The sequence below is a fragment of the Triticum urartu genome, chromosome 3 (assembly GCF_003073215.2).
Source record: "Triticum urartu cultivar G1812 chromosome 3, Tu2.1, whole genome shotgun sequence".
NCBI lineage: Eukaryota > Viridiplantae > Streptophyta > Magnoliopsida > Poales > Poaceae > Triticum > Triticum urartu.
In genome coordinates this window covers 601,912,388-601,984,476 of record NC_053024.1, presented here as the reverse complement: position 1 = coordinate 601,984,476, position 72,089 = coordinate 601,912,388, and the positions used below count along the sequence as shown (strand labels likewise).

At 47.5% G+C, this 72,089-nt stretch overlaps 1 long non-coding RNA gene across 6 annotated transcripts; it reads left to right on the top strand.

Moving 5' to 3' along the window:
• The first annotated feature begins 26,284 nt into the window (after nt 1-26,284).
• On the top strand, nt 26,285-34,284 carry LOC125545271. 6 transcript variants are annotated; one of them, XR_007299961.1, is made up of 7 exons: nt 26,285-26,516; nt 26,995-27,094; nt 27,845-27,983; nt 28,440-28,582; nt 29,200-29,327; nt 31,773-32,567; nt 32,964-33,218. It is a non-coding gene; the product is annotated as an uncharacterized LOC125545271 (long non-coding RNA). The 6 variants fall into 6 exon arrangements; XR_007299957.1 differs by lacking the exons at nt 26,995-27,094; nt 27,845-27,983 and adding an exon at nt 33,261-34,284 and having other exon boundaries at nt 32,964-33,137; XR_007299959.1 differs by lacking the exons at nt 26,995-27,094; nt 27,845-27,983 and having other exon boundaries at nt 31,773-32,164; nt 32,280-32,567.
• The last annotated feature ends 37,805 nt before the right edge of the window (nt 34,285-72,089 follow it).

The following is a 72,089-nucleotide window of genomic DNA, read 5'->3' as shown; positions in this document are numbered from 1 at the left end:
TCGACGACCACTACCCTCGCCCCCGCGCTCCGGCCCCGCGCTCACCACTACCGCGGCGCCCGCGCCCTGCCGGCCGCCGCGCCCGTCGCCCCGCCCCGACGCGCCTCGCCTGCGCCGCTCGCTCGCCGTGGCCGGCATCGCACGCCCGCACGCGCCCGCCTGGGTCGTCCCGTGCCACCGCAGCCCCTCCCGCTCCTGCCTTTTACCTTGGCCGCGCGCGCCTGCGCTGCGCGCCCCCTTGTCGTGCTGCTCCGGCGCCCTGCCGTGGCCAGTGCCCCGCCGTGGCCATTGCCCCGCCGTGGCCAGCACCCCTGGTAACGTGGGCGTGCGCCCAAACGGGCAGCGCCCGCATCCGCACCTGTGCGCCGGCGCCCGCTAAGGCCCCCTGACCCAATGACATGTGGGGCCTAGCCCCTGGAACGTTTAAAAAAAAGATTAAAAGGAAATAATAAAAAAATATTAATTAATTAATTGGTTAATTAGATTAATTAACTTAATTAATCCTAATTTAATTAACCTAATTAACTACTTAACCTAATTAACTACAGTTAATTAACAGTATAGCCAATGACAGGTGGGCCTGCTGTCCAGTTTGACCAAGTCAAACTACTGACTGGACTAGCCTAGTCATTGACAGGAGGGTCCCACTAGGCCCCTTTGACCAGTCAACGGTCCCAGTTGACTGTTGACTGGGAAGTCAACTGGACCCCACCTGTCAGCCCCTTTAGTACATTGTTGTGTACAAGCTGTGGGTACACTTAGCAATTCCACCTTTAATTTAGAAATAATAAATAAATTCAGAAAATTTTAGAAATTGTTTAAAACTTTGAAAATCATATAAAATAAACCGTAGCTCGGATGAAAAAAACTTTGTACATGAAAGTTGCTCAGAACGACGAGACGAACCCGGATACGCGGCCCGTTCGTCCGCCATGCATCCCTGGCATAGCAAACACGCAACTTTCCCCCTCTGGTTCGTCTGTCCGAAAACGCAAAACACCGGGAATACCTTCCTGGATGTTTTCCCCCTTCACCGGTACCACCTCATACCGCGTTAGGGCACGCCTAGCACCACGCTTTGTCATGTCATGCATCGTCATGCATTTGTTTGCATTGTATTTATTGTTTCTTCCCCCTCTTCTCTCGCTAGACACCGAGACCGACGCCGCTGCTACCCAGTACGACTACGGTGTTGATGACCCCTCTCTCTTGCCAGAGCAACCAGGCAAGCCCCCCCTTTGATCACCAGATATCGCCTACTCTTCTCTATACTGCTTGCATTAGAGTAGTGTAGCATGTTACTGCTTTCCGATATTCCTATCCTGATGCATAGCCTATCCTTGCTACTACTGTTGTTACCATTACCTGCTATCCTACTGCTTAGTATAGGATGCTAGTGTTCCATCAGTGGCCCTACACTCTTGTCCGTCTGCCATGCTATACTACTGGGCCGTGATCACTTCGGGAGGTGATCACGGGCATATACAATATACTTTACACAGTTACCTTACCTGTGATACTGTTCGGAGATGGGGGCTGAAGGGGCAGGTGGCTCCATCCAGGTAGTGGTGGGCCTGGGTTCCCGACGGCCCCCGACTGTTACTTTGAGGCGGATCGACAGGGCAGGTTGAGACCACCTAGGAGAGAGGTGGGCCTGGCCCTGGTCGGCGTTCACAGATACTTAACACGTTTAATGAGATCTTGGTATTTAATCTGAGTCTGGCTACTGGCCTATACGCACTAACCATCTACGCGGGGACAGTTATGGGCACTCGTCGTCGTGGTATCAGCCGAAGCCTTCGTGACGTCAGCAACGGAGCAGCGCACGCTGGATTGGACTGGAACGCCTACTAGGCTAGGTCTGCTTCCGGCCGCCCACGCAACGTGCAGGTGTGCTAAGGGCGATGGGCCCAGACCCCTGGGCGCTTAGGTTTAGACCGGCGTGCTGACCTCTCTGTTGGTCTAGGTGGAGCTGCGACGTGTTGATCTTCCGAGGCCAGGCATGACCCAGGAAAGTGTGTCCGGCCAGATGGGATCGAGCGTGTTGGGTTATGTGGTGCACCCCTGCAGGGAAGTTAATCTATTCGAATAGCCGTGATCTTCGGTAACAGGACGACTTGGAGTTGTACCTTGACCTTATGACAACTAGAACCAGATACTTAATAAAACACACCCTTCCAAGTGCCAGATACAACCGGTGATCGCTCTCTCACAGGGCGACGAGGGGAGGATCATCGGTTAGGATTATGCTATACGATGCTACTTGGAGGACTTCAGTCTACTCTCTTCTACATGCTGCAAGACGGAGGCTGCCAGAAGCGTAGTCTTCGAAAGGACTAGCTATCCCCCCCTTATTCCGGCTTTCTGCAGTTCAGTCCACATATGATACCCTTATTCCATTTGATACCAATGCATACATATGTAGTATAGCTCCTTGCTTGCGAGTACTTTGGATGAGTACTCACGGTTGCTTTCTCCCTCTTTCCCCCCTATCCCTTCTACCTGGTTGTCGCAACCAGATGTTGGAGCCCAGGAGCCAGACGCCACCTTCGACGACGACTCCTACTACACCGGAGGTGCCTGCTACTACGTGATGCCCGCTGACGACGACCAGGAGTAGTTAGGAGGATCCCAGGCAGGAGGCCTGCGCCTCTTTCAATCTGTATCCTAGTTTGTGCTAGCCTTCTTAAGGCATACTTGTTTAACTTATGTCTGTACTCAGATATTGTTGCTTCCGCTGATTCGTCTATGATCGAGCTCTTGTATTCGAGCCCTCGAGGCCCCTGGCTCGTAATATGATCCTTGTATGACTTATTTTATTTGTAGAGTTGTGCTGTGATATCTTCCCGTGAGTCCCTGATCTTGATCGTACACGTTTGCGTGTATGATTAGTGTACGATTAAATCGGGGGCGACTCGTTCTCCCTGTGCCGCCACAAACACGCAAGAGCCCCGTGCTCGGTCCCGATCCCGCATCCCCCGCTCGCGCCGCTGCAGCGCCCGACCTCCCTTCCCCTGCTCGTAAGCACCTCCAGCCGCCTCCCATGGCGCCCTCACCTGTGCCGTGAGATCTCCCCGTCGCCGGCACCGCTGCCCTGCCGCGCCTAAGTCTCCTTGTGCACCTCCCTGCTTCGTCCGGCCGCCGCGCCGCCAAGCACCTCCACCGGGCCCCGCCCTCAACCTCGGATTCTGCGCCCCATGGCCACGAGCGCCACCAGCAGCAGTTCAGCCGTCCCCGTCACCGAGCCCCTCGCCGCCCTTCTACACCTCGTCTCCGGCCCTGCCCGTCGGAGCCCCGCCTCTCGGTGCCCGCAACTGAGTCGCGCCCATTGACTAGCGATGCTCCGGCCGCTTTCGCCGGAGTACCACCAGGGAGCCGGGCCCCTATGCGCCAGCGCCGCGACTCCCTCCTATGCTCGCGAGCCTTGCTTCGCTACTCCACCTCCCTGGCCTCGCTGCCTCCGCAAGGCACCAGTAGCTCGTCCACTTCGCCGTTCAAAGCCGCTGCGCCTTCGGCCTGTCACATGGTGAAGGAAACGAGCAGGAGCAAGCCCCATCAAGCTCCTTCAAAAGTTGTCCGAGTCCTGGACAAAAACCGCCCAAGTCGTCGCCTCCTTGCACCATGCAGTGTCACCGTGGACGTATGCACCACTGGATCGGAACCGCGAGCACTAAGTACCACTACAAACCCGAGGAATTCGGATGCATCAAGTCCCCGAGAAGACCCGTTTTTCGTCAAGTTCGACTACCCCCGAGACCCAGGAGTGCCAAGTACCTCTACCGCCTTCTTCGGAATCCTAAGAATGCCAAGTACTTCATCACCCGGCACCTAAAACGACTCCCGACGCCGAAGACCCATGAACCAAAAACCGTCAAGTTTGACTACCGTCGACCTCCGAAGAACAAGGGTTTTGCCGAGTACCCCTTCGTTTTGTCAAGACCATCAAGTCCCTCGATCGACAAGTGCACGACTACGCGGATTGTACCAAGTAACCTTCGTTTCGACGAAGACCAGCAAGTCCGAAGAATGCCAAGTTCGACGACGCTCTCCACCCGAACGACTACCACCGACGTGTACCTCTCTGTCGCCACGGGTTTCATCAAGTTCAACGGTGAACCCCGAATCCCTCAGATTCGTCAAGTCCGAAGGTGCAAGTACCTCTCCGAACCATGTACGACGACCATCGCCGAAGACCCGTGTAACGCGAATGTCAAGTTCGACTACCGTCGCTTGAACCACTACTTCCCATGATGACCCTGTGAACAACTACTTCCCCTTCGACACGTGTACCCTACCGCGAACTCGATCCGTTTCCGATAATTCATGCTTCGAAGGTATAACCCCGAAGACGACACCCGTGGACGTGTGCAAAGTGTATGAGATGCATGTTTGTTGTTGTAATCCGCCCGTGGAACGTTAGTGTTCCCTCGTTTGACACCGTCAGTCTACATGGGAACCCTAATCCGGGAGCACCCCCATCTTGTGCATGGACACACTCACACCCACTTCCCTTTTGCACCGTATCCCCATGAGCTACCGGATCATCGGAATGTTGCCGCGGCATTCATTTCTGTTTCGTCTCAGTTGGCCACCCCTTTCTTTCCACCATGGTGGCCAATTGCTTCATAATGTTCTTATCAACTTTTCATAAAAAATTGCATAAAACTTGCTCAATGTCATGCGCATTCATGATAATAACATTTAATGTTTAAAATTGTTTTGCACCAAATTGATAAATGCATATGGGGATTTACCGGGTTTGTTTTATTATATCCGGGCCCCATTTTAAATTGTTTTGGTGGTTTAGTCTTGTTATGTTTCACCTCTTGCCATGTTAACCAACATTTAATATTGTTGAGTACCAAAACAAGAGAGAACTAAATAAGTCATGTGGTGTTCCGTCAATATGCAACTAGTTGCATATTGAGCTCCACTTAATTTGTAGCTTTGTTTTGTGCACTTTGCCATGCCATGTTTCTTTAAACCGGACATGCATCATACTTGGTTGTGCATCATGCCATGATTATGTGGTGGTTGTTTACTATGTTTTTTGTTTCTTTCCGGTGTTGCTTCCTAGGGTTAGTTCCGATAACGTCGCGTTTGTGAGGAGTCGTTCGACTACGTTGTTTGTCTTCTTCATGGACTCGATTCTTCATTCCTTGCGGGATTTAGGCAAGATGACTATACCCTCGAAATCACTTCTATCTTTGCTTGCTAGTTGCTCGCTCTTTTGCTATGCCTATGCCGTGATACCTACCAATTGTTTATCATGCCTCCCATATTGTTCAACCAAGCCTCTAACCCACCTTGTCCTAGCAAACCGTTGTTTGGCTATGTTACCGCTTTGCTCAGCCCCTCTTATAGCGTTGTTAGTTGCAAGTGAAGATTGGAGCTTGTTCCATGTTTGGAACATGGATATTTTGTTGGGATATCACAATATCTCTTATTTAATTAATGCATCTATATACTTGGTAAAGGGTGGAAGGCTCGGCCTTATGCCTGGTGTTTTGTTCCACTCTTGCCGCCCTAGTTTCCGTCATATCGGTGTTATGTTTCCGGATTTTGCGTTCCTTACGGCAGTTGGGTTATAATGGGAACCCCTTGACAGTTTGCCTTGAATCAAACTCCTACAGCCAAGGCTCAACATTGGTTTTACCATTTGCCACCTAGCCTTTTTTCCCTTGAGTCGACCGGCTCAAGGGTCATCTTTATTTAACCCCCCCCCCCCCCGTCTTCCCGCTAGAAGGAATATCCTTCATTGACCGTGAGAGCTTGTGATGGGCTAAGTTGGGACACCCCTACAGGGATTTGAACTTTCGAAAGTCGTGCCCGTGGTTATGGGCAGATGGGAATTTGTTAACGTCCTGTTGTAGAAAACCTGAAGTTGACCTTATTTAAAATACATCAACCGCGTGTGTAACCGTGATGGTCTCTTTCCGGCGGAGTCCGGGAAGTGAACATGGTGTTGGAGTAATGCTTGATGTAGGTTGTTCTAGGATCACTTCTTGATCATAGTTGTTCGACCGTGCTTTTGCCTTCTCTTCTCGCTCTCTTTTGCGAATAGGTTAGCCACCATATATGCTAGTCGCTTGCTGCAGCTCCAGCTCATACCTTTTACCTTACCCATAAGCTTAAATAGTCTTGATCGCGAGGGTGTGAGATTGCTGAGTCCCCATGACTCACAGATACTTCCAAAACCAGCTTGCAGGTGCCGATGAGACCGTGTAGATGACGCAACCAAGCTCAAGGAGGACCTTGATGAAGATCTTGTCCTTTGTGTTGTTTCGTTCTAGTTGATCAGTAGTAGTGGAGCCCAGTTGGGGTCGATCGGGGATCTGTGTAGCATTTGGGGTAGTCTTCTTTTATTTTGGTTTCGTAGTCGGACCTTGATTGTATCTGGTTGATGTAATGCTTTATTCATGTAGTTGTGTGAAGTGGCGATTGTAAGCCAACTATGTATCTCTTTCCCTTATGTATTACATGGGTTGTGTGAAGATTACCTCACTTGCGACATTGCTTTCAATGCGGTTATGCCTCTAAGTCGTGCTTCGACATGTGGGAGATATAGACGCATCGAGGGCGTTACAAGTTGGTATCAGAGCCTTCCCCGACCTTAGGAGCCCCCTGCTTGATCGAATCGCTGGCGATATTGAGTCTAGAAATGTTTTGAGTCATTTAGGATTATATATATCGGAGAGCTTAGGAATTCTTTTTACTCCTCAGTCCCTACGTCGCTCTGGTGAGGCATCCTGACATAGAGTTTTGACTCTTCTCTTCTCAAATTTCACTAAAAAAATTTAGGATCACGCGGGTATCTTGGAATCGTTCCGATGGTTTTGTGACGAGAACATTGTTCTTGGTGCCTCCTGTCATTTAGGGGTTGTGGCAGTGTCCCGGGGAGTTGAGCTCCGAGGTGTTGTCATCACAATTTTATCGTTGCAGTTCTGGAATACCTGAGTTTAGTTTCCCCGACATCAAAAATCTCTTTTATGCAGTTGTTGGTGAGATAACCTCGACGCCACCCAGTACTGGGGCGGGAGTTCGGGAGTATTGCCATAACTCGTATAATGGATGCTTTTCGAAGGTTGAGATAGATGATTTCCGAAGGTTTCTTGGTTATGTGTTGAAGGATGGATACAGCTGGATGTAGGATTTGCTAGCTTTGGGTGAGATATTATGATTTCACTGTATCCCCAACACCTGATTGCATAACTGGAAAATTTCGGGAGTTTATAATGGGAATTCAAGTAGCTCTTAGGATATCTTTCCGACAGATGTATGATATGAAATTGGGGTTCGCCGTCTAGGGGTCCGCCTATTCACGGTTGGTTTTATAGTGGTCTCGTTGTGTCTTAAAGAGTCCTTGGCTATGCCGACTCGGGGACGCTTCTTATGTCATGTGCACTGCCTTGTACATGATGGTGCTGTACGATCGAGCCCGTGTAGGCCCCACCACGAAAACTTCGGACGAAATCTCTATCATATGTTTGTTCTGGCTTATTTTGAAAGCCAATCCTTTGTTTTGTTTTGAGTTGTGGTATTCGAGTTGCTTCAGAGAAAAATGTGGATTCCATCCCTTTTCTAAGCGGTGTTCTCATATTTGTATGTGAATACTAATCCTTCATGATCATCGAGATTGCCATGTCAATCCTTTTTAACCGGTGTACTTCTCTTCAAGTGGATCCGATCATTGCAACATCCTCAAGATCAAGTATCAGTTCTTCTCAACGGTGTTTGTTTCATCCGTCCCAAGTTGTCTTTGTTTTCCCCCCCCCCCCCCCTTTTTCTTCGAGGACTCGAATTTCTTAATCAAGTATCCTTTTATTATTGTGAAGTCTCTCCATTCCTTTTTCCGTCAATGTTCTTACCCGCTGGTTTCCATGAAGATGTTCTACTAATTCGTCACTTTTCATTCTTTTTCTTCTCCGGTGGATTCAAATCAAGCTTTGGTGTTGATCATATCCTTTTTCCTTGTTTCAAATACCTTCTCATGCTGGTGCACCTCATATTCATTCACTTCTCGCTATTTAATTGTTCCGGAGTGCTCAAGATATCTCGAAGATTCATGTTTTCCACTCTGCATTCATTCAAGATTTTTCGAGGTTGTTATCTCATTCAAGTCATTTAATTCAACCGGTGCTTTCTCTCTTTTAAATCATTCTACGGTGTTTTCTTTTGAGTGGGCCCTAACCCACAGGTCTTTTTCCAGGATCTTACCTGACTCTTTTTATTTTCCCGGAGTTATTCTCAATTCTTTTTCGAAGTCTGACGTAAGAATGATTCATCATCAGTCATATGTATTTCTCCAAGATCTTTCAAATTCTTTTCATCGTTGGTTCAACTTTTCCATTCTTCTTTCTTCCGGAGTATCTCAACAATTTGGTGGTGTTTCTCATCGTAATTCTCAGATTTTGATGACCGAAGAAGAGTTTTTCCTCCATATCTTATCCGCTCTCTCAGAGATTCATGGTTCTAGTTCGAGGCCATCCTCTCATAATTGTTTTGATCATGAGAATTCTTTTCACCCATCCGGAGCATTTCATGAGTTGTTTTCCATTTCTTTCCTCCGAAGGCCATCTTTTCAAATATTATTCATTTCAGCTGGCAGCTCACATTCTCCAAATCTTACCGATGCATCAATCAAATATCCTCTAATCAGTTCTTGATCTCTTTGTTCTGATGTATCTAAATCCCCTCAAGCTTCTTCGTTCATTTTCTAATTCTTTCCGGTGTTTCTTTATCTTTTCTTCGTTCATTTTCAATTCTTACGGTGGTTTGTTCAAGATTCCTCTTCTTACGTTATCATACTTCCGTTCTTTCAAATCCTACCGGTGGATCATCGAAGGCCTCTTCAAGTTTGCGCATTATCTATCTTAATCCTTTCTACGAGAATAAGTAGTATGCCAATTCCATTGGTTGTCATCAATTTGAATTGGTGAAGGATAAGCATAATGTAATTCTTATTCTTGTTTCATCGAGTTGATTCAATTCCTTATTTCGGTGTGGTTCATCATACATATTCTTGGTTTCAAGTGCTCATCTTTCTTTCTCGGATTTCCAAGCTCTCACAATTATGTTATCACGGAGATCTATCTAAATCTTTACAAGGTTCCACCTTGGGTTTTCAACTACCCTTTCTTTCCGTTTGATCATTCTTTTGTTTAACGGAGTTCTTCATGGAGGTTCTACATGATGGTTCTTCAAGGGTTTAACTCCTTCTCGAAGGGTTCATCAAGATTCTTTTCAGAGGAGCTCAAGCATTCTTCTTCTTGTAATCCGGAGTTCATTTTTTTCTTCCGTACCATTGGAGGTGGTATTACGTCATTCTTGATAATTTGAGTTCATGTTCCATGATTCACATGTTGTTAAAAATGAGATACTTTAAATCCATCAATCTCGTCATTGGAGTTATCTTGGGTTATATTTCACCTAAAGCCTTCCCTAAGGATTGTTGCTATTATGGTGATTATAAATGACCCAAGTTCTTCATTTATCCTCCCGGTGAAATAAGTTTCTCGTCTCCTTGCTGATATCAATCCAATCTATTATTTTTCGTTAGTGGCAGAATTTCACCTCATAGCTTTGAGATGTTTTCTATAAGTCCACTACAACGTTGTTCTTTTCATTGTTGGTTTTCCAACAACTCCGTTCAACCCTTCTCCTAAAGATGCCTTTTCAAGCTCTTTTGTAGCAGAAGTTGGCATTGTCTTCTACATTCTTTTGTCTCAATTATCTTTATTCTATTCTTTCTCTTGGAGGTCTATTGATGTTGCTCTTTTCATTCCTCATCTCGGTTTGTCAAGATCATGTTCAATTTCTTCCATTTACAGTCGAAGTGTTGTCCAAATTATATCAGTCTTATTCCTTCTCTATCTTGTTTAATCGGAGTGTCGTGTCCTGTGCTCAAGTTCTTTTCATCCTATCAAGTTTTTGCCTCCCTTCTCAACCAGAGTGCTACCCGAATCGGTTCTTTCTTATTCCTCTTTCTTAACGGAGTGCTTTCAACTTTGTTCATCTCCGTTGCTTTCTTTCTTTCAATTTGCTCAACCTCGCAAGGTTCCTTGGTTTCACTCATTGGTCAAAGAAGCAACTTAGTTTTACCTCTTCTCTTTCTCTTCCGTTTTTCCCTCCGGTGCCATCCTGGATCTCGGGACAAGATCCTCTCGTAGTGGTGGAGTGTTGTAACGCACCAAGACCGGAGCTTCAGTTTCCTTCCAGGGTTTCCGGGTTTCGTCGTGTGATTTGTTTGGTTCATTTCATTCATCATTGCATAATGTGCATTGCATCATGTCATCATGCCATCATCTCTTACATTTTTTGCAACCCATCTAAATAGTGGCATGGACCTTTGATCCATTTAAACCGAGGGAATTCACATGGTGGTTCTCTTTACAACATATCCTCCCGATATTAGGGAGCTATATTAAATATTCCATTTTCGAAATCACCTATAACACACTTGCAATTTATCACATGCCCCTTTCCGCTTCAAGTTTGGTCCCCAAACTTGTCTTGTTATTTCTTTCGTCACTTTCCGGAGCTCCACCTAAATTCCCAACATTTTTGGACCTATCGAATACCGACTTCCTTCTCACACTCATTTCAACTAAATTTAAATGAGTTTGAATTCAAACTTCACACGTGTGCTCTTTCCTATTTTCTCGGAGCAAGCTCATTTTTATGAGTCCGGGGAAATTAACCTCCCGCGCAAATTCTATCCCTAACACTTCCTTTATTCTCCTTTTCTTTTTTTCCTGATTTGGGGAGATAAGAGAAGATATATGAGGGAGAGAGAAAGAGCCCAGCTGGCTGGCCCATCTGCAGCCCACTGAACCGGCCCACCTCCTCTTTAACCTAACCTAGCCCGACTCCTCCCTCCTCTCGTCTCCCTGCTCGCGCCGCCAGAGAGCATCGCCCGATCCCATCTCCCTCTCCCTCGTTCTCCCTGTGCCGCCACAAACACGCAAGAGCCCCGTGCTCGGTCCCGATCCCGCATCCCCCGCTCGCGCCGCTGCAGCGCCCGACCTCCCTTCCCCTGCTCGTAAGCACCTCCAGCTGCCTCCCATGGCGCCCTCACCTGCGCCGCGAGATCTCCCCGTCGCCGGCACCGCTGCCCTGCCGCGCCTGAGTCTCCTTGTGCGCCTCCCTGCTTCGCCGGGCCGCCGCGCCGCCAAGCACCTCCACCGCGCCCCGCCCTCGACCTCGGATTCTGCGCCCCATGGCCACGAGCGCCACCAGCAGCAGTTCAGCCGTCCCCGTCACCGAGCCCCTCGCCGCCCTTCTGCACCTCGTCTCCGGCCCTGCCCGTCGGAGCCCCGCCTCTCGGTGCCCGCAACTGAGTCGCGCCCATCGAGTAGCGACGCTCCGGCCGCTTTCGCCGGAGTACCACCAGGGAGCCGGGCCCCTATGCGCCAGCGCCGCGACTCCCTCCTATGCTCGCGAGCCTTGCTTCGCTACTCCACCTCCCTGGCCTCGTTGCCTCCGCAAGGCACCAGTAGCTCGTCCACTTCACCGTTCAAAGCCGCTGCGCCTTCGGCCTGTCACATGGTGAAGGAAACGAGCAGGAGCAAGCCCCATCGAGCTCCTTCAAAAGTTGTCCGAGTCCTGGACAAAAACCGCCCAAGTCGTCGCCTCCTTGCACCATGCAGTGTCACCGTGGACGTATGCACCACTGGATCGGAACCGCGAGCACTAAGTACCACTACAAACCCGAGGAATTCGGATGCATCAAGTCCCCGAGAAGACCCGTTTTTCGTCAAGTTCGACTACCACACAAGACCCGGAGTGCCAAGTACCTCTACCGCCTTCTTCGGAATCCTAAGAATGCCAAGTACTTCATCACCCGGCACCTAAAACGACTCCCGACGCCGAAGACCCATGAACCAAAAACCGTCAAGTTTGACTACCGTCGACCTCCGAAGAACAAGGTTTTGCCGAGTACCCCTTCGTTTTGTCAAGACCATCAAGTCCCTCAACGACAAGTGCACGACTACGCGGATTGTACCAAGTACACCTTCGTTTCGACAAGACCAGCAAGTCCGAAGAATGCGAAGTTCGACGACGCTCTCCGCCCGAACGACTACCGCCGACGTGTACCTCTCCGTCGCCGTGGGTTTCATCAAGTTCAACGGTGAACCCCGAAGCCCTCAGATTCGTCAAGTCCGAAGGTGCAAGTACCTCTCCGAACCATGTACGACGACCATCGCCGAAGACCCATGTAACGCGAATGTCAAGTTCGACTACCGTCGCGTGAACCGCTACTTCCTACGACGACCCCGTGAACAACTACTTCCCCTTCGACACGTGTACCCCTACCGCCGAACTCGATCCGTTCCGATAATGCACGCTTCGAAGGTATAACCCTGAGACGACCACCCGTGGACCGTGTGCAAGAGTTGTATGAGATGCATGTTGGTTGTTGTAATCCGCCCGTGAACGTTAGTTGTTCCCTCGTTTGACACCGTCATCCACATGTGGGAACTCGGTATCCGAGATCACCCCATCTTGTTGCATGACACACACACACCCACTTCCTTTTGCACCGGTATCCCCGTGAGCTACCGGATCATCGGAATGTTGCCGCCGCATCATTTCCGTTTCATCTCAGTGGCACCCATTTCTTTCCACCACAGTGGCCAATGCTTCATAATGTTCTTATCAACTTTTTCATAGAAAATTGCATAAAACTTGCTCATGTCATGCGCATCATGATAATAACATTTAAATGTTTAAAATTGTTGTTGTACCAAGTTGATAAATGCATATGGGGATTTATCGGGTTTGTTGTTTATTATATCCGGCCCCATTTAAATTGTTTAGGTGGTTTAGTCTTGTTATGTTTCACCTCTTGCCATGTTAACCAACATTTAATATTGTTGAGTACCTAAACAAGAGAGAACTAAATAAGTCATGTGGTGTTCCGTCAATATGCAACTAGTTGCATATTGAGCTCCACTTAATTTGTAGCTTTGTTTTGTGCATTTTGCCATGCCTTGTTTCTTTAAACCGGACATGCATCATACTTGGTTGTGCATCATGCCATGATTATGTGGTGGTTGTTTACTATGTTGTTTGTTTCTTTCCGGTGTTGCTTCCTCGGGTTAGTTCCGATAACGTCGCGTTTGTGAGGATTCGTTCGACTACGTCCATTTGTCTTCTTCATGGACTCGTTCTTCTTCCTTGCGGGATCTCAGGCAAGATGACCATACCCTCATAATCACTTCTATCTTTGCTTGCTAGTTGCTCGCTCTTTTGCTATGCCTATGCCGCGATACCTACCAATTGCTTATCATGCCTCCCATATTGTTCAACCAAGACTCTAACCCACCTTGTCCTAGCAAACCGTTGTTTGGCTATGTTACCACTTTGCTCAGCCCCTCTTATAGCGTTAGTTGCAGGTGAAGATTGGAGCTTGTTCCAGGTTTGGAACATGGATATTTTGTTGGGATATCACAATATCTCTTATTTAATTAATGCATCTATATACTTGGTAAAGGGTGGAAGGCTCGGCCTTATGCCTGGTGTTTTGTTCCACTCTTGCCGCCCTAGTTTCCGTCATATCGGTGTTATGTTCCCGGATTTTGCGTTCCTTATACGGTTGGGTTATAATGGGAACCCCTTGACAGTTCGCCTTGAATAGGGGTGGAATTTGAGCCGAGTCGAGCCAGCTCGACTCGACTCGCTAAAGCTCGTTTCATTAATGAGCTAGCTCGACTCGACTCGTTACTATAACGAGCTCAAATCCAAGGTTGGCTCGACTCGTATAACTCGCGAGCTGGCTCGTTTAGCTTGTTAAGCTCGTTAAAGATATGAACATTAGACCTTACAAATACGATAAAAAGATTAACTAAGAATTTAACATGTGCATATGTGGTCTTGTATGTGTGATTCCCCTGGGTGGCTCGCCCTTGAGCGGCTGGGCCTTGTGTTGGGACGCAAGGTGTTTAGAGGCTGTATTTTACTATCCCTAAAAATCATTGATTTTTTATTGAGCTTAACGAGTTACCCGAGTACTCGTGAGATCGGCTCGTTTAACTTGGTATGTAAACGATCTTAAACTAAAGCTCGGCTCGGCTCGTTATTCTTCGAGTTCGAGTCGATTCGAGCCGAGGCACGAGCTACTCGTTTAGCACGCGAGCTTCGAGTTTTTTTCCAGCCCTAGCCTTGAATAAAACTCCTCCAGCAAGGCCCAACATTGGTTTTACCATTTGCCACCTAGCCTTTTTTTCCCTTGAGTCGGCCGGCTCAAGGGTCATCTTTATTTAACCCCCCCCCCCCCCCGGCCAGTGCTTCTCTAAGTGTTGGTCCAACTGAGCGATGTCCGAGGCTACCAGAGGCAACTCTGGGCTGGCTTACCCGACGTCTGGCTCATCCGGTGTGCCCTGAGAACGAGATATGTGCAGCTCCTATCGGGATTTGTCAGCACATCTGGGTGGCTTTGCTGTTCTTGTTTTACCATTGTCGAAATGTCTCGTAACCAGGATTCCGAGCCTGATCGGGTCTTCCCGCTAGAAGGAATATCCTTCGTTGACCGTGAGAGCTTGTGATGGGCTAAGTTGGGACACCCCTGCAGGGATTTGAACTTTCGGAAGCCGTGCCCGCGGTTATGGGTAGATGGGAATTTGTTAACATCCGGTTGTAGAAAACCTAAAGTTGACCTTATTTAAAATACATCAACCGCGTGTGTAACCGTGATGGTCTCTTTTCGACGGAGTCCAGGAAGTGAACACGGTGTTGGAGTAATGCTTGACGTAGGTTGTTCTAGGATCACTTCTTGATCATAGTTGTTCGACCGTGCTTTTGCCTTCTCTTCTTGCTCTCTTTTGCGAATAGGTTAGCCACCATATATGCTAGTCGCTTGCTGCAGCTCCACCTGATACCTTTTACCTTACCCATAAGCTTAAATAGTCTTGATCGCGAGGGTGTGAGATTGCTGAGTCCCCGTGACTCACAGATACTTCCAAAACCAGCTTGCAGGTGCCGATGAGACCGTGCAGATGACGCAACCAAGCTCAAGGAGGAGCTCGATGAAGATCTTGTCCTTTGTGTTGTTTCGTTCTAGTTGATCAGTAGTAGTGGAGCCCAGTTGGGGTCGATCGGGGATCTGTGTAGCATTTGGGGTAGTCTTCTTTTCTTTTGGTTCCGTAGTCAGACCTTGATTGTATCTGGTTGATGTAATGCTTTATTCATGTAATTGTGTGAAGTGGCGATTGTAAGCCAACTATGTATCTCTTTCCCTTATGTATTACATGGGTTGTGTGAAGATTACCTCACTTGCGACATTGCTTTCAATGCGGTTATGCCTCTAAGTCGTGCTTCGACACGTGGGAGATATAGCCGCATCGAGGGCGTTACAATGGGGCACTCCTCTCCGGCAACGGCAGCACTCCAAACGGCGGCGGTGGCGCTCGTGGCTCCAGCGTGGAGGCCTCGGGCTCCTCGAGCGGGCACACATCTGACTGCTGGCGGTTGCGGGAGCTCAGGGGGCTCCCCTGGCCGTTAGATGCAAGATCCGACAGTCAGGATTGACAGGAGGGGCTGGATCTGGTTTGGTGGATTGGACAAAACGAGATAGGAAGGCTGGCTGCGCGTGGGTTGGCTCGGGTGGGATCCGGAGGAAGATGCTGCTGGCGGCGGCGTGAGGGGCAACTGCCTAGTATTTAGGGTTTGTCTAGAAATGGACAAAGGGGACACTATATATAGCAATTCAGATTAGTTTAGGGCGGTTAGGTCCCTCCGATCGTAATCGGACGTTCCGAGATAATTAGGTTAGGAGTGTCAAAGAAGAAACCGAAGATGTTTTATAGATGTTTGGGGATGATCCGGACCCATTGGTGACGACTGTCCGGGTCGGGTTCGAGGAAGTTTTCGGACGCGCGAGGGGGTTTGAGAACTGTGCGGAGAGGAGGTCTAACAAAATGCCATGGAGGCAAGGGGGTTTGATGGGCTCAGAAAAGAGAGAGAAGAGAAGGAGAGGCTCGACGGCAGTTTCGGGGACCGAAACGTCCGACGTTTGACCGGCTATAATGCCGTTATAGTTTAACGGTTGGGCTATCAAACGAGCTCCGAATGCGATGAAACTTGGCAGGTGGCCTACTGAAAACAAAACAACACCGCACGCCAACTTTCATCCCATTCTGAGAACATTTTCCGGCCACTTATAAAATACTATTTCGGAGGTGCTGCGGGCACGTGCGAGTGTGTCTGGGCTCAGAACGGACAACGGAAGGAACGGGAAGACTGGGACGGATGCAAGTTTTTGCAAACATGATGATGCAATGCACATGATGACATGGCAAGATGCAACACGCAAGCAAAAGACAAGGCAACAACAACGGATAACTGGAAGACACCTGGCACATCGGTCTCGGGGCGTTACAACACTCCACCACTACAAGAGGATCTCGTCCCGAGATCTAGGATGGCATTGGAGAGAAACAGAAGAGGAAGAGAAGAGGTAAAACTAAGTTGCTTCTTGGACAAACGAGTGAAACCACAAACCTTGAGAGGTTGAACAAATTGAAAGGAAGGAATACAACGAAGATGAACAAAGTTGAAAACACTCCGTTAGAAAAGAGGAACAAGGAACAATACTAGAGCCTTGTAGGTTGAAAGACATAAGAAAAGGGTTGCAATGGACAAGACGTACATGCAAGCACTCCGGTAGAAACGAGATGCACAAGGAACAATAAAGATCGATTACGACAACACTTCGGATGGAAATGGAAGGTAAAGAATATGAGCTTGGCAAAATGAAAACACTTGGATGAGAGTCCGGTTAGAAGAGGAATGATAGACACAAAACTCCAGTTAAAACAAGATAGAGAAGGAATAAGAATGATATAATTTGGACAGCACTCCGACTGTAAATGGAAGGAATTGAACATGATCCTGACAAAACAAGATGATGGTTCGAAGAGAGCAACATCACAATTCCTCTGGAACAAATGAGTGGAATGAAAACAACGGAGAAGAAAAAAGCCAGCTTCTGTCACAAATGAGTTTGGAAATCACCCTTCCAAGAAGGTTATAACGAATTTGTTGGAAAACCAACAATGAAAAGGACAAGCTTGTAGTGGGCTTATGGAGAACATCTCAAAACTACGAGGTGAAATTCTGCCACTAGCAGAAACAACAGATTGAATTAACATCAACAAGGAGACGAGAAACTTATATCACCGGGAGGATGAATGAAGAACTTGGGTCATTGATAAGCACCATAATAGCAACAATCCTTAGGGAAAACTTTAGGTGAAATATAACCCAAGATAACTCCAATGAAGAGGTTGATTGGTTGAAAAGATGTCTTGAGCAAAGAGAAAAAGATGGATTTAGATATGTCACTCTTGAAAACTTGTGAATCATGAAACACGAAGGGAAATTATCAACAATGACATAACACCACCTCAAAAGATGAGATATGAAAGAATTGCACTTCGGAATGCAAGATGAAGAATGCTTGAACTCTTCAAAACAAGACATGCATTGAGCACCATGTTTATTTTAGAGTATAGCTTGGCGGATCTTAACTCTGAGAGAAATCTTGAAGAACAGTTGAAGAATGAAAGAAAGCCTTGATGAACCACCAAGTTGAGCCATCGTGAGAACTACGGTAACAAAAGAATGATCCAACGAAAGGAAAGTTGAAAAGAACTTCGGGAGAAGCCTTGCAATGATTTAGATGAAACTTCGTGATGATGAGAGCTTGGAACTTCGGGAAAGAAAAGATGAAACAATGAGATCAAGAATTTTGGTGAACCTCCGGAATAAGGAATTAATCGCTTGAAAGAAAACAAGAATAAGAATTACATTATTCTTATCCTTCATCAATTAAATTGATGACAAGCAATGGATTTGGCATACTACTTATTCTTCTTGAAAAAGAATTGAGGAGAGATATAGCGTAAACTTGGGAAAAACCTCTACGAACCACCGGTAGGATTGAAACAACGAATGAATTAATATGATAACCATGGAAGAGAATCTTGAGCAAACCACCGTAAGAATTGAAAATGAACGAAGAAAAGATAAAGAAACACTGGGAAGAATTAGAGAACGAATGAAAATACTTGAGAGAATTTACATACATAAGAACGAAGAGATCCCGAGCTGATTAGATAATACTTGAATGATGCACCGGTATGATTTGGAGAACGGGAGCTGAAAGTTGGAATGAATAATCCTGAAATGATGGCCTTCGGAGAATCAAACTGAAAAGAATCTTGAATTGCTCCGGATAGGTGAAAAAATTCTCACAATCAAAAACAATTATGAGAGGATGGCCTCAAACTAGAACCATGAATCTTCGAGAGAACGGACCAAGATTTAGAGGAAACACTTCTTATGTCTTCAAATGTTGAGAATGACGATGAGAAACACCACCATGAATTGTTGAGGCCATCCGGAATGAATATTGGAAAGTTTGAACCGACGATGAAAAGAATTTGAAAGATCTTGGAGAAGGACATTTGACTGATGACAAATCATTCTTACGTCAAACTTTGAAATGAATTTCATAGTTACACCGGCAAAATAGAAGAGTCAGGTAAGATCCTGGGAAAAGACCTGTGGGTTAGGGCCCACTCAAAAGAAACACCGTTGAAAATATTGCTTGGAAAGAGAGATTGGACCGGTTGAATTAAATGGCTTGAATGAGATAACAACCTCAAGATATCTTGAATGATTGAGAATGGCAACGCAAATCTTTCGAGATATCTTCAACACAACAGAACAAATGAATAGCGAGAAATGGATGATTAAGAGGTGCACCGGTATGAGAAAACATTTGGAACGAGGGAAGGATATGATCGACAAAGCTTTACTTGAATCCACCGAAGAAGAAAGAGAACGAAGAATGATGAACTTGTAGAGCATCTTCATGAGAACCACCGGGTAAGAACATTGATTGAAAAGAATGAAGAGACTTCACATGAATAAAATGGATACTTGATTAAGACATCTGATTCCTTGAAGGAAAGGGGTTGGGAGGGCGGGAAAAACAAAGGTAACTTGGGACGGATGAAATAAACACCGTCGAGAAAACTTAGAGTTGATCTTGCGGATGTTGAAATGATCGGATCCACTTGAAGAGAAACACACCGGTTGAAAAAGATTGACATGACAATCTCGATTATCATGAAGGATTAGTATTCACATAGAAATATGAGAACACCACTTAGGAAAGGTATGGAATCCACATTTGACTTCGAAGCAACTCGAATACCACAGCTCAAAACAAAACAAAGATTGGCTTGCAAAATAAGCCGGAAACAAACATATGATAGACCCCATATCATATCATGTGTCTGTTGGAAAGATATCCTACGAGATACTTGAATTCCCACTTATAAACTCCCGAAACTTTCTGGTTATGCAATCAGGTGTTGGGGATACATGGGAAGCATAATATCTCCCCAAAACTAGCAAATCCTACATCCAGCTGTATCCATCCTTCAACACATAACCAAGAAACCTTCGGAAATCATTTACCTCAACCTTCGAAAAGCATCCGTTATACGAGTTATGGCAATACTCCCGAACTCCCGCCCAGTACTGGGTGGCATCGAGGTTATCTCACCAACAACTGCATAAAAAATACTTCCGATGTCGGCAAACTCAGGTATTCCAAAATTGCAACGATAAAATTGTGACGACAACACCTCGGAGCTCAACTCCCCGGGACACTGCCACAACCCCTAAATGTCAGGAGGCACCAAGAACAATGTTCTCATTGCAAGACTATCGGAACGATTCCAAGATACCCGCGTGATCCTAAAAAAATCATGAAATTTGAGGAGAGAAAAGTCAAAACTCTACGTCAGGAGGCCTCACCAGAGCGACGAAGGGACTGAGGAGTAAAAAGAATTCTACTCTCTGATATATATAATCCTAAGACTCAAAACATTTTGTTCTAGACTCAACAACATCAGCGATTCGATCAAGCAGGGGGCTCCTAAGTCGGGGAAGGCTCTGATTACCAACTTGTAACACCCACAATGCGGCTATATCTCCCACGTGTCAGGGCACGACTTAGAGTCATAGCCGCATGATAGTTTTGTCGCAAGTGGGGTAATCTTCACACAATCCCATGTACTGAATAAGAAAGGGATAAAGAGTTGGCTTACAATCGCCACTTCACACAAATACAAGTTAAACATACATCATCCAGAATACAATCAAGGTCCGACTATGGAACCAAAATAAAAGGAAGACAACCCCGAATGCTAGATCCCCGATCGTCCCAACTAGGCTCCACTACTGATCAACAGAAAACGAAACAACACAACGAACACGATCTTCATCGAGCTCCCACTTGAGCTGGGTTGCGTCACCTGCACCGGTATCATCGGCACCTGCAACTGTTTGGAAGTATCTGTGAGTCACGAGGACTCAGCAATCTCACACCCGCGAGATCAAGACTATTTAAGCTTATGGGTAGGAAAGGGTAGTGAGGTGGAGCTGCAGCAAGCACTAAGCATATATGGTGGCTAACATACGCAAATGAGAGCGAGAAGAGAAGCAACACAATGGTCGAGAAGCTAGAAGTGATCATGAAACTACTTACGCACAAACATAACTCCAAAACCGTGTTCACTTCCCGGACTCTGCCGGAAAAAGACCATCATAGCTACACACGCGGTTGATGCATTTTAATTAAGTTAAGTGTCAAGTTCTCTACAACCGGACATTAACAAATTCCCATCTGCCACATAACCGCGGGCACGGCTTTCGAAAGTTCAAACCCTGTAGGGGTGTCCCAACTTAGCCCATCACAAACTCTCACAGTCAACGAAGGATATTCCTTCTCCCAGGAAGACCCGATCAGACTCGGAATCCCGGTTACAAGACATTTAGACAATGGTAAAACAAGACCAGCAAAGCTGCCCGATGCGTCGACAATCTCGATAGGATTCACACGTATCTCATTCTCAGGACACACTGGATAGGTCAAGCTACAAGTAAAACCAGCCCTCAAGTTGCCCCGAGGTGGCCCCGCAGGTTGCCCGGTTCGGACCAACACTTAGAGAAGCACTGGCCCGGGGGGGTTAAAATAAAGATGACCCTTGGGTTGGCCGACCCAAGGGAAGGGTAATAGGTTGTTAGGCAAATGTAAAACCAAGGTTGGGCCTTGCTGGAGGAGTTTTATTCAAAGCGAACTGTCAAGGGGTTCCCATAACACCCAATCGCGCAAGGAACGCAAAATCAAGGAACATAACACCGGTAAGACGGAAACTAGGGCGGCAAGAGTGGAACAAAACACCAGGCATAAGGCCGAGCCTTCCACCCTTTAGCAAGTATATAGATGCATTAATTAAAATAATAGATATTGTGATATCCCAACATATCCATGTTCCAACATGGAACAAACTTCAACTTCACCTGCAACTAACAATGCTATAAGAGGGGTTGAGCAAAAGCGGTAACATAGCCAAACAACGGTTTGCTAGGAAGGTGGGTTAGAGGCTTGACATGGCAATATGGGAGGCATGATATAGCAAGTGGTAGGTATCGCGGCATAGCAATAGAGCGAGCAACTAGCAAGCAAAGATAGAAGTGATTTCGAGGGTATGGTCATCTTGCCTGAGATCCCGCGAGGAATAAGAATGAGTGCATGAAGAAGACAAGCAGATGAAGTCGAACGAATCCTCAAAAATGTGACATTATCGGAACTAACCCGAAGAAGCAACACCGGAAAGAAGCAAACAACATAGTAAACAACCATCACATAACATGGCATGATGCACAATCAAGTATGATGCATGTCCGGTTTGATGAGGCATGGCATGGCAAAGTGCACAAATAATACTACAAGTTAAGTGGAGCTCAATATGCAACGAGTTGCATATTGACGGAACACCACAAGACTTATTTAGTTCTCTCTCATTTAGGTACCCATCAATATTAAATGTTTTTAAACATGGCAAGAGGTGAAGCATAATAAAACTACCTATCTAGGCAAGTTTAAATGAGGTCAGAAATAACAAACAACAATTCCGGAAAAACCTCATGTGCATATTTTAGGTTTGGTACTGTTCTGCCCTAAGCATAATTTTAGAGTTGTTAAACATGCAAGATGAGTGCACCATGTTAAACTAGGCATTTTTCTACCCCATTTACATATAAAGTTTATTAAATTTGGAGCTATGATTATTAAGTTATGAATTAAAACATTTTAGCATGGCATTATGCAAAAATAAACACAAACAACATTTTAAACATTTTTAACATAGATGAAAGTGGCAAAAATATTAATCTACACAAAATTCTAAGCATTTTTCATATTTAAATCATTTTAATCCGAAGCATGGTCTGAGAGTTATTATATGCATGAACAGCAGGGGGTTTTCTGCAAAACTGCTCTCTCTGAAAAAATAGGAAAAACGTTCTATGGAAAAAACATGAAACGTGCCGTATCTGTTGGCCCAAAAGAGCACAGAGAGTTTGGGCTGGCTGCTCACATTGGGCCATGGGCCTGGTCGGTGGAGCAGCGGCTCGAGCGCTGGGCCTCACGCAGGGCGCGGCTGGCTGGATCTCACGAAGGGAGGGGTGTTGGTCAACGCGGATGCTGGGCGCTCGATGACTCGCGCGAGCTCGATGCAGAGCACGACGCGGCAGCGGCTGCAGGCGAGCTGAGCAGGGGACGGTTTGACGCGGGCAGCGAGATGACGAGCGAGCGGCTCCTGGCGAGGCTGGTCCAACCACGGATGCTGCAGGGCTTCGAGCGTGGGGAGTCAACGCGTTGTCTTCGAGCTCGCTGATGGCGACGACAGTGCATGATGGGTGAGGACAGAGGAGATCTGGGGCGACACGGTCTTGGGCATTCGGATCCACCGGCCAAGACGAGGCAAGGAAGGTGCCATGGATGAAGTAGCTCCGACGGGGCATGGGACTCTGGCAACGAGATCCGCGGGGATCATGAGGCGGGCGACGATCTTGATGGCCGGCAGCGCCATGGGGCTCCTGTGCAGAGAACGAGAGAGACTTGAAGGCAGGGAGCTAGAGAGCCAAGAGAAAATGAACGAGAGGAGAGAGAGAAGGAGCATGGGCAGCGGGGCACTCCTCTTCAGCAACGGCGGCGCTCCAAACGGCGGCGGTGGCGCTCGTGGCTCCAGCGTGGAGGCCTCGGGCTCCTCTCGAGCGGGCACGCATCTGACTGCTGGCGGTTGCGGGAGCTCAGGGGGTTCCCCTGGCCGTTAGATGCAAGATCCGATGGTCAGGATTGACAGGAGGGTCTGGATCTGGTTTGGTGGATTGGGGAAAACGAGATAGGAAGGCTGGCTGCGCGTGGGTTGGCTCGGGTGGGATCCCGAGGAAGATGCTGCTGGCGGCGGCGCGAGGGACAACTGCCTAGTATTTAGGGTTTGTCTAGAAATGGACAAAGGGGACACTATATATAGCAATTCAGATTAGTTTAGGGCGGTTAGGTCCCTCCAATCGTAATCGGACGTTCCGAGATAATTAGGTTAGGAGAGTCAAAGAAGAAACCAAAGATGTTTTATAGATGTTTGGGGATGATACGGACCCATCGGTGACGACTGTTCGGGTCGGGTTCGGGGAAGTTTTCGGACGCGCGAGGGAGTCTGAGAACTGTGTGGAGAGGAGGTCTGACAAAAGGCCACGGAGGCAAGGGGGTTTGATGGGCTCAGAAAAGAGAGAAAAGAGAAGAAGAGGCCCGGCGGTAGTTTCGGGGACCGAAACGTCCGACGTTTGACCGGCTATAATGCCGCTATAGTTTAACGACTGGGCTATCAAACGAGCTCCGAATGCGATGAAACTTGGCAGGCGGCCTACTGACCACAAAACAACACTACACACAAACTTTCATCCCATTCCGAGAACATTTTCCGGCCACTTATAAAATACTATGGCGATGGATTCCCCTCTCCGGAGCCCCGAGAAGGTTGATGATGACGATGGCGACGGATTCCCCTCTCCGGAGCCCCGAACGGACTCCAAATCAGCCCTCCCGAGAGAGTTTAGGGCTTGGCGGCGGCTCCGTATCGTAAAACGCGATGAATCATTCTCTCTGATTTTTTTTCTCCCCGAACACGAATATATGGACTTGGAGTTGAGGTCGGTGGAGCATCAGGGGGCCCACGAGGCAGGGGGCGCGCCCAGGGGGGGTAGGCGTGCCCCCCACCCTCATGGACAGGGTGTGGGGCCCCTGACGTGGATTCTTATTCCATCATTTTTTATATATTCCAAAAATAATCTCCGTTGATTTTCAGGTCATTCCGAGAACTTTTATTTCTGCACAAAAATAACACCATGGCAATTCTACTGAAAACAACGTCAGTCCGGGTTAGTTCCATTCAAATCATGCAAGTTAGAGTCCAAAACAAGGGCAAAAGTGTTTGGAAAAGTAGATACGACGGAGACATATCAGGTCCCTAGTTGCATGTCAACCACCGACTCGCAACTAGGGGAGTGTGTGTTTTATCGAGGGTCACTAGTTGCATGTCGGCCATCGACTCGCAACTAGAGGGTGTCTGTGTTTCTTCGGGCCCCCAATTGAATGTCAACCATCAACTCCCAACTACGAGGAGTGTGTGTTTGTTGGGGCCGTGAATTGCAAGTCGACCATTGACTCACAACTAAGGGTGTTTTGTGTTGTGTTTGTCGTGGCCCCCAGTTGCAAGTCAAGCATCAACTCATAAGTAGGGGTTGCGTGTGTTTGTCGAGGGTCCCCAGTTGCAAGCCGGCCATCGACTCGCAAGTAGGGGCGTGTGTGTGTTTTGTCGATGGCGCCTAGTTGCAAGCCAACAATCGGCTCGCAACTAAGGGTGTGTGTGTTTGTTTGTTGAGGGCCCCCAATTGCATGTCAACCCATCGATTCGCAACTAGGGAGTGCGTGTTTATGTCGAGGGTCCCTAGTTGCATGTTGACCATAGACTCGCAACTAGGGGGGGCTTGTTTTCATTGATTTTTGTTGTTGTTGAACTAGTTCCAAGTAAACCCTCGACTCGCAACCGTCCCTGGTTGCAAGTCAACCCTCAACTTGTAACTCGGACGCGTCATACTCTTTTTTTGTAGTTTCCATAGTTGCAAGTCGAGTGTCGACTCGCAACTAGGGGCACGTTGGTGTTTGTAGGTTGGGCCCGAGTTACAAGTCCACTATCGACTCGCAACTAGGGCGGGGGCTTTTTTTATTGATTTACTGTTGTTGAACCAGTTGCAAGTAAACCCTCGACTTGCAACTGTGCCTGGTTGCCAGACAACCCTCGACTTGCAACTCGCATGTCCGTACTCTTTTTGTATAGTTGCCACAGTTGCAAGTCCACTATCAACTCGCAACTGGGGGGGCCTTGTTTTGATTCATTTATTTGTTGCTGAACCAGTTGCAAGTAAACCCTTGACTCGCAACCGTGCCCGGTTGCAAGTCAACCCTCAACTTGCAACTGGGGCCGGGTCGCAGTACAATATCGACTCGCAACTAGGGGATTGGGTCGCCTAGCTGTTTGTAGGTAGGGCCCGACTTGCATGTCAACCATCGACTCACAACTAGGGTCTGGCTTGTTTTGATTGATTTACTGTTGTTGAACCAGTTGCAAGTAATCCCTTGACTCACAACCGTGCGTGGTTACAAGTCAACCCTCGACTTGCAACTCGGGCACGCTGCACTATTTTTCTTTTGTAGTTGAAATAGTTGCAAGTCGATCATCGACTCGCAAATTAAGGAGGGAGGGGCTTGTTTTGATTCATTTATTTTGTTGTTGAACCAGTTGTAAGTAAACCCTCGACTTGCAACTTAGACGTTTTGCACTCTTTTTTCGTAGTTACCACAATTGCAAATCCACTATCAACTCAGAACTAGGCGGTCACATGGTTGTTTGTAGGTAGGGCCCAGTTGCATGTCAACCATCGACTCACAACTAAGGGGGGTGCATTTGATTTTGATTGATTTACTATTATTGAACCAGGTGCAAGTAAACCGTCGATTCGCAACGGTGCCCGGTTCCAAGTCAACCCTTGACCTGCAACTAGGGGGCGCATGTTTTTGATGATTTTATTTGTTTGTTGAACAAGTTGCTACTCAACCATTTGACTTGCGACTGTGGCTAGTTGCAAGTCAACCCTCGACTTGTAACTAGGGCACGATTGCAAGTCAAATAACTTTTTTTAACGTGATTGTTACTGTATAATCATTTATTTTCACAAAACTACCTGACACTTTTCTTGTAAGAACATACAGGCCAATTTTGTTGTCAATTGCATTTTTTAATTTTCGAAAGGGTTTTCCAAAAGACTTCTAAAACGGTGAGGATAACAAGTGTAGAAACTTATGTGCCTCAGCTTTTTTTGGCTTGCACTGTTTGAATCGGCGGAAGAGAGAGGTGGGCAGAGACGGGGACGAGTAGGTCGAAGAGGATGGCCTCCGATGTGGCCGCCGACGAGCCTCCCGCCATCGGCAAGATCCACGAGGTCTGCGCGGCCTACGAGCTGCCCGCCATCGGCACCGTTCAGGAGCTCTACGCAGGGTCCCTGATCTCTGCGCCGCCGACGCGCTGCACGAGCGAGTAAGGAACTCACCTTGTCTCCCTCACGCTATTTGATTCCGCTCAGTTCAATTTGGTGACACGCTTACACGGTAGATTTTGTTGGCTTGGCTCGAGGAATGGCGGGCGTTAGCTTGGGGACGATGGGGTGGGGCAGCGAGTGGGATCTGGACTTGATTCAGACTGAATTCTGAGTCTGAATTTTGTTTGTTATACAGACCCAATTTTTTCAGACTGAATTTGTTGTTCGTTTAGATTGAAATGGTTTGATTTAAACTGAAATTCTACCCGTGCACTGAAAAACGGCTTGAGGAATTGTTTGATTCAGTATGAAATTCTCAATGGCCATTCACACGCTTTGTATTCAGACTGAATTTGTTTTGATTCAGACGTGCAAAACCAGGGGCCGCACAATTCTGATTCTAGGTGCTTCTGTATTCCTTTTGTTGTTTGTTTTGTAGCAACTAGCAAAATTATTCTGTTGCTTATTCTTCTGCAGGACCTGCTTTCAAATTTTGTACAAGTACCTGTTGCTGTCTAAATATGTATGTGCTCATCAAGATCTGATTCAGTTGCAGCGGCGATGATAGAAGAGCATGGTACAAATAAACTTTTTGATCAGTGAAATCAAGCATTTACTCCAAGGAGACGGAGCACATAAAATTGTTGCTATATCTCGTGATGAAAATGTTTGATAGCCATAGGTTTGCTCAGTTGTGGCCTGTGGGCGTTCTTTCTGTTGTTTTTTACCCATATATATGCTTGCTCAGTAGGGGCCTTCTTCTCCCCGTGCAGTTCTCTGGTTTGTGCTCAGGTTCTAATGAGATTGTAGTCTCTGTGCCCAAACCAATATTCTGGCCATGCACGTGTGTTTAAACTAGTCTTTGTTTTTCCAGCTGGGAACCATGCGAACACCACTTATACTAGTTAAAATAATCATGGTTTTTGTCAACTTTACTTGTTACCAGCAGCACATAGCTACTACACTAGTTTATGGTGAAAATCAGTTTATACTGTTAACTTTACCACATACTGAAGTTTTCAGACTGAATTTTGTTTCACTCTATACTGTTAGTGCCACGCCGGTGCACACTCATGCGACATGGCTATTTTGTCTTGTTTTGCCGGTGGCCTGGCGCTTTCACTTGGCGTCGTTGTTCGGTTGAGCACTTTGTTTGCCAGCCCTATTTTCTGTTGTGTCTTTTCTGGTTCAATTATTTTGTGATTTCACAGAGTGGTGGAAAAAAATTCAGACTATTTTCTAATATCCTTGCCCACTGTCCAAAATGCAACCAGCACTTCTGAATTTATTTTTGTTTTCATTCAGACTGAATTTTGTTCATTTTCAGACTGATTTTGTTCATTCACACGGAACCGGAGTATGTTGTATTAGAAGGTGCAACCGTTCGATCCATTTCGATGCAACCGATCAGAAGTCTAGTGTAATAAGGCCCTTACTGTAGCTTCATTGGCTGTATTATTATCGAAGTAAGTAATCGATTATGAGGATTTTTTTCAGAACATAGCAGAGAGAGAGAGAGAGAGAGAGAGAGAGGTATGATGCTGGTGTTGCTTGGTAGTAGTACCATAATTCTTGGTGTTGATACTGAGAATGCAAGGGGAAAAGAATGTCAAGAACTTGCTTGATGTTGTAGTATCTTCAGACAGGGAATACTAGTGTCTAGTGCTCAGTGCTGCTCATGCACATTTGTCAAGTGGACTTGTTTTCAATCTTCATGGGTCCCGCTTTCGAGTCAGCTCATGTTATTGGAAACCTTACTCATGCAGCATCTCACACATACATACCTATACACATATGTCGTTCATTCATTCATTCAAGTATATATAACCTGTCTCGGCAACTCACATATGTCGTTCATTCATTCAAGTACATATTTGCAGGAACAGTTACAATAAGCTTTGTATTTTTTGGTCATGAGACAGGCAACTCAAGGACCTGAGGAGGAAATGAGTTGGGGTAAAACATCGGCACAAAACTCGCTCCATTGTTTTGCATTCCAAAGAGACTGGGGTCAAACAATGCTCCAGGATATTGGGATTGTCCAGGCTGCGAATATAAATACATTGTAAGTTTCTTTTTTGTCTGCACTTTTGTTTGTTCATTTCAATTATGGAAGTAGGAGTCAAAAAAGAGGGAGAAAACACTTGCCTGTTTACCAATGTACTCCCCCGCAAAGTTATCTTCATGTCCTGCAGCCATTTTTTAGTGTCAAAATTATGATATCCAATATCTTCTCTAGTTCTCTAGGCACTGCTGCTTAGTTTGTCATACAGAAGTAGTGTTGAGAACCATTTGCAGCTTTCTGTGGTAATCAGGCAAGATGCTTTTCATACCAGCTCAACATCATGTTTGTGATACTTTTTGTCCATCATATAACACAATAATGGGAGGAATATATATGAATAACTAAAGTTTTTGTCCCCCTTTTGTTCTCACTTACTGCATACTGTATCTAACTGCACATACACTGTATGTAAAAGATTCAGAAAACTGAATGATTTGTTCAGTCAATTTATCTAGATCTTTCAATCTCTGCTACAGCTACCACTTCTAAAATCTAGCTAAAAACCTGCCACGCACTGGAACTAGATATGAGTTTTTTTTGTCTCTCTTTATTTTTGCCACAACACAACTGCCCACGCTCTGATCTAGATGCTGTTAACTATCAATTTTTTGTCACAGACCAACCGCCAAATTCTTTGTCCCATCAAGAAAGAAGCAAGCAAAAGCATGCTGATTTTCGGATGGGGTTCAGAAGAAGCAAATCACACAGAAGGATCTTGAGAGGAAGATTCAGAAAACTCACCCTGGTAAGAGGCACCACTGCCCGACATTCTTTTCTCTCCTGCAACTTGCTTTGTTCCTTTTCCCAGATCTTCAATTTCTTGTCTGTGTGTTATTTCTTTCCCTTTTCATCCACCCATGGCGGCTGTGGTAGATGAGGTTGGGAAGAAGGGGATGGAATGGATGGGGATGAGGGGCAAGGGTTATCGGGGGGAGAGGAGTTGGGGCTGGGGTGGTGACAGGGGCAATATCATCATCAGAGCAACTCTAGCAGACCCCTTATATCGCGGACCCTTATAACGCGTTTACAGTTTGCAAGAAACGCATTTTAAGGGTCGGTTTGAGGTGAGGCCGAGCAGACCCCTTAAACTTAGACTGTAAAACCGAATATTCGCGTATGTTCTTCCCCACGTCTTCTTCTTCCTCTCGCCCGTGTCCACGGTCAGCTAGCTCGCTCCTACGAAGCAGGTGAACAGCGCACGAAGCGGGCGCCCAGAACGGCTCGCACGAAGCGCCCCAGCGTCGCGTCGCCGTTGCTGCTCGAATCGGTCCAGAAGCTAGCTAGCGCCGACGTCGAATCGGTCCAGGAGCTAGCTAATCGATCGACCCAGGAGCTAGCTCGCTAGCTCCCGTCGTGGCCAATCGATCCAGAAGCAAGCTAGCTAGCTAGCTAGCTCCTGTCGCCATAGCTCCCAAATACGGAGCCGCCGCATCCCATTCCTCTTCCTCGCGTCAAGCACGAACGGGATCAGCCATGGCCGCAGGCACGCGCTCGATCCTTTTGCAGTGCAGAATTTTGTTGGAGCAGGGAGAAATCGACGGCTGGAGATGGATGGTACGGATGGCAGCGCGCGGGGAGAGGGCGGCGGAAGGACCCGGTTCATGGCCTGTATACTGTCCTCGGACGTGTAGAAGTAGGGGTCGGAGGCTCGTGTTTTCGGTGGCCCGTAAAACGTTTACGGTTCCGCGAACTTTTACGGGTTCTGTTCTGGACATAAAATTAGTCCGGAACCGTAAACCCGCTGGAATTTTACAGGTTTGGCGTTTTTAAGGGGTCTGCTAGAGTTGCTCTCACCTGACAAAAAGAACGCCCCACTTTTTTGCCATCGTTTCTATCAAGCTTGTTTTACAAGCAAAGTGCCCAGACCTGGACTCGCACAAGGCCTACAGCTTGTCCCAAGTTTTTGTTTAGAACAAACAAACAATTAAGCCCACAAACACAAGACCCGGGCCCAGGAAACTTGTCGGAGTGTGGGTGGTGGAGGAGGAGGGGGATGGCCCAGCCCTGGAAGCGTCAAACAAAAAAGGAGGAGCAACGACGGGGGGAAGGCCTGGGTGACAAACAATCTTTCCCTATTTTTTTTTAATAATAATAAAGCACAGATTGACTCCATGGGTTCACTGTCACAATACGCTTCTTCCCGTAAGTTTACGCTTTCACTTTGAATTTAAAACATATACGCGAGGTGGTACTAAAAAACCGTTTCGTTGGCCGGTGACAATTATTTCCAAACCAAGTAATGTGCATGCGTACAACGACGTATACAACTTGGACTGCGTACGAGAATAAAAATCTGCCTCCTGATCACATCGTGTAACATGAGAACAAATCGAATCGAAATAACTGTTGGGTATCGGCTGCATCAACGAGGGCAACGCGGAACAACTCCTGCTGTTGGGCGCCTGGGCCTCACGTGTCTCGGCGCCGACAGGGGATGCATCCTCCAGGCCGTCGATCTCAGGCTGCCTGCTGGTAATTCCAGACACTGCTGGCCAACACCAGACGCAAGGAGCGGCAATGGCCGCCACTGAGCCCGGTGGTGGTTATCAGTAGAACGAGGACGACGGAAGCCAGGCGCGGCATCGCTGGTCCGTGCAAAGACGATGGCGCCCATTGGAGGGCCTTGATCCGCCGCCCAATCGAGCTAGCATCGACCCCTCTTCTCCTCCACATCTCTAGCTTGTGCTCCTTGGTGCTGCCGTTCCCGCGTATGAGGTGGCCCGGCTTCCGGCGTTTGCCTAGGTGTTTGCCTGGCGTTCTCCTTTTCCCCTCTCTTTGTATAACGGTGGCGTCAGACGGAGGTGCTGGCGGTGTCTGGAGCTAGGGAGACATTAGCAGAAGGAGCGTGTGCACCTCCTGGATGGCAGGAGCCCCTGTCCATGCTCGGTCCTCCTCCGCTGGAACAGAATGCGACCTCCCAAGAGAAGCGGGTCAGGCGCACCGTCTTAGGGCGAGAAGATCTTCTTATCTACAATGGTGATGCATGAACCGACGACGAACTGAAGCTGCGACCCATGGGCTGGCCCTGCCTGCGTGCGTCCGCCAGAACCAGAAACAGACCAGAAAAGGGGAGCAACTAAGGCATCCGGCTGCCTGAAACTTGCTCAGGGGGCAGCCTATGGGCACGGCGTACAAGCTCTCTACTCTCTGTCATCTTATATCTCTGAATTTTCTTTTGCTGCATGTGCAGGTGTATGACAGGAACAATAACTAGCATGAACCTGGAGGAGTAAGAAGCAGCGACATCTGGGTTTGCAATGGCCAAAGAACTCAACAATTCATAGTTGGGTCACTTATTTCTCCCCAGCTCGGTGACTTGGTCAACTGCGCACTTCAGAAGAATAAGTACTTCTGAATGTTAAAGCCAATGTGGGCTAGCAAACTGTAGAGATAATTGATTTGTTTCCATGTCTACCTTACAGTATTCAGACTTGGGAGAGAAGGTGCCTCATGGTAGAAGCTTGACATAGGTGTGGCCTTGAATGCCAAGATTTTTATGAGTAGCCTCAGCCTTCTGTTCTCCCTACAGATTCAGGATTCAAAAGATCAATGGGAGTTTGTTTCACACAGTACAAGAGCAATGTACTGATGCATTTTAACTGTCGTTGTGTGTTTTAACAGAAGAATACTTTCTGATGTTTTAGTGACCAAGTGTTACTGATCTTGAGGTGTGTTATTGATCTCTGTTTCTATATAGATGGTGCTTTTTTGTACTTTCTGAAGAACAATTCCATGCAAGACACCATCAAAAAGCCTGCTACTGCAGATGCTTCCTCGCCGAATCACAGCTTGATGGAGCTTGCTGCACCTCTGGAACAAGCAGCCGCTTACAAAGAGAAGCTTGAAGGCTCAAACAGATGTACATAACGAAATTCAGAGTTCCAACAGTGCATATGTGCAAGAGCGTAGTTCACTTGGAATTTGCTCGTGGTGGAGACGTTCCACCCACAAAAAAAAAGGTGAAGACGTCCTGAAACTTCATGAGGTAATTTAGTAACTCGGTTCGGTGAGTACATTTATGCGTAAATAGAAAAAATGTCCATATAATCAAGACAATGAGTTTGTTGTAGGCATGTAAAATTGTGTATTAATTTTTTTATTAATCCTATAACTTGACAAATCTGATTTATATCGCATGTGATGTTGTAATAGGAGAGGGCTGGACATCATTCTATCTGATAATGAATTGATTCCAAGAATGGATCTTGGTAGTTTTGAGTAATTTCATACTATTGTTTTGCTACTTGCAAAGTTATTTGAGTGGTAGTATGTGCAAAAAAAATGTATTCGAGTGTTAATTTGTTTTATAGGTTTCAAACCATAAATATGTTTGTTTATTTTGTTGGTACTTGCCATGACCCCAAGAAGTCCATCTATGCAGGCATGGGCGATACAGATAGGGCGGAGTCGAAACCATGTGCAAGATAGAGACACTATCAATCATCGGTGAATCCGGTCCAGGAACTCAAATGTTGGCGTCCATGGCGCAAGGAGGTGCTTTTCGGAGCAAGCAACCTAGCAAGTGCATCAGTGATCATTGTCAATTTGGCTAGAAGTATGTACATTTCCCTACTACAATTCCTTCAAACATGCTGACACATATATGCTTACGGACATGTGATTTTTTCTCCGTTGCAACGCACGGGCTCTTTTGCTAATCGAACTAGAGAACGAACAGGGGTGATCGAGAGGGCTACAAACAGGGTGACGTCGCCGATGAAGAGAGTTGTAGATCGGAAAATCAAACCTGGAACCACACGAACGAAGACGTACACAAACTGGATCCAAATAGATCCACCCAAGACCAGCACCGACCGAATCCCATGAGATCCGACGGAGACACACCTCACACATCCTCCAACAATGCTATTTGCACCATCGGGGCGGGAATAGGACGTGGGAGACATTATTGCCACCGAGGGACATCGCCACGGCCACATAGCCCCAACCAAGACGTTCAACCTAGCAAAAACGAGAACGGAGTCCCTCCCGCCGGCGGGGGGCTGAGATCCTCCGCACCTCCACAGCCCAAAGGCCATCGGAGGCGGGGTGGATCGGAGGCCGCGCCGACGGGAGGAGGAAGGAGACTTTTCTTGGGGAGGAGGATAGAGTTTGTTTTTATTAGTTTTTATTATCTAAAACTCCCGAACCTTGTTTCCACTGAGTGAATCCACTCATATGTAGGATATTGTTTGTTGCTTAGCCTCTCTGATAGTATTACCATTGACGACTTTTCCGGTCGCGAACGTGGCGGAGAAAATTATGGCAGGAAGGCGGCGGCGTTCGAGGCGGCGGACATGGGCCGTGGTGGAGGCGGAGAACGGCGTGACGGCGGTGGAGGCGGACGACGCGACGACGGGCCAATCAAGCGGCGGACGAATGGAAGGAGCCTCAGGCGGGTCGGAGTGATGGAGGGTCGAGGCGTAGGATGGCGTGGAAGGGGAGAGGACAGGAACCGATCGAGAGAAAAGAAACGGTGGAAATGAAAATAGACCGGGGACGATTAGGCGGGCATGGAAGGGTAACTGTCTGTGCAGATCAGTAGAGGGCGACCACGGCCGCCTGCCACTGGGAACTTTTTCAGATTGATTTATTTGGCGCGGCTTGTCAAAATGTAGTTGTGGCGGGCGCAACGCAACGCACCCCACTGATTTATGATGAAGTAATGGGCGGGCACTCTTACTGCCAGCCACTATACTTTCCATCCCGCGGGCTAATTTGAAAGAACCTACCTATGACGGGCACTAGCTCGCGCCCGCCACTGGATTGTCTCTAGCTGTGATGGGTACGTTCAGTTAGCCGCCACAATTATTTTGAAAAAGTAGCAGTGGCGGATACCTATGTTGCCGCCACTAATTTGAGTTTACATATAGGGCTTTTCACGATAATGGTGTGTCCAGAGGGAGTAGTGACACAAGGTGGGCAAGAGGCGGTGCTATGTGGCGTGGTGGGAACGGAGCTAGGGAAGGACAATCAGGACACAAAGCCACAGAGGTAAACGAACCGACTCCGGCGCCGGCGCCTCCTCTTCAAAGACAACATCGTCAAGGTCCTCATCTTTGAGGCCTAGTTCCTCCATCATCTCCATTACATCCTTGGGAGTCCACCGCCGCCTTCGATCCTAAAGCTTTGGCCGCCATGCCTGATAACCCAGCCCGAAGAAATTTGTCTATGAGCTATTTGGTGGAACCCTAGATCGCCTCGCTCCAACACCCGCGCTCGTTCCCAGAGACGATCGGGATGCGTCCCTAGAAGATCGAGGGAGGTAGAAGTCAGCAAGGCGGCAGGGGAGTTCGTTCTCTACGCTGGCGAAAGAATCGCCGCCGAGAGTAGAGAACCCTACGAGGAGGGGAGCGATACTGGGGTCGGGTTACCTGAGGTTTTGGAATACTATGGTTTTGAAAACACGGTATTGGCTAACTAGGCAAGGGCCTGGGTTCGAGAATCATGGAACATGTATTTGCTTATTATTTATCCTTCACTAGTAAATGTGCCCGTGAGTTGCAACGGGTGAAACAAGTTATCGCATGTACTGGGGACACATCCGTGTTGCCACTTCTCCCGTTCGCCATCGTCATGGATGTTGGTCATATTTTCCACCTAATAATCATGATAAACGTGACCGATCTAAGGGGGTGAGCTTGACCATTACACTATAGCACGCCGCATCCGTGGGACCCTTCTTGCACCGACACGTAGATGTAGTTTCGCGGATGACATGTCTCCATTGATATTTACACACGAGTACAATTAAAATATAGGGTCTATCTACGTCTCAGTTGACTGAGACTTCGTGAAGTCTCAGTCGGCTGATGTCATCACATGTAGATTAGGCCTGTTAACTAGCTCTATTTCTGCTGGGTTGAATCGGCTTAACACTTGGGCTTATTTCATTTTACTTGTTTGTTTGTCCGTTATTTTTGGGTTGGGCTGCCCACTTTTTCTGTTGTCACTAGGCCCGGCCCTTTTCTTTCTTTTCTTCAGCGGTCGCGGACGTATGGTGCCAGCCCACGTACAGATGCATGTGCATGCAGATGGATGGATATGGGTCTGTAGAGTGTACTATACGTGATTAGCATGTCTACGTGTGTCATCTTGTCACATATGTACGTATGTGTGTCACTGTGAGAACACGTGTCATTTGACTCGCCCGCCTCCTTTCGGCGCCCCCTCCGACAAAACAAAAAAGTCCACTTGCGGTCGATTAAAAGACGTGCAGTTGCGGTCGGGTGCGGCACTTGCAGGTGCGGGGCTGTTGTCGGGCTTGCAACTGGCCCGCCCCCTCTCCAGCCACCCACTTTGACAAAACAAAAGCCGAGTTAGAACCATGTTGGGGAACATGCAGTTGCGGAAGGGTGCGACACTTGCAGTTGCGGGGCTGTTGTTGGGTTTGCAACTAGCCCGCCCCCTATCTAGGCGCCCCCTTTGACAAAAGAAAAGTCGAGTTGCAACCATGCTGGGGGACATGCAGTTGCAGTCGGGTGCGGCACTTGCAGTTGCGGGGTTGTTGTTGGGCTGGCAACTGGCCCGCCCCCTCTTCCGCCACCCACTCTAACAAAATAAAAGTCGAGTTACAACCATGTTGGGGAACATGCAGTTGCGGAAGGGTGCGGCACTTGCAGTTGCGGGGCTGTTGTTCGGCTTGCAACTAGCCCGCGCCCTCTCCAGGCGCCCCCTTTGACAAAAGAAAAGTAGAGTTGCAACCATGTTGGGGGACATGCAGTTGCGGTCGGATGCAGCACTTGTAGTTGCGGGGCTGTTGTCGGGCTTGCAACTGGCCCGCCCCCTCTGCCGCCACCACTCTGACAAAACAAAAGTCGAGTTACAACCATGTTGGGGAACATGCAGTTGCGGAAGGGTGTGGCACTTGCATTTGTGGGGCTTGCAACTAGCCCGTCCCCTCTCCAGGCGCCTCCTTTGTCAAAAGAAAAGTCGAGTTGCAACCATGTTGGGGGACATGCAGTTGCGGTCTGGTGCGGCACTTGCAGTTGCAGGGCTATTGTCAGGCTTGCAACTGGCCCACCCCCTCTCCCAACGCCCCCTCTGAAAAACAAAAGTTGAGTTGCAACCATGTTGGGGGACATGCGGGGCTGTTGTCGGGCTTGCAACGCCCCCCCCCTTCCGACGCCCCCTTCGACAGAACAAAAAAGTCAAGTTGCGGTCGGGTTGGAAGACATATAGTTGTGGTCGGGTGCGACATTGTAGTTGCGGGGCTGTTGCGGGCTTTGCAACTGGCCCGCCCCCTCTACCGGAGCCCCCTCCGACAGAAGTCGAGTTGCAACCATGTTGGGGGGCATGCAAGTTGCGGGCAGGTGCAGCACTTGCAGTTATGAGGCTGTTGTCTGGCTTGCAACTTGCCCGCCCCCTCTAACGGTGCCCCCTCCGACAAAACAAAAAAGTCCAGTTACGGTCGGGCTAGAATACATGCAATTGATTCAACCTACTGATTCTCTACTTAATTCAACCTTCTGGTACCCTACTTAATTCAACATGTAGATCTCGATAACTACAGTTGCGTGTTAGAGACACGAGATTTGTTTCAAGGAAAATAAAAAGAAAAGGCAGCTTCTTCTCTATCAACCCACGCTAGAAAAAATTAGGGCATATAAACACGATGAAAATGTATTTTTGTGTAATACATGAATAAAATTAAAACAAAAAACATGTAGAAAAGACAACAAGTGAGAATAAAAAATGTTCATGCTTGTCAAAATGTATCTTCTACAAAACTTAAATCTTCCAAAGATGAATGATAAAAATAGACAAAAGTAGAAATAAAAGTAAAAAATAGACAAATAAAACATATTAAAATAATTACACAAAAAGAGAAATAAATAATAAAGAGGGAAAAAACTAGATAAATACGCGTATCTTCTTTCTGTACACACAAGCCTAACAGAAAAACAAGAAAGAAAATACAAAATATTTACGTGGGATACCTATTAAGAAAATAAATAAGAAAACATGAAAGGAAAAATGAGAAGGACCACAAACGGTAGCCCACAGCCCACGTAACGGAAGGCACCCTGCCAGCCGCCAGCTGCTCAAATAGAGAAAGCCCAATAGGTTTTGAACAACGGGAATACATCAGCGACAAATACAGATCAATCGAATCGTATGGTTAATCCTGTCGACTGAGACTTCACTAATTCTCAGTCGACTGAGAATTAGCAGAACCCTAAAATATAATATTGTAAGATATACAGTTCTAGTACTGTTATTTGCTTACGTATTAATTCTACATTATGGCTTTAATATATTGATCATCAAATATGTACAATAGTTTAGTATCTCTCCTAGCATGGCAAATTCCAGTAGCAAAAGTTTCAATTTTTGCCGAAGAAAATCTAGTCATATTCGAAATTTAATCCACAATTTAAATACTATATAATGAATCGGACAACTTAAAACCAAAATAATAGCCTTTTTATCCTTCCTTAAGAATAAGATTGGTAGATGCTTTTGAGGGAAGATCGTCATATTTGTGAAATAGACACGGTAGCAGATACCTACACAAATGATGCCGTCATCTTGTATAAACTTGATCTACTAAATTAAGGAGAGATATCATGGGGTCAAAGAATATGCAAGATGGCTATGCATTCAAGCTAATGATTGAGCTTAGCAAGTAGACGCATATGTGTGTGCTGCTTTTGTTTCACTGTACGGATATTCAAATGGCAAAACCGCTCCAGCTACGGCCTATCATAATTGAAGACACATGCATCAGCGAGCAAGCATAGTAAGTAGAACAGTAGGATTAATAAGCTGCTGCCTTTCATCATTGAAATCGTTTTTTAATATAAAAAAACTTGCAGACTACAAATCTCGCGGACATCTAGAACTGACTCGAGATATATTTAAATTTGGAAGTGTGTATGACAGGGATCTTTTTTTGATGTAGCAGATCTTGGCCGGATCAGAGCGCGGGCAGCGGCAGGCGAAGGGCTGCAGGATTAGATGATGATCTCACCTGCAGAAAAAAGATGATGATCTGACATGCGCCAACAGGTATCGAGCTCCATGCCCTGTCCCAAAGCTTGCAGCCATCGGGCGACCAGTCCCTCCGCTGCTGGCCATCGATTCAGATGTTAGCGGACGGCTGAGCTGGCGCCCGTCATCCTGCCGGTGATCACGCCTCACGCTCCACACCTCGACGTACGAGCAGGCGCAGTTGCTCGAGATCATCCGTGCCTTCGACCGCAACGACAATATCATCTCTGCTGCCAAGCCTGTGCGCTCCATGGTGACACTGGGCCAGCCGCTCACCTTCGAAGAGCTAATGATGCCGGACGCGGACTTGGATGGGGATGGTTTGGCGGACTCCTTGGTGACTCTCAAGCTTCTCCCGACGAGCCGCAGGCTGCTGCTGGAGCTTTTGCACTTCCGAATTTTTTGCGTTCGGGTTCGGAACTGGTGGAACATACCCTGACGGACGCGGACGGTGCCATGACACCAAGGCCCAGCCTGAGATAGTCCTGTCGGCTTGTCGCCACCGTCCTCATAGTCCGACTCCAGACCATCCTCCGGGAGCTCGTGCCGGTCGCCGCCTCCTCGCCTCAATGCCCCTTGTCATTTTGCACGGCTTGCTAGAATCGCAACCTTGACGGCTGCAACTTTAGCTTGTCCGGGCGGTTGCCGAGGGAGCCTCCAGTACGGCTACGACGATTGCTTGCTGTTTTTGCCGGAAATCGGGGGAGGGTACAGGTTTATAGTACAGGTTGGTTCCTGAGTTGGTGAGTTGTACACGAATAAAACAAACTATCGTTCCCGTGTGTGATAGATTTTTTTAGGGAAAGAGAGAGATCCCTTTATTAGTAGCTAATAGAGCTTGTATAACCTTTTTCCTATAAAAAATTACCTGTCAAAAAAAGCTAATAAATATTGTTTTCCTCTTTCTTCATCAAGTGGGACGCAGTGTTCGATTTCCTTTTTTTCATCAAGCCGGACGTGTAGACATTGTTCCGCCGTGTCTTTTTTTTTTTCCTTATTACCTGTTTGTAGATCTATTATTAAATCTTAGTCGTCAATCTTTATAATTAACACAAAATCAATGGATATAAAAATGTGACGTATAAAAAACTATGAAAGCTTCCGCCCTTTATTATATTAGATAAAGATAAAGATTCATTATCTTCGTTCTGATTGTCGTTTGCAAAAAACACCTTCCACAAATTAATCAAAGCGCCAACGGTCTAAGCTATGCTGACCTGACAGTCACGTAGCCTTATTTGAGCAAATAAATGAGTTTACTAATTGGTTTCTTAGTTATTGACCTAAAGTGTGCAATCAGTTTGAGTTAATGGATTAATGACCATTTCACTTTATATCTGATATGATTTTTAACACACATTCAAAATATGATACATAGAGACGTTCATTTAAGGGTAACTGTGTTTGCAGTTACATGCCTCCTAAACTATACGTGGCTTTCTCAAAACGAATATATGGACATATGAGGCTTTCCTCACAAAGTAATGGAGCGAACTTGTAGCCATCTCGAGCCCCGGCCAGACGGTGAATGGTCTCTATTGTTTTTGTCATTGGACTATAATACCCTAGTGCCTTGCCTGTGCTAAGTAGCAACCTCTTGCTCGTAGGATCGACAATCAACGGCGTAGTCTCTTCCGGCGAGTACTCCTTTGAAAACTCCCCAAGCTCTACTCGGCACCCAATATACCATACGTCGCCTTCCAACGTCCAAATGTCCATTGCGTTCGCACTCCTATCCGAGCACACGACGCAAATAGTACTATGGAGCTCCACGATGGGCGTGATCTGATCATAGTTGCATTGGGGACCTGGAACCACCTCAAACTCTTCCGTGCTAATGTCCAATGCCAACATTTCATACCCTAGAGAAGACTTTGTCCCAAGATTTGGATCAACCATCCAGTAGAGCTTGCCATCAACAAAGACAGGCTGCATTTCGGCCACTGGCCTAGGCGGAGGGCTGATTGGCCTCCATGTTTCTGTGTCGGTGAGATGGACAAAACACCCCAATCGATAATTCCGAGTCTCCATGTTCCTCTCGTGGTACGCAAGACGTACTCGTACATGCTTATTCATCCTTGAACCGTACCCTAGTCCGATCCTGCCAGCAGCAAAAGTTGAGTCTGCGTCGGGATCTAGATCCATCCGCTTGTAATAACCCATGGTAGGATTGCATATAAAATCAAACGAAAAGCACGGCATGGTGCAACTACCAACAACGAGACCATGGCATGGCTTAGAGCACACCACTTTCATGCGGCTACAAACCATGAATGCAGCAATTTCCCTCTGCCGAAGCTCCCTCCGACCTAGAGGCGTGAATAACCCGTCGACAGCCGAGATGAGCATGACCCGGGGTGTCTTTAGGCCCATGTTTGCGTGGATAGTGTGTAGCTTTATGAACCAATCGCTCTTAATTAGCGCACACCAGTCTTTGCACACACACCTCAATGGAACAACAGAGCTTGCTGGCAACCACTTGAGAACGTTTGACCAATCCTTGTTAGACAGCGAAGAGAAGATGATTTCCTCACTTGGACGACCTACGGGCACAAGGCACTCCTCCAGCAGACCAACGGTATGGGAGCTGGAATTGATCCCGATGAAGCTATCCATGACAGGATCGCCTATCCGCGGCGAGAGTAGGGTGTCCGGTGGACAATCACCATTAAGCTCAATGTCTACTGTGAACACCGTGAGAGTGCAAGTGGTGAACATAATCTTCATGTGTCCGTCAACACCGCGGTAGATTTCAAGGGGAGCGATCCAGTCTAAGTGCAACAGAGCTTCTGGCCAAGCCTGTCGGTGGATGCAGCAGAGCTGCTCCCATTGCTCAGCCCCATGACCATGATATGGCGGTGTTAGTCGCCAGATGTAAAAACTAGTGTCGTTGCCACTAGTAGCATCATTTCCATAATTAAGGCACAAGTATCCATCCAACACTGTCACCTCGAATGGGACATTGTGTAGACCGGATGGGGGCATCAACGAACCGAAAGTCTCGTTGCATATGTCGAAAGTGACGATGCAGTTGCAGTGACCACGTTCCTGCTGGACAAAGTGAAGGCGCCCACTGAAGAACACAGCAGCCGTCTATGGACGCACAGTGCACGAGGGGGCACGTTGAGCGGCGGGCCTCCAGTGCGCGCGTGCATGGCTCCCTCCGATCGAGTAGACCTCACAGGTAGTGACGGCAGGTGTGCGGCCTCTTTCGTTGAGGTAGAAGAGCCGTACCACTTTGTGTTCCTTGGCGTCTGGATCGTAACCCAGGTCGTAGGAGACGCAGTTTACGTCTGTGCCTGGTAGGCTGTAGTTGTACCGCCAGCACATCCTGATCGGTATCTTGGTGTCGGGAAGAGACAAGAGTGTGCCTGTGCTCGGGTTGCACACATAGTGACCATGATAGAGCCAGCGGTGGAGCAGGACCAGACCGTGGCAGGGCTTGGGGGTGAGCACCCGAAGAGCACGGTCGCTTTCCAGCTGTGGAAGAAGAGAGAGCGCCGTGGCGCCGGTCAGCCGATGCATTACCGGCAGATCATCGTCATGGCGCCACCGCCACGCGTGGAGGCAGCGCTGCGCGGTCGTGAAGAAGAGATTGGGCGGCATGCCTGCCGACCGCTGCTGCTGGCGATTCACTTGCTGGTGGTGGAGGTCGACAAAGGAGGCCGACGAGAGTGAGGCGGCCCACGAGCGCGACAGGCAGCGGCAGCGGCCAACTGACTTGACTGGCAGCCGGGCAAAGATCTCGACGAGCATCTCGTCCGGTAGAAACGGCGATGGTGGAGCGTACTGCTGCTGGTTCTTGCTCCGCTTTGTCGGCCTCCTCGCTGAGGATGCCGGCTGCGAAAGCCCCAAGTTCGCCGTGCGTTTCATGTCGATCTCGTCAAAAAAATTGCCGAGGGCTCCAATCGTATCCCTCTGGTTTTTCCTATAATTATTTTCTCCCGATCTGGTTCTTATTACAAGCTGCCATGGCTTGCTTATATAGACGTACAGCTAGATCTCCACGGCAAACTTGCCATACTAATTAATTAGGAGACGGAGCAAACTATATCCGACTTAGACTATGCCACCAGTTTCCGACTTAGACTAGGACACTAATTTAATTAGGACTTGCAAGTACATGCATGCTACGTACTATTCCTTCCGTTCATTGTAGTTCTATAACAACCTTTTCCTAATGGGATATATGTAGAGTTGTAGATACGTTTCAGCGTATTTGTTTACTCATTTCAGTTTATATGTACTCCTTCCATCTATCTATCTATACATAAGGCAGAAGTTAAACACCCCACCACGAGTTCATTCACATAGTCTAAAAAAAGTACAGTATAGACCATTGATTTAGATTATAATGTTAAGATTTAAAAGATCTAAAACGCGCCACCACATTCATCCACATAGCCTAAAAAAATATAGACCTTTGATTTAGATGATAAGAGCAACTCCAACGGGCCGACCCAAAGGACAGCGATTTCGTTCGCTTTTTGTCCGTTTGGATCGGCCAGACGGACACGGATGCCCGCTTTCGCATTTGGGTCGGCGCGTGCGTCCAATGCTAGCCTGAGACCCATTTTGACGGCGTCAAAAAAAATGAATGCATGCATATTAAAAAAAAGAAAAACAACATTAATTAAACATTAAAGCCGGCCACGAAGGCCGGCGAGAGTCCACGCGTCCACATTTGCATTAAAAAAAACAGCCTAAACTACGAGGCAGCGCGCTGCCCTAGGCGGCGTCGTCGTCGTCGTCCTCGGGGTCCATGAGGTCGATGAGCGTCGGCGCCGACCCTACGCAGGAGAACGTCGTGTTCCAGAGCGACGCCATGTCGGGCTGTGCCGGCGCAGGCAGTGCCGGGGCGGGGGTGGGGGGGGGGTGGGGCCGTCTGTGCAGCCGTGGCCTGGCGCGCCTCCTCTTTGGCCTTGAGTTGCTCCTCCTCGAGGTCGTGCTCGAGCATCTCCTCGTACTCGCCGCGACAGTGCTCCTCTGCCAGCCGGCGCTGGCGGCACATCTCGAGGTACGCCTGCTCCTGCGCCGACGTCGCCCCCAGCCAAACCGGTGGCGCGGACACCCACTCGCGCATCACTCCCCTTCAGGAGAAGCGCGCGATGGGCTCGGGCTCGGGCTCCAGCTGCGGCTCCGGCTTGATGGGGGACGGCGGGGCCACCGGCGGCACTACGCTGTCGCCCGCCGCGGAGAGGGCAAGGGCCTGCGCCATTGCCGCTTCGTACCGGGACTCCTCTTCCGCCTCCGCCGCCTTCGCTCGTCCTCCTCGCTTTCCCGGTAGACGGCCGCAAGGGCCGCCTGGTAGGCGTGTTGGAAATATGCCCTAGAGGCAATAATAAAAGCATTATTATTATATTTCCTTGTTCATGATAATTGTCTTTATTCATGCTATAATTGTGTTATCCGGAAATCGTAATACATGTGTGAATAATAGACACCAACATGTCCCTAGTAAGCCTCTAGTTGACTAGCTCGTTGATCAACAGATAGTCATGGTTTCCTGACTATGGACATTGGATGTCATTGATAACGAGATCACATCATTAGGAGAATGATGTGATGGACAAGACCCAATCCTAAACATAGCACAAGATCGTATAGTTCGTTTGCTAGATTTTTCCAATGTCAAGTATCTTTTCCTTAGACCATGAGATCATGTAACTCCCGGATATCGTAGGAGTGCTTTGGGTGTACCAAACGTCACAACGTGACTGGGTGACTATAAAGGTATACTACGGGTATCTCCGAAAGTGTCTGTTGGGTTGACACGGATCAAGACTGGGATTTGTCACTCCTGTATGACGGAGAGGTATCACTGGGCCCACTCGGTAATGCATCATCATGAGCTCAAAGTGACCAAGTGTCTGGTCACGGGATCATGCATTACGGTACGAGTAAAGTGACTTGCCGGTAACGAGATTGAACGAGGTATTGGGATTCCGACGATCGAATCTCGGGCAAGTAACATACCGATTGACGAAGGGAATTGTATACGGGGTTGCTTGAATCCTCGACATCGTGGTTCATCCGATGAGATCATCGAGGAGCATGTGGGATCCAACATGGGTATCCAGATCCCGCTGTTGGTTATTGACCAGAGAGCCATCTCGGTCATGTCTACATGTCTCCCGAACCCGTACGGTCTACACACTTAAGGTTCGGTGACGCTAGGGTTGTAGGGATATGTATATGCAGTAACCCAAATGTTGTTCGGAGTCCCGGATGAGATCCCGGACGTCACGAGGAGTTCCGGAATGGTCCGGAGGTAAAGAATTATATATAGGAAGTGCTATTTCGGCCATCGGGACAAGTTTCGGGGTCACCGGTATTGTACCGGGACCACCGGAAGGGTCCCGGGGGTCCACCGGGTGGGGCCACCTATCCCGGAGGGCCCCATGGGCTGAAGTGGGAAGGGATCCAGCCCAAAATGGGCTGGGGCGCCACTTCCCCTAGGGCCCATGCGCCTAGGGTGGGGGAAACCCTAAAGGGGGGCGCCCCCTTGCTTGGGGGGGCAAGCCCCCCACCCCTTGGCCGCCGCCCCCTAGGAGATTGCATCTCCTAGGGTCGGCGCCCCCTAGGCCCCCCTATATATAGTGGGGGAGATGGAGGACCTCTTACCTTTGCCTTTGGTGCCTCCCTCTCCCTCTCCAACACCTCCTCCTCCTCCATAGAGCTTGGCGAAGCCCTACCGGAGTACTGCAGCTCCACCACCACCACGCCGTCGTGCTGCTGCTGGAGCCATCTTCCTCAACCTCTCCTTCCCCCTTGCTGGATCAAGAAGGAGGAGACGTTACGCTGACCGTACGTGTGTTGAACGCGGAGGTGCCGTCCGTTCGGCGCTAGGATCTCCGGTGATTTGGATCACGTCGAGTACGACTTCCTCATCCCCGTTCTTTGAACGCTTCCGCGCGTGATCTACAAAGGTATGTAGATGCAATCCAATCACTCGTTGCTAGATGAACTCCTAGATGGATCTTGGTGAAACTGTAGGAAATTTTTTTGTTTTCTGCAACGTTCCCCAACAAGGCGTCCTCCGCCGCCTGGTCCTCCTCGTGGACGACGAGCGGTGTTGGCCTCCGGTCGACCTCGCGCACGCCCTGCCGCCTCGCCTCCTCGTGCTCGACGGCGAACCATCTCGCCCAGTTGGGCGAGTCGGTTGCGTAGGCCTTGTCGAGGCGCTGCTCCGGCGTCAGCAGCGCCCGCCGGCGCCGCACCTCCTCCGCGTGAGCACGAGCCGTCCGTGGCGCCGCCGGCACTGGGATCCTATCTGGATCCAGATGCCAGTCGTGCGACAGCGTCACGTTCGGATACGGCAGAGGCTGGCGGTTCTGCCAGTGCCACTCCGCCTGGTGCACTGGCACGTTGACGCGCTGCCTTTGCCGGCAAGGCGCCGGCGGAGGTGGGAGGAACTCTGAGGGGAAAGGGGTGGCGGGGGACTTGCCCTTGGCCTTGCTCCCGCTGACGCCGGAGAAGATGCCCATCTCGCTGTGGTTGTGGTGGCTAGGGTTTGCCGGCGACGAGGGAGCAAAGGTGGGCAGATGTGGACGGCCCCGCCGCACGGTCGGCTTAAAAAAGGACGAGAGTCGTCGCTGACGCGTGGGCCCGTCGTCATAAATTAAGCTGACCACGTGGGCAACGGGTAGTTGGACAGCCGCCATGTGGGGACGCGGCGGATAGCGAGAAGACGTGTAAAGCGTCTGTTCAGCGTCCGCGCCGACGCATTTTGAGCGTAAATTTGGGCCGCAAATGAGTCGACGCGGACGCGACGTGAACGTGATTTGAGTTTGGGTCGGCGCGTTGGGCCGCCACTTTTGTCCGCGCCGACCCAAACGGATGCAGGCGGACGAAATAGGTCAGCCCTTTGGAGTTGCTCTAATGGTTGAGATTTAAAAGATCTAAAAGTTACGTAAAACTATAACTTGTACAAGTTTTACGTGTTGACACATAATGAGAAATAGAAGAGTCCTACGTAAGGTAAGGACGGGTCCACATAAAACAAGGTACATGTGCTATGGCCTGGTGTCTGTATCGATCGGATGACAAACCAATCGTGCTGGACAGTTTTTTGTAGCCGCACAATAAAATTAGCATGCACACGTCATAGAGAACCCCTTCCGTTATTCCCTCTCTGACCCAACGTGAAGCTGAAGATCCCGGCCATACATGTGCTGTCTTCTATGGAAGATTTGTCAGGCCAAAGCCCAACATGTCAGGAACATAAAGGGGAAAGCCCACCACGAGAGACCCAGAAATCAGAGCCGTTGGCAACAATATTGTCGGCGTTGACCTGTTAGACCGTCGACATAGGTACCTATGCCGATGGCTTTTGCCTGGCCGTCGGCATAGAATCACCATCGGCGAAGAAAATAGGCGGCACCATCCGCCTGCTACCGTCCGAACACATGCAGGCACCTGCCAGCGCCAGGTGGCAAACCTATGCCGACGGCCAAGGCCATGGGCATAGGTTTTCCATGTGGCATCGCCTGGGAGCTCTAGTGGCAATCTATGACGACGGTTATGCCGTTCGCATACTTGCTGACCAGAACCAACAAAAAAAGATTAGCCAAAAATGCTAACAATTTGCAAATACAATTATACAGACATGATTCAACAACCATGGATTTGCAAACACATACCGTAAATTATTTTTGATGCACATTTCCATTCTAAGAATCCACTACAGCATTAGTGGAGGCAGAGGGGTGGTGTCGGTGGTGGGGGAGACGAGGCTGCACGACGATGACGAAGGTGGCATGCAGTCAGTATAACAAACCGAAGATCCTATACATAAGGATGAATATGTAATCTATACAATGAATCTACCAAAAGAAAATAGCCTAGAAGAGGGGCATCTAAATAAAAGGCAAAAAAATATTGCTTTAGTTGAAGATAACTTGTCATGTTGGTGCTTAACCTCAAACTGTAGCCAATCAAGGTGATTAACGTCAAACTGCAGCAACACCCAACTTGCCATGTAACATCCATGGATGGATGGATCTGAAACAGAGCATGGTAGAACTCAAAGCAAAGGAGAGGGGAGCAGCGGTAGGGGGTGGGGCTTGAGAAGAAGTCATCGGAGAAGGAGGGAGGCTCCATGGGACCTCTGCGTGGTGGCGAGAAGGAGCTCCATCTCCATGGGGGCGTCCCGTTCCACAGATGTGCGCGCCTCTCCTGTCGCCGTCTGCACCATGGCGACCTACAGAAAAGTGAAGACAAGATAGCGTGAGGTGAGGAGGAGAGGGTGGGTGAAGGAGGGGATAGAGCAACCTGTGCCCGATCCGGCCACCTCTGGCCTCGCCATTGCCTGTTGTGGCGGATCCCGATGAAGTTTTGAGGAGGCGCCCGAGTCCTAGTCGTGGGGGAGGGTGGAGCCTTCGAGCGCCAGATCTGGACGGAAGGTGTAGGATCGGAAGTATGTCTAGAGGGGGTACTTAGACTATTTGACCAAATAAAAACTTATCATTTCCCCAATTTTAGTTGTATGCAAGTTTTAGTAATGCTACCAAGTCAAGTAATACCCTACACATGCAACTCTAAGAGTAGTGCAACGGAAAGTAAAGACTTTGCATATGAACATAAATGAGGGATCGGAGAAATCAAACACAGTGAATACACGGTGATTTTTGATGTGGTTCCGGTAGATAGTGCCATCGTACATCCACGTTGATGGAGAGTTCAACCCACCAAGGGTAACGACTGTGCAGTCCATGAAGGGCTCCACCCATGAAGGGTCCACGAAGAAGCCACTACTGCAGGAATGGCTAGCAGTGGCGGGCGAGCCTCTTAGGGCCGCCCGCCACTAACCTCCTACCACTTCTAAGCTGACATCAGTGGTGGGTGCCTGCTCGCCAGTGGTGGCAGGCGGTGGGAATTTCCCGCCAGTGTAACAAATCTTCTAGCGGTGGCTGATATGTCTCCAACGTATCTATAATTTTTTATTGTTCCATGCTATTATATTATCTGTTTTGGATGTTTTATATGCATTAATATGCTATTTTATATTATTTTCGGGACTAACCTATTAAACTAGAGCTCAGTGCCAGTTTTTGTTTTTCCTTATTTTTGAGTTTTACAGAAAAGAATATCAAACAGAGTCCAAATGAGCTAAAAATTTACGGTGATTTTTTATGGACCAGAACAAACCCACGAAGCATCAGAGTTGGGTCAGAAGAGTCACGAGGCGACCACAAGCCTAGGGGGCTGGCTTATGGACTCCTCGGGAACCCCCTAGCTTGTTTCCGATGCCAAAAATTCCTATACATATAGAAACCTCCGAAAAGAAACCAAGATCGGAAGTTTTGTCGCCGCAAGCCTCTATAGCCACGAAAAACCAATCGGGAGCCCGTTCCGGCACCCTGCCGGAGGGGGAAACTATCACCGGAGGCCATCTTCATCATCCCGACGGTCTCCATGATGAGGAGTGAGTAGTTCACCCTCGGGGCTGAGGGTATGTACCAATAGTTGTGTTTGATCTCTCTCTCTCTCTCGTGTTCTTTATTTGGCACGATCTTGATGTACCGCGAGCTTTGTTATTATAGTTGAATCATATGGTGTTTCTCCCCCTCTACCTTCTTGTGATGAATTGAGTCTTGCACTTTCAGGTTTCATTATGTTGGATTGAGTATTGGATTTGAGAACACTTGATGTATGTCTTGCGATGGGATATCTGTGGTGACAATGGGATGTTCTATTGATTCACTTGACGTATGTTTTGGCACTCAACTCACAGATTCCTGAGATGATATTGGGGTAATCTATGCATAGGGGTTGACGCACGTTTTTCTCTTACGTTCTCCGATAGAAACTTTGGATTGATTCTTTGTTGCACGTTAAGGGATTGTCATATGATTTAATTATGTTATCATTGTTGAGAGACTTTGCACTAGTGAAAGTATCAACCCCAGGCCTTGTTTTCAAGCATTGCAATATCGTTTTTGCTCACTTTTGTTATTAGTTACCTTGCTGTTTTTATATTCTCAAATTACAAAAACCTATATCTACCATCTATATTACACTTGTATCACCATCTCTTCGTCGAACTAGTGCACCTATACAATTAACCATTGTATTGGGTATGTTGGGGACACAAAAGACTCTTTGTTATTTGGTTGCAGGGTTGTTTGAGAGAGACCATCTTCATCCTACGCCTCCCACGGATTGAGAAACCTTAGGTCATCCACTTGACGGAAATTTGCTAATATCCTACAAAACTCTTCACTTGGAGGCCCAACAACGTCTACAAGGATAAAGTTGCGTATTAGACATCAAGCTCTTTTCTGGCGCCGTTGCCGAGAAGGTGAGTGCTTGAAGGTATATCTTTAGATCTTGCAATTGAATCTTTTAGTGTATTGTTTATCATTAGTTTGGTTTTATAAAAGAAAATTACAAAAAAATTGAATTGAGATTGCCTCATATATTTCATCTTTTTAATGTCTTTTGTGAAAATGATGGAAAGAAAAATTGTGCTCAAGTGTTAGAAGAAGTCAATAAAATGTTTGGCACTAAATCTTTGAATGACGAGCTTGATTGCAATGTTGTTAGTATGAATTCCTTGAATATCCATGATGCTAATGATATGCAAAGCCATAAGCTTGGGGATGCTATGTTGATAAACATGATATTTTTTGTCCCCTAAATTTTAATGAGAAAATTTATTATGATGATAGCATGCCTTCTATTTATGATGATTATATTGATGAAAGTGGATTTGGAAGAGTGTCAACTCTAGAAAATAATGATCCCACTATTTTGGAGGGTGTTGAATCTTATTGTTATAATTATGAAAGTAGATTTTTAGAGGTCATGAGTTTATTTAGTGATGATTCCATTATTTCGAAAGAGGTTCGAATTGATTATAAGAACAAAGTTGCTATCTATGATGATTATATGATGACATGTATGCTATAAAGAATTAAAGAATAATGATAACCATGAAACTTTTCATCATGATTTTAAATTTTAATTAGATTATGCCTCACATGATATTTATTTTGTTCAGTTTGCTCCCACTACTATTTATGAGAACAAATTTGCTTATGTGGAAAATAGTAAAATTTCTATGCTTATGAATTATGAAAAGAATGCGTTATGTGATAGTTATATTGTTGAATTCAATAATGATGCTATTGAAAATTATTATGAGAGAGGAATATATGCTTTTACATATTTCAATAATCTCAAGTTTCCTCTCTATGTGTTGAAAGTTTTGAAGTCATGCTTGTTTTGCCTTCCTATGCTAGTTGATTCTTGCTCCCAAAAATTATTTGCTCAGAAAATCCTTATACATAGAAAGTGGGTTAGACCTAAATGTGTTAGTCATATTCTTCATGATGCCCCCGTAATGTTTCATTCTTATCTTTTATATGAGCATCATTGAAATCATCATGCCTAACTAAAAAGGCATTAAAGAAAGCGCTTGTTGGGAGACAACCCAATAGTTATACCTAGTATTTTTGGTGTGTTCACATGATTATGCTACTGTAGTAATCATGTTTTATAGCTTTTGTTTCAATAAAGTGCCAAGTAAGACATTCGGGATAGTGTGGATGATTGTTGATTTGATTCTGTGAGAAAACGTGAACTTTTCTGCCCAGTAACAGAATTGATCTGATCTGTTGGAGCAACAAAAAGTTCTAAATTTTTCCTACTTTATTGATATACAAATTGCCTAGATTTTTCTAACTTTTCAGAATTTTTGGAGTTATAGAAGTATATGAAGTTTCCAGATTACTACAGACTGTTCTGTTTTAACAGATTCTGTTTTCATTGTATTGTTTGCTTATTTTGAAGAATCTATGGGTAGTTGATTCGTCTCCAACACATCTATAATTTTTGATTATTTCATGCTGTTATATTATCATTTTCGGATGTTTTACAATTATTTTACAATCGTTTTATATCATTTTTTGGGACTAACCTATTGACATAATGCCAGGTGCCAGTTGCTGTTTTTTTTTACTTTTTTTACACCGCATAAAATCAATATCAAACGGAGTCCAAATACAGCGAAACTTTTTGTAGATTTTTTTGGACCAGAAGACACCAGATGGGCCAAAGAAGCACCTGTGGGGTGCCCCGAGGGGGGCACAACCCACCAGGGCGCGCCTGGGCCCCCAGGCGCGCCCTGGTGGGTTGTGCCCACCTCGGTGTCCTCCCGCACCGTCTCTTCGCTCTGTAAATACCTCCTTGCTCCAAAAACCCTAGGGGAGTCTGAGGGAGTCATGGACTAAGGGGTCCTCGGGCGTCCGGCCTGTTGGACGTGGGCCGGACTAATGGGCTGTGAAGAAACAAGACTGAAGACTCTCTCATGTGTCCGGATGGGACTCTCCTTGGCGTGGAAGGCAAGCTTGGTGACCAACTATGAAGATTCTGAAAGTGCAACTATCCCTTTTGGTAATTCCTAACAACATATAGCTCATTGAGCTAATGCTATTCCAAGATTAATATTTCAGGAAAAGCTCAATGAATAGCATGGCATGGATGAGGAAAGTGGACCCCTCAAAATACTAAGGACAAAAAGATTGGCTCAAGCTCAAAGCTCAAGACTCTACATTTTATATTTTAGTGATCCAAGATCACATTGAGTCTATAGGAAAAGCCAATACTATCAAGGAGGGATGAGGTGTTGTTTAATGAGGTTCTTGCTTCATAGTGCTTAGTGATATGCTCCAAAACCCTCAACTACCTTCCCACATCCACATATGACCTAAACCCAAAGTCAAACTCGGCCCCACCGATTCTTTCTACCCGGCGCCACCGAGTTCAAATGTCATAGCCACTGCCACAAACCCTAGGCAAATCGTCTCACCGATAGGGATTTCAGTCACACCGAGATGGGGTTGTAATCTCTCTGTTTCCCTTTGTAACATTTCGGTTCTACCGAGATGAGCGATCGGTCCCACCGAGATTGCAATGTAAACTCTCTGTTTTCCTTTGGTAACATTTCGGTCCCACCGAAATGAGCGATCGGTCCCACCGAGTTTACCTGTCCAACTCTCTGGTTAGCTTATTACCAAAATCGGTCCACCGAGTTTGTGTAATCGGTCACACCGAGATTACGTTATGCCCTAACCCTAACCATATCGGTCCTACCGAGTTGCATCTCAGTCCCACCGAAAATCCTAACGGTCACTAGGTTTGCTAAATCGGTCCGACCGAGTTTCTCAATTCGGTCTCACCGAGATTGATAAATTGTGTGTAACGGTTAGTTTTTGTGTGGAGGCTATATATATCCCTCCACCCACTCTTCATTCGTGGAGAGAGCCATCAGAACATACCTACACTTCCAATACACATTTTCTGAGAGAGAACCACCTACTCATGTGTTGAGGCCAAGATATTCCATTACTACCATATGAATCTTGATCTATAGCCTTCCCAAGTTGCTTTCCACTCAAATCTTCTTTCCACCAAAACCAAATCCTGCGAGAGAGAGTTGAGCGTTGGGGAGACTATCATTTGAAGCACAAGAGCAAGGAGTTCATCATCAACACACCATTTGTTACTTTTTGGAGAGTGGTGTCTCCTAGATTGGCTAGTTTTCACTTGGGAGCCTCCGACAAAGATTGTGGAGTTGAACCAAGGAGTTTGTAAGGGCAAGGAGATCGCCTACTTCGTGAAGATCTACCGCTAGTGAGGCAAGTCCTTCGTGGGCGATGGCCATGATGGGATAGACAAGGTTGCTTCTTCGTGGACCCTTCGTGGGTGGAGCCCTCCGTGGACTCGCGCAACCGTTACCCTTCGTGGGTTGAAGTCTCCATCAACGTGGATGTACGATAGCACCACCTATCAGAACCACGACAAACACATCTGTGTCTCCAATTGCATTTGAATTCTCCAAACCCTTCCCTTTACATTCTTGCAAGTTGCATGCTTTACTTTCCGCTTCTCATAGACTCTTTGCATGCTTTCTTGAATTGTGTTAAGATTGCTTAACTTGTGCTAAGATAGCTAAAATCTGCCAAAGACTAAAATTGGGAAAAGAATAGATTTTTATTTGGTCAAGTAGTCTAATCACCCCCCTCTAGACATACTTTCAATCATACAAGTGGTATCAGAGCTTTGGTTTCCATTTTCTTTGATTTCCATAGCTTTTGGTGGTCATAGCCTTGGTTTCACAACCTAGGAGAGTATGGCGTCTAGCGAGGGAAATTATCACCGTAGAGGTCCTTACTTTGATAGTACAATTTTTGCTAGTTGGAAGCATAATATGAAAATGCATATTCTTGGACATAACCCCGCCGTTTGGGCTATTGTGTGTGTTGGCTTGCAAGGTGAATTCTTTGATGGGAGAGAACTGAATCATGAAGCTACCGCAGATGAGTTGAAGATGCTACAATACAATGCTCAAGCTTGTGATATTCTCTTCAACGGATTGTGCCCCGAAGAATTTAACAAAATCAATCGTCTTGAGAATGCAAAGGAAATTTGGGATACTTTGATTGATATGCATGAAGGTACCGACTCCGTCAAGGAATCCAAGTTGGATGTGCTTCAAAGTCAACTTGAAAAGTTCAAAATGAAGGATGGTGAAGGTGTCGCTGAAATGTACTCTAGGCTTGCTCTTATCATAAATGAGATTGCTGGCTTAGGAAGTGAAGAGATGACCGACAAATTCATCATCAAGAATATCCTAAGAGCCTTGGATGGAAAATACGATACCGTATGCACATTGATCCAAATGATGCCAAATTACAAAGATCTCAAGCCAACGGAAGTCATTGGAAGAATTGTTTCTCATGAGATGTCACTCAAGGATAAGGAGGAGCTCCATAACAAGTCAAGTGGTGCTTACAAAGCCTCATGTGAAGCTCCCACATCATCAAGTGAGAAACAAACCTTCAATGAAGAATTGAGCCTAATTGTGAAGAACTTCAACAAGTTCTACAAGAATAGAAGCAAAGAGAGAAGTTCCAAGTCAAGGTCCTACAATGACAAAAGATCTTCTAGTCGAGAGCGAAACTGCTACAATTGTGGAAGACCCGGACACTATTCCAATGAGTGTACGACACCCCACAAGAGAAGAGAAGATTCTCCCAAAAGAAGAAGTAGAAGAGAAGAATCACCATCAAGGGAGAGAAGGAGTAGAGATGATCGTTATGAACGAAGACCCTCACGGAGAAGCAAGGATTCGGAAAGGAAGGACAAGTCATCAAGGAGCTACACAAAACGAAGACATCAAGCTCACGTTGGTGAATGGGTATCCAGCTCCGACTCTGACAATGACTCTGAGAGAAGCTATCACTCCGACTCCGAATATACTCAAGATGAAGGTGTTGCCAGTCTAGCACTTGTGTCAACCAACTCCTACGACATATTTGATTCACCAAATGAAGGAATTGGAAGATGCTTCATGGCCAAAGGTCCAAAGGTATCACACCCCGAGTATGTTGATTTCAATAGTGATGAAGATGACTTGTTAGGTGATGATGATTTACTTGTTGACAACTATAGTGATGAAACGAATGACAATGATAAGGAGAAGATTGATTCTCTAACTAAATAACTAAACACTCTTAAGTTAGCTCATGAAACTATCTTAGGAGATTATCGAGAACTTTTAAGGACTCATGAGAAATTACATTTTGAAATGCTCAACCTTGAGCAAGAGCATGAGTTCTTAAAGGCAATCAATGATGATCTTCGCAAGAAAAGTTCTTCTTACATTGCCAAGCATTTACTCTTATCCACTTACATGCCTCAAGTCAAGTCTAGTAACAAGAACAAGAAAGATTCTTCTTCTAGTAGTAACAATGATCATGCTAAATCCAATGTTGTTACTTCTAGTAGTTCTCTTGATTCCACTAATGATTCTCTTAGCCAAGTTACACTTGAGCAAGAAAATAGCTTATTGAAGGGAATTATAGAGAAAGGTGTTTACAAGAGCCTTGCCGGGAGTAAGCAACTCAAGGAAATTGTACGCAAGCAAGGAAGGCACCGGCAGAATCAAGGTATTGGTTTTGAACGAAAGTTCAATGCCAATGGAGTTGAGTGGGAAGAAGATCAATACCCCAAAACAAAGTTTGTTCCTCAACAAGAGAAGTATGATCCTACTTCATCAAAAGGGACACAAGCTCAAGATGATCTTCCACCACAAGACCACAAGCAAAAAGGCAAGGACAAGCTTCAAGAGGAAATTGATGCATTTGAAGAAGCTCCTAAGGCCTTGGTCAAGTGGGTTCCCAAGACTACATCAAGTTCCACTTCATCAAGTACAACTACAACTCCGAGGATTCCCATCAAGATGGTGTGGATCCCGAAGAAGAAGAACTAGAGAGTTCTTGAGGGTGACTCCGCCAACATACTTCACTCTTATCATTTTGGCAAGAATAAGTGCAATCAACTTCCACATCTTGCACTAGTTCAAGGAGTCACAAACCCTCTTGTTGGTAAGACAAGGGACAAGGTAACCTAAAGCTTTCATAGAAATCATCTTTTGTGTGCATCACTCCATGTCTATGGATATCCTTGTTTGTTCCTTATGGGACTAACCCGTGTAGGTATTGAAAGTGCAACTCACTCCAAAGGATAGCTCCAAATAATCTACATCAACATTGAGCATCCACATTCAACATCTACATGAAGTCATCATCGACAAAACCCAAGGTTAGTTCATCCCTCTTAGGGGGATCTCATATCTAGGGGGAGCTTTACTCTAAGAATTTGGCTAAAGCAACTCTAATGGTGTGAACACAACAATGCTTTATGTAAAAGTGGTAACCCCACTTGTGCTTAAACGATGAGTATGACCTATGATCAAATGTTCTCATTTGACTCCTAAGTCAATATACTCATATATAGATGACCTAGTCATCGCCAATTGCTTGATAGATGCTAGAATTGTTTGTGCATGCTTTGCCACATATTTCAATTGCCATTTTATTGTGTGAGCATGTTGGTTGCATAATTTACTCATTCGAGGACATGCACTTGTTGTTTTGATTGATTGGTTTCCTTTTCTTTTGGGCAAGTGGATGGATAAGAATGCCTAAGAACCTTCTCTAGCTATCTATGCTTTTCTCATCTCAAACTCTATTCATGCTGCATCACAAAATTTGATCAAGTCAGATTCGAACCACTCTGTGTGAGGAGCACTCGGAGTCCCCGATTCTCCATAGACTTAAACTTCCAAAACTTCTTTGTGCATTTCGGTCTGACCGATTCATACATTTCGGTCGTACCGAGATCACTAAGTCGATCTTGGTTTTCAGTCTCGGTGCAACCGATTTGAACTTTTCGGTCACACCGAGTTGCAGTAACTGCTTGCAGTTATGCATCTCGGTGCCACCGAGTTGTTCCACTCGGTCACACCGACAGGGTCGGGCTATATATATCCACGGGTCAAATTTTGGAAAACTTTCCGAACCTCCTCGACCCGCGCTTAGCCTGCTCTGCCTCCAGGGTCTCCGGATCGTCCTCCTCGTCGCCAACCGCCTCCTGCCGCTGGTTTCCGCTGCCGTCAACGGGAATCATCCCCGCTGTTGCCGCCGTAGCGAATTCATCGCCGAACTAGGGTATGAACTCGATCACTGTGCTATCCCTATCTGATTCCTAGAACATTGTGTTCGCCATGTATCTTGCCACGATTGAGATCATTCTATCCATCGAAAACACTCCGTAGTTTAGTCGTGAATTGAGAATTTAGGGTTAGGTTTCCGCCGAAACCATCTCGGACCCACCGAGTTGTGGAACTCGGTACCACCGATTCGGCTCAGGCCATTGCACATGTAATTCTCGGTGTGACTGAGAATTGCAAATCGGTGTGACCGAGTTCAGGACTTTGTGAAACCCTAGCAGTCTCGGTGCCACCGAACTGTGACTCGGTCTGACCGAGTTCACTAGCTTAGGTTCCAATAGCTGCTTCGGTATCACCGAGTTTACAAATCAGTTGATCCGAAATGCTTTCTGTGGAAAACTAAAACTAAGTTTTTGACTCATTCTTTTGCAAAAACCTCTACATTTTGTGATGCTCATCCACTCTATCTCATCTATATCTATTCACAGGGTCTGTTGTTAGTGTTTGCATTATGTCTGATCAAAGTGACAGCTAGAACAAGTAAGAGGAGCAGGTTCACTTGAGTGAGGGCACTAGTCCCTCTAGCAGCTCAGATGATGGTAGCAGGAGCACCCCAAGCAACTTACCCAAAGCTGCCACCAGGGCCAGAAAGAAGAAAATGTCTGAATCTGAGGATGAAGACTATGTGGCAATTGAGGATGAGGCCACTTACAAGAAGAAAGTAGTTAATAAGAAATATAGCACTGCTGCAACTAAGCCTGGTATGAAGACCAAAATGCCTGCAAAGAGAATTCCAATGTCTAAGGCCAGAGCATCTACTCAAGTCCCTTTGGAATCTGAACCCAAAGAGGCTGCTGCAGAAGGGAAGAAGAGAAAAGAGAGGGTCAAAAAGACCACTGCTAGAGTTCTTGGGAGATCCTCAATCATGAGAGATTCTAAAGAGGAAGAGGAAGAAGATGCTGCACCAGCACCCAAAGCTCAGAAGCTTATGGGTGATGCCATTAGGGCAGGGGCTGTTCCATCTAAGCCTAAGACTGCTCCTAAGGCTGCTGCTCCATCTCCAAAGCCAAAACCAAAGAGGAGCACCAGGAACATCCCTGCTGAGGAGAAAAACAAGGCCCCAGTGCCTAAAGCTGAAATGGAAGAAGATGATGAGTCACATGTCTTGAGGAAGCTGAAGCCAAAAATTCCAGATCACAATGATGCTCATCCAGTAGCTGAGAACATGAAGATCAGGAAGGACTCAGGATTGAGGCTATGGAGAGAGTCAGATCCATATGCCACCAGGAGAAGGACTGCTGTGGACTACATGTTCCATACAAAGGATCATCATGACTTCTATGAGACAGTGTTGCTTGACAAGAAGCCCATAGTATGTGACATGAGATGGGTCGACTGGGACTACATCAAGGAAAATGATGAACACTATCCAGGAGTTTATGACAGTTTCAAGGCTTGTGGAGTTGATGAGTTTGTGGCTCAGAAGCTCACAAAATGGAATGATGAGCTCATCATGCAGTTCTACTCCACAGCTCATTTCTACCTAGATGGAAGGATTGTCTGGATGTCTGAAGGTACGAGGTACCAGTCAACGGTTGCTGAATGGATGAAGTTGATCAATGCCCCAAAAGAGAGTGAAGATGACTTGGATGTCTATGCCAACAAGAAGAAGGATCACAACTCCATGGCACACATGTACAAGGAGATCCCAGATGCTGCTCTTGAGACACACAAGTTTGGATATGTACATTACCTGCTGTCAGGACTGCCCACTATCAACTGGATCCCCAGGCACACTCTCTTGCCAAAGTCAGGAGATCACAAGATGATCAGAGGCCATGCGATAAACTTGCTTCACATCTTTGATGTCCCACAGAAGTTCAAAGTCATGAGCCTAATAGTTGAAACTATCAAGAGGACAGCTGCAGATCAGAAGAGGAGTTGTGGGTATGCTCCACAGATCCAGGAGCTAATCAACTCCAAGATGGGCACTGGTACATATCTGCTGGACAAGGAGCACCTGCCTATCTACCCAGAATTTGAGGACAACACTGTGGTGATGGATGAAAATGAACCATCTTTTGTGCACGCACAAGCCAAGAAGGAGAAGGCAAAGGCTGAAAAGGCTGCAAGGATGCCAACTACTGAAGAAGCATCTCAGTATCTTCTGAAGAGCAAGCAAGATCAGCTTGGCTACTTGATTGCCTCCACTCTGAGGATTGAGAAGGGACTAGCCACCCTGACTCAAAACCAGGAGAGCCTGGAAAGGATCGTGGAGCAGAAGTTCTATGACTTGGATGTGAAGGTAACTGAGATTCAGTCTGTTGTGGAGCAACTTCAGGATGATATGCATGAGAGGAAGGGCAAGACAACCACTGATGCATTTGCCAGAGTGCCTAGAGCTCAGAGGTCTGCTGCAGTGCCTGTTCCAGATACCAGAGCCACTTCATCTGCACCAGCTACAGCTTCAGTACCACCAGCTCCAGCACCTACTCCATCAGCTCCATCTACTTCGACTGAAGCCTTCGTTCTTGGAGTTATCCGGACACCACCACCTGAAGACCAAGCCCAAGAGACGATTTAGTGCTATGCATTTTCTAGGAACTTTTTGGTAACTTGTTGCCAAAGGGGGAGAAAAATGTATAGATCATGGGCTTCGAGAGAGAGTGTTTGCTTTTTATTCTCTCTTGCTTTGGTGGTTGAACTTTATTTGCTTGTTTGAGATACTTTTTGTCTGTGTGATACTTGGATGATCATGTGTTTGATCATATGCTACTTTAATGCTTGTTGGATGCCATTATCATTTTATCCCTATATGATCATTCACTTTGCTTGGTGATGAGTGCATGTATTTAATTATTATCATTTTGAGCGCTCCACCAAGATGTATGTGACATGGAAGAGTAACCCATGAGCCTAACTCTCTGTGCATTTGCAATCCAAAGCAAATCATAAACTATGCACAAATTTAGGGGGAGCTCTTGCTTTTCACATACTTCTCAAAGCGACAATGCTTTTCACTCTTATTATCATTTGTCGAAGCTTTGATCTACATGTTGTCATCAATTACCAAAAAGGGGGAGATTGAAAGTGCAACTATCCCTAGGTGGTTTTGGTAATTCCTAACAACATATAGCTCATTGAGCTAATGCTATTCCAAGATTAATATTTCAGGAAAAGCTCAATTAATGGCATGGCATGGATGAGGAAAGTGGACCCCTCAAAATACTAAGGACAAAAAGATTGGCTCAAGCTCAAAGCTCAAGACTCTACATTTTATATTTTAGTGATCCAAGATCACATTGAGTCTATAGGAAAAGCCAATACTATAAAGGAGGGATGAGGTGTTGTTTAATGAGGTTCTTGCTTCATAGTGCTTAGTGATATGCTCCAAAACCCTCAACTACCTTCCCACATCCACATATGACCTAAACCCAAAGTCAAACTCGGCCCCACCGATTCTTTCTACCCGGCGCCACCGAGTTCAAATGTCATAGCCACTGCCACAAACCCTAGGCAAATCGGTCTCATCGATAGGGATTTCGGTCACACCGAGATGGGGTTGTAATCTCTCTGTTTCCCTTCGTAACATTTCGGTCCTACCGGGATGAGCGATCGGTCCCACCGAGATTGCAATGTAAACTCTCTGTTTTCCTTCTGTAACATTTCGGTCCCACCGAAATGAGCGATCGGTCCCACCAAGTTTACCTGACCAACTCTCTGGTTAGCTTATTACCAAAATCGGTCCCACCGAGTTTGTGTAATCGGTCACACCAAGATTATGTTATGCCCTAACCCTAACCATATCGGTCCTACCGAGTTGCATCTCAGTCCCATCGAAAATCCTAACGGTCACTAGGTTTGCTAAATCAGTCCGACCGAGTTTCTCAATTCGGTCTCACCGAGATTGGTAAATTGTGTGTAACGGTTAGTTTTTGTGTGGAGGCTATATATACCCCTCCACCCACTCTTCATTCGTGGAGAGAGCCATCAGAACATACCTACACTTCCAATACACATTTTCTGAGAGAGAACCACCTACTCAATTGTTGAGGCCAAGATATTCCATTCCTACCACATGAATCTTGATCTCTAGCCTTCCCAAGTTGCTTTCCACTCAAATCTTCTTTCCACCAAATCCAAATCCTGTGAGAGAGAGTTGAGTGTTGGGGAGACTATCATTTGAAGCACAAGAGCATGGAGTTCATCATCAACACACCATTTGTTACTTCTTGGAGAGTGGTGTCTCCTAGATTGGCTAGGTGTCACTTGGGAGCCTCCGACAAAGATTGTGGAGTTGAACCAAGGAGTTTGTAAGGGCAAGGAGATCGCCTACTTCGTGAAGATCTACCACGAGTGAGGCAAGTCCTTCGTGGGTGATGGCCATGATGGGATAGACAAGGTTGCTTCTTCGTGGACCCTTCGTGGGTGGAGCCCTCCGTGGACCCGCGCAACCGTTACCCGCCGTGGGTTGAAGTCTCCATGAACGTGGATGTACGATAGCACCACCTATCGGAACCAAGACAAAAACATTCGTGTCTCCAATTGCGTTTGAATTCTCCAAACCCTTCCCTTTACATTCTTGCAAGTTGCATGCTTTACTTTCCGCTGCTCATAGACTCTTTGCATGCTTGCTTGAATTGTGTTAAGATTGCTTGACTTGTGCTAAGATAGCTAAAATCTGCCAAAGACTAAAATTGGGAAAAGGATAGATTTTTATTTGGTCAAGTAGTCTAATCACCCCCCCTCTAGACATACTTTCGATCCTACAAATTCCTTTCTCTATAACCGACCTTGTGTAACTCTAGATCCCTCCCATGTCTATATAAACCGGAGGGCTAGGTCCGTAGATACCCCGAACAATCATAGGCAGGTTAGACTCTTAGGGTTTAGCCATTATGATCTTGTGGTAGATCAACTCTTGTAATACTCATATTCATCAAGATCAATCAAGAAGGACGTAGGGTATTACCTTCCTAGAGAGGGCCCAAACCTGGGTAAAACATTGTGTCACCCGTCTCCTGTTACCATCGATCCTAGATGCACAGTTCGGGACCCCCTACCCGAGATCCGCCGGTTTTGACACCGACATTGCCCGAACCTGGGTAAAACATTGTGTCCCCCGTCTCCTGTTACCATCGATCCTAGACGCACTGTTCGGGACCCCATACACGAGATCCATCAGTTTTGACACTGACATTATTGGTGCTTTCATTGAGAGTTCCACGGTGCCGCCCTCAAAAGGTTTGATGGCTCCTTCAATCATCCACAACGACGCTGTCCAAGGGAGGTCTTCCTCCCCGGACAAATCTTCGTGTTTGGCGGCTTCGTACTGCGGGCCAACTCGCTTGGCCATCTGGAGCAGATCGACAACTACGCCCCTGGCCGTCAGGTCAGATTCGGGAGCTTGAACTACGTCGTGGATATCCGCGGAGACTTGATCTTCGACGGATTCGATACCACGGCAATCGCTCCCCGTCACCTCAATGAACATGACTTAGATCTGTCATTGGGCCATACCCAGGAAATTCCACCTGTAATCGCTCTGGCCTTAGATCCGGAGCAGGTCACGCCATCCGAGGACAAGAAGCTTAACCCCACCACGGAAGCCGCAGACTCCACGGCGTTGGAGCCGCACCCAGACCTAACTTCCGGTAATGCCTGTGTCACCGGAACCCCGGACTCGTTTCTGGTTATAAGTTCCAAACTATGTGCGTCCGCGCATGTCGAGCATGATCGGTCATCGATCGCCGAATTCAGTGCCACAGACATCTTCCGGCACTCACCTTGGGGTGATGTGCTGAACTCATCAAAAAATCTATCCTTAGCAGGGGATTCACAGCCGGACTATATCCGGTTCGAACTAGAAGCTGAGGACAGGGAATTTTGCTTCCCGCCACCACTTCACAGCCACTGTCGAAGACTTAACAGACATGCTCGATTATGGCTCCGAAGACATCGACGACATGGACGACGATGCAGATGAGGAGCATGGCCAAAACCCGTCGTTTACCGGACGCTGGACGGCCACTTCTTTGTACGACGTATATATGGTGGATACACCTAAAGAATCTAATGACGACGACAAAGAAGATCTAGTCGAGGACAAACCTCCTGGGACACAGCCTAAGCGCCAACGTCAGCGGCACCGCTCTAAGTCACGTTGTGCAAAAGATAGCAATACCGACATCGGAGAAGATAATACTCCTGACGGTGCCGACGATAATGAAGACCCCATTGAAGCAACTCCTGAACAAGAAGAACGGGAAGATGGGCAAGTTAGCCTCAATGAATAGGCCATCAACGAAGACTCGGATGACAGTATTTATCTTCCGCTCTCCGAGGATGAGGTGAGCCTCGGCAACGAGGATTTCATCGTGCCTGAAGAACCTCTCGAGCAGGAGTGCTTCAAACGCCAGCTAATAGCCATCACAAGAAGCCTGAAAAAGAAGCAGCAGCAACTTCAAGCTGATGAAAACCTGTTAAATGATAGATGGACTGATATCCTGACAGCCGAAGAATACGGTCTTAAGCGCCCAGCCAAAAGTTACCTGAAGCGCAAATTGCTACCCTAGTTTGATGATGAGGCGCTGGAGCCCATACCATCATCACACAACGAGGCTGACCGACTACCACGTGGTCGAGATAAAGCGGCAATGCAAACCGAACACCGGCCCGCCCCGCCTCATTATAAAAAAACTCGTGGTCACACATATGACCTCCGGCAGGACCTGAAAAATAGAGCAAGGCATACCAGATCGTTCTCCGGATCACGAGGGTGTACCTCGGCACGTGTCGACGGCTATCTATCCGGATGTGACAAGCACAGTCAGGCACGGGCCGAACACCGTAGACGGACTCCATCGGAGCTACGTCACGATGCGGCCCGATATAGAGGCGCCACACACCCTCATTGCTTCACCGATGAAGTAATGGACCACGAATCCCCAGAAGGGTTTAAACCCGTAAATATTGAATCATACGATGGAACAACTGACTCCGCAGTGTGGATCGAGGACTTTATCCTCCACATTCATTTGGCTCGTGGAGATGACCTCCATGCCATCAAATACCTCCCTTGAAAACACAAAGGGCCAACTCGGCACTGGCTAAACAGTCTGCCTAAAAATTCTATTGGCAGTTGGGAGGACTTGAAAGAGGCTTTCCTCGACAACTTCCAAGGTACATATGTCCGGCCACCAGATGCCGATGACTTAAGTCACATTGTCTAGCAACCCGGAGAGTCAGCCAGGAAGCTCTGGACCAGGTTCTTAATTAAAAAGAACCAAATCATCGACTGTTCGGACGCAGAAGCCCTAGCGGCCTTCAAGCACAGCGTCCGGGACGAGTGGCTCGCTCGCCACCTCGGTCAAGAAAAACCAAAATCCATGCCAGCCCTTACCGCTCTGATGACCCGTTTTTGCGTGGGAGAAGACATCTGGCTCGCTCGTAGAAGCAACAGCGCCAGCGATCCGGGCACTTCCGAAGTCCGGGACAGCAATGGTAAACCACGACGCAACAAAAACAAGCACCACAGTGATAACGAAAGAACGCATGACACAACGGTCAACGCCGGATTCAACAGCCCCAAATCCGGTCAACGGAAAAAGCCATTCAAGGCAAATAAAGATGGACCATCCAATTTAGACAAGATATTGGACCGGCCCTGCCATATTCATGGCCACCCCGACAAACCAGCTAATCATACCAACAGAAGCTGTTGGGTCTTCAAGCAGGTCGGCAAGCTCAACGCCAAACATAAAGCGAGGAGGCCGCCGGGCGATAGCGATGCCGAAGAGGGTCACCAACCAAATACCGGGGTCAGAAGCAATTTCCCCCTGAAGTGAAAACAGTGAACATGGTATACGTGACATATAACTCTACAGGGGAGCAGGAGAAACACTCCCTCCGGACTGAGGACCACACTACAGTGCTCTCAGCCAAAGCACAAAGCGGTCTCATTAAACCGCATACCTTGTCGGCCATTAAGCCACCGGTCTCCATTCAACTAGATCGACCAAGTTCAGAGCAGGACTAGCAGTTCGGCTTCCGCCGTCCGCCTCATATACCTGTGAAATCTGTACCGCACATACATAACTATGCACTTCAAATAGCCCGGGCATCGGCGGAAGCATAACACAGACGGATCCACAAGTACTCCCATAAACTACTTCCTTTCCCCTTTTTAAACTACTCTTTCTTTTTCCATCATCCTTCGCCACAGGTAGCGCAAAGTCTGGTCATCTCATGGACTGTATCAGAGTCCGGGTTCATAAATTAACCCAGAGACTACTATTAAGGAGCCCCTTCACTGAGGAAAGGCGGCACAGACGTGCAACAGGAGGTCCAAAATAATTTTTTGTAGACCGCACTCCCTATTTTTCGAGCCTGTAAAGTGCCTGTTTCCTCAGCCGCCGACCCCTGGCATGTCAATAGCCGGGGTTGTGGCATTATTATCTATAAAATGACAATTGGCATGTCAGTTAGGCTCTAGTGAACATACTCCGTATCCGGTATTCACTTTTATATAAAGAACCGAATTTTGCTCCTTTTTGTTGTTTCACACAGCCACCCTGACATACCTTTCCAGGGGCTTGACATTGGAACAAAATGAGTTGCCAACAAAGTCCGAACAACTTCATAGCATACTTCGGCGTCGCGATTTCGGCCTTATATGCATCTCCGAATCATGTCTTGGGTCAATAGTTGGGTTGCCCGGCTCCTGTGCTGGCTACCTTACGTTCCGCTCTATCGGCTAGGGTAGTAAAGGGAGAACTACTGCGATTGTGTTTCTGGTTCACCTGGTCACACACCTCAGTAGAGAAAGCCGAAAACTGAATGTCATGATGCGGCGAGAGCTAGTCAACCGCTCGACGACTTAACAGGATCTTTTGATATTCCTCCGTATTATACTAAGGACCTTCTTTCGGGTCATACATGTAACGCACCGCATTGGGATAACTGCATACATAACAAGATCTATATCGTAGATCCACCATAAAACTCCTATGGCTAAGTGAAAGTGTTAATGCCCTATAGTCCGATTGCCTAGTGCACCGCATTGACACCTCCTTTTTGGACCGACACGTTGGGTTAAGAGTGATCAATTGCTTTTCCGAACACCCCCCATATTTCCTACGAGGGGGCTAAAGCCGACGAATGGAAATCTTTCAGATTATATAAAAACGGCCGCACAGGAGGATTCAAAGCTTTTAAGCAACTCTAAAATAAACTTTATTATTTCATAATACTGTTTTTCACAATGTCAATACATCTTACTCGAACATCATATCTTTCGAGCACTGACCCTCTATCAACCGGGCAGCCTCTAAGACATCTTTGAAATAATGCTCTGGTGCGTGATGGTCCTTGCCCTTGGGTGGACTCTTCGCTACAACATCGATGGCCTTCATCTTCGTCTAGTATGTTTTCACACGGGCAAAGGCCATCCGTGCACCCTCGATGCATGTTGATCGCTTAACGACGTCGATGCGCGGCACCGTGGCAGCAAGTCACTGCACCAAACCAAAATAACTATCCGGAATTGGCTCGGTCGGCCACAGCCGGACTATGATGTCTTTCATGGCAGCACCGGATATCTGGTGCAGTTCTGCCCATTGGGTCATTTGCTCATTCAGCAACAATGGACACTGTGATGCACCAAATTGCGACCAGAGAAGCTTCTCCATTGTATACCCTTCTTGCACCTGGTAAAACTATGCCACATCGAAATCACTCTTCGGCAAATCCAACAAAGCATCTGGAGAACTCCACACTTGATTAAGCGGGGCATAATTAGGATCGCCGAACTTAGTTTGCAATAAAAAGGGCTTACCAGCCGCGATCTCCTCCCGGGCCACTCTAGATTCGGACCGGGCTTCTCTTGCCTCTTGTAAGGCCTTGTCAAGATCAACCGTTTTGGCTTTATTATCCCTCTCGAGAAATCCGCAGCGGCTAACGGCCTCCTTTAGTTCAAGCGTCATCGAGGATATTTTCTCCTCGCATCAGCGCCGAGCAGCCTGTTCAGCCTTTAGCTCGGCAGATGCCTTTTCGGCAGCCGCATTACTAATCCGGGCCTACTCCTTGGCCCGGGCTAGCTCAGCCCGAAGGACCTCGACTGCGGCAGCACCATCTGCAGGTATGTACATCTTATTGTACAATTCTTTGCATCATGCTTATATTGTAAACACGTGCATAGTATGGCTGCCCCAAAAAAACATACCTTGCGCCTCGTCAAGTCGCCTGTTGATAAGTGCGATATCCTTATCCGCCTCATCAATCTTGTGTTGCAAATCCGCAACTTCTGTAGTCCGGGCAGTTACCGGGGAGGTCACAGCCTGTGTTCCAATTGATCAGATTATTTCCTGGGCATATCTTTTTGATCCTCTGATCGCCTCCCTCGGGAAGCCAATCAGAGTCTCAGGGGCTACTATCTATACACAGGTGTATTTTGTGAATAAAACACAATCAAACATATTACAGTACGAACCTTGAAGCCTCTTAGCAGGCTCACGAAGGCCACATTAAATCCACTTTTCACGGACAGGACCTTTTCAACCACGGTGCCCATCAAGGTACGATGTTCCTCTGAGACGGATGCCTGCCACAGCATGTTCGTCAATGTATCCGGCGCCTCTGGGTCCCCGGAAGCTGGTGAAGGAGTACAACCTCCCTTTGAAGGAATCCGTTTATTCGTATCCGGCTGTAGACCGGACTGCTCGGGACCTCCATTATTGGCCTCCGGACCCTGGGCCTCCGAAGTATCACCTTCGAATGGTGTCTTCATCCCTTGCACCACTTGTTGATTGGGGGAGACCCTCCGCGACGATACCTCGAAGTCGTCTGCCCTATTAGGCGAGGAGACTGGTGGAGGCGTCTCGCTTTCTATCATCTTCGGGAGAAGGTCCCCCGAGGAAGAGGACTGTTGAAGAAGACTGCGTGCCGAACTGCAAAAAACATATATTCTAGACGTCACAAGAAAGGAACATGACATGTTTAAACACCCTTGTTCACTTACGATTTGGCCTGAGGCTTGTCCTCATCATGGGACTGCGCGATGACATCGTCCTCCAAGCCCGGGCCACCCGTCAGAGGCATCTTGCCTCGCTTAGGAGCCTTTTCCTCATAATCTTCGGAGGCAGCCCTTTTCTTTCCGTGGGGGGAAGAGATGTTGACTTCCCCTTCATTTTTGTCTTCGGATGATGGGATCTTGATTCCCCAGACACAATGTCTGATATACCTTCAGGATGGAGGCCATCTTTGGTCCTCCCACTCTCCGCTTTGCTCTCCTTCACAGGCATCTGGTACGGTGCCGGGGCCAGCATCCTTGTTAACAAGGGATCCGCTGAGCCTTCGGGAAGGGGGGCCGAACACCTAATTAGTTCCGCTTTCTTTATCCAGCCCTGGAAGAAGATAGTTGGCTCAATAATGTATTATGGCGTACTTAAATACAAAGTGTTCGGAAGTCAAGTGCTTACCGGGGTATCTGGACGGTTGCAGTCAAGGCCGGCGTCCTCAGTGGTGTCCGGCCAATGTTTTCATTTGCCGAAAAACAACTTCCACATCCCTTCATGCATAATGCCGAAGAAGTGTTGGAGGGTGAGGGAGTCCTGGACTAAGGGGTCCTCGGGCATCCGGCCTGTTAGCCATGGGCCGGACTGATGGGCTGTGAAGATACGAAGACCGAAGACTGCACCCGTGTCCGGATGGGACTCTCCTTAGCGTGGAAGGCAAGCTTGGCGTCGAATATGTAGATTCCTTTCTTTGTAACCGACCTTATGTAACCCTAGATCCTCCTGGTGTCTATATAAACTGGAGGACTTAGTCCGGATAGGGGAGATTCATTATCATAGCCATACAAGCTCGACCTCTAGGGTTTAGCCATTACGATCTCAAGATAGATCAACTCTTGTAATACTCATATTCATCAATATCAATCAAGCAAGACATAGGGTATTACCTCCATAGAGAGGGCCTGAACCTGGGTAAACATCGTGTCCCTTGTCTCTTGTTACCATCGACCTTAGACGCACAGTTCGGGACCCCCTACCCGAGATCTGCCAGTTTTGACACCGACATTGGTGTTTTCATTGAGAGTTCCACTGTGCTGTCGCCAAAAGGTTTGATGGCCCCTTCGATCATCAATAATGACGTTGTCCAAGGAGAAACTTTCCTCCCCGGACAGATCTTCATGTTCGGCAGCTTCGCATCATGGGCCAACTCGTTTGGCCATCTAGAGCAGATCGAAAGCTACGCCCCTAGCCATCAAGTCAGATTCGGGAGCTTGAACTACGTTGCGGACATCCATGGAGACTTGATCTTCGCCGGATTCGAGACCGCGGTAGCCGCTCCCGGTCACCCCGATGACCATGACCTAAATCTGTCATCTGGCCGCATCCAGGAGATTGCTCCTGTAACCTCTCTGGCCCTAGATCTGGAGCAAGCTGCGCCATCCAAGGACAGGAGGATCAACCCCACCACGGAGGCCACAGATTCCGCGGCGTTGGAGCCCCACATAGACTTAACCTCTCACGACGTCTTTGTCACCGGAACTCCGGACTCGTCTCCGGCCGTAAGTTCCAAACCACGTGAGCCGCAGACACCGAACTTGATCGTTTATCGATCTTTGAGTTTAGCGCCGCAGACATCTTCTAGCACTCGCCCTGGGGCAATGTGGTAAACTCATTAAAGAATCTGTCCTTGGCGGAGGACTCGCAGTCGAACTATATCTGGCTCGAACCAGGGGCCGACGGTGGAGTATTTTGCTTCCCACCCACCACCCATTTCATAGCCGCGATCGAGGATTCAACCGATACAGTTGATTACGACACCGAGAACATTGACAGTATGGACGACGATGTCGAAGTCAACGAAGACCCCATTGATACAGTTGATGAACAAGATGAACGGGAAGATGGGCAGGTCAGCCCTGGTAAGCAGGCCACGCACGAAGATTCGGAGGACAACAATTACCTTCCGCTCTCTGAGGATGAGGTGAGCCTCGACACCGAGGATTTCATCGTGCCTGAGGAACCTCTCGAGCAGGAGCGCTTCAAGCGCCAACTAATATCCACTGCAAGGAGCCTGAAAAAGAAGCAGCAGCAACTTCAAGCTGACCAAGATCTGCTCAATGATAGATGGACCGAAGTCCTAGCCGCCAAAGAATACGGCCTTAGTGGCCCAGCCAAAAGCTACCCGAAGAGTAGATTGCTACCCCAGGGCGACGACAAGGCGCTCGAGCCCGTGCCATTATCACACAAGGCGTCAGGTCGACCACAACTTGGTCCGGGTAAAGCGGCAACTCAAGCCGAACACCAGACCGCCCCACCTTGCTGTAAAGGCAAGAACAAAACAGCTCGGGGCTGTGCATACGACTGTCAACATGACTTGGGTAATAGAGTAGGACACTCAAGAGCGACCTATGGATCGCGAGGACACACCTCGACATGCGACGACGGCCACCTATTCGGACGTGACAAACCTACACTACAAAAAAAGACACATCCGTGACATTTTGGGCCGAACGAATTTTTTTTGTCATACATATGACACTTCTATGACGATAATTGTGATAAACCCCGGTATCATCATAGATGTGGTGGGCTCCTACTTCTATGACCAAAAATCATGACAGAAAATGGGCTTTTCGTCCTGGGCGGGCTGGAGACGCAGCTGCATGACATTCTTTGGGCCGTCCATGACGGAAAAAACCGTGGTAGAAGCGAGGGCGAGGAAAATTTCAGGGAGTTCCCGGTTACGGTGGGAGGTCGGGGGCCGAGCAATGCGCGTTTCTCTCGTACACGTACGCGCATGTGTGCGAGGCATTGGCTCTAACTGAACCCAAGCGAGGCGTTGGGCTCTAACTGAACCCGAGCGATTGCACTGCAGGCTACGCGTTACTGAACCCGAGCGATCGATCGATGGCTGTTAACTGAATCCGATCAAGCGATTCCTTTGCTACTGCTGCTAACTGAAGCCGATCAATGCTGCCTCTGGATGAACAGTGAGCGTTGCAGGGGGGGTTGGATGAACAGTTCCCGGTGGGGGTGGATGAACAGGACCCTGTGGTGTTGCCTCTGGATGAACAAGACCCGATCGATCGAGCCGGTTGGGGCTGGATGAACAGGACCCCGTGGAGGTCTGGATGAATAGGACCACCCCGTGGAGGGCAGGATGAACAGTAGACGGTGGAGGGTAGGATGAACAGTAGCCCGCGGAGGGGTGGTTGAACAGGAGCTCGTGGAGAGGGCTGGTTGAACAGTAGCCGATGGAGTAGCGCGCGGTGGAGGCTGGATGAACAGGAGCCCGTGGATGAACAGTCGCAGGTGGAGGCTGGAGGGGGTCGACGGTGGAGATGAACAGTATCCCGTGGAGTCCTGTTTTGCGGTACGCCACACCCCTCCCGATGAACAGGACCCCTGTTTCGACCGTAGCGCTCCAACACAAGTCCGTTTCGTCCGTCTTGCGGTACGCCACACCCCTCCCGATCAACAGGACCCCCATTTCGACCGTAGGAGGTCCGTTTCCTCCGTTTTGTGGTACGCCAGACCCCTCCCAATGAACAGGATCCCGTTTTAAACATGGCCGGTCGAACACAAGGCCGTTTCCTCCATTCTGCTGTACGCCAGGCCTCGTTTCCATCGCCTGTTCCGTCCAAGCCCTCCCGATGAACACGACGCATTCCGTTGCCTCCCCATGAACACGACGCATTCCGTTGCCTCCCCATGAACACGACGCATTCCGTTGCCTCCCCATGAACACAACGACGACGCTGTTTCTCCGTTCCGACCCAGCCATGTACACGAGCCCTAGCCGTACGTATGCACGAGTAGGCGTTCGAGACCCTGCCCGTATGTACACATACGTGGCCGTATTTTATTTCTTGCACCCTGGCCGCTGTACGTACGTGTAAATGCTACGCGCGCGCCTCTACTACGACACGTGCGCGCCTCTACATCGACCAGTATGTACGTACACGTTCGCGACCACAATGAC